This window comes from Papaver somniferum, chromosome 3 (assembly GCF_003573695.1).
Source record: "Papaver somniferum cultivar HN1 chromosome 3, ASM357369v1, whole genome shotgun sequence".
NCBI classification, from domain to species: domain Eukaryota; kingdom Viridiplantae; phylum Streptophyta; class Magnoliopsida; order Ranunculales; family Papaveraceae; genus Papaver; species Papaver somniferum.
The window spans coordinates 129,670,459-129,742,547 of NC_039360.1; the positions used below are offsets into that span (position 1 = coordinate 129,670,459).

General features: G+C 36.7%; 4 protein-coding genes and 3 long non-coding RNA genes across 12 annotated transcripts; 3 read left to right on the forward strand and 4 right to left on the reverse strand.

Annotated features, from left to right (window-relative positions):
* Positions 1-20,233: 20,233 nt before the first annotated feature.
* On the forward strand, positions 20,234-23,852 carry LOC113357361 (UPF0481 protein At3g47200-like). Its single transcript, XM_026600740.1, has 2 exons — positions 20,234-20,909; positions 22,815-23,852. Exons 1-2 carry the CDS (start codon positions 20,343-20,345, stop codon positions 23,553-23,555), a joined length of 1,308 nt encoding a protein of 435 aa, XP_026456525.1. The 5' UTR covers positions 20,234-20,342; the 3' UTR covers positions 23,556-23,852.
* A 4,354-nt stretch (positions 23,853-28,206) lies between these two features.
* Positions 28,207-29,658, forward strand: LOC113357364. The gene is made up of 4 exons (XR_003363587.1): positions 28,207-28,435; positions 28,719-28,775; positions 29,152-29,292; positions 29,407-29,658. It is a non-coding gene; the product is annotated as an uncharacterized LOC113357364 (long non-coding RNA).
* A 230-nt stretch (positions 29,659-29,888) lies between these two features.
* On the reverse strand, positions 29,889-34,427 carry LOC113357362. 5 transcript variants are annotated; one of them, XR_003363584.1, is made up of 5 exons: positions 33,989-34,426; positions 33,784-33,886; positions 33,157-33,579; positions 32,937-33,067; positions 29,889-30,233 (listed from the first exon to the last, which is right to left on the reverse strand). It is a non-coding gene; the product is annotated as an uncharacterized LOC113357362 (long non-coding RNA). The 5 variants fall into 5 exon arrangements; XR_003363583.1 differs by having other exon boundaries at positions 29,889-30,240; positions 33,989-34,425; XR_003363582.1 differs by lacking the exon at positions 29,889-30,233 and adding an exon at positions 32,022-32,499 and having other exon boundaries at positions 33,989-34,425.
* On the forward strand, positions 30,294-31,482 carry LOC113357363. The gene is made up of 2 exons (XR_003363586.1): positions 30,294-30,653; positions 30,955-31,482. It is a non-coding gene; the product is annotated as an uncharacterized LOC113357363 (long non-coding RNA).
* Positions 34,428-37,164: 2,737 nt separating the features above from the next.
* On the reverse strand, positions 37,165-40,772 carry LOC113357365. Its single transcript, XM_026600742.1, has 6 exons — positions 40,724-40,772; positions 39,646-40,642; positions 39,461-39,557; positions 37,824-37,878; positions 37,610-37,747; positions 37,165-37,310 (listed from the first exon to the last, which is right to left on the reverse strand). The coding sequence occupies exons 2-4, from the start codon at positions 40,611-40,613 to the stop codon at positions 37,873-37,875; spliced, it is 1,071 nt and encodes a 356-aa protein (XP_026456527.1). The 5' UTR covers positions 40,614-40,642; positions 40,724-40,772; the 3' UTR covers positions 37,165-37,310; positions 37,610-37,747; positions 37,824-37,872.
* Positions 37,996-39,103, reverse strand: LOC113357366. 2 transcript variants are annotated; one of them, XM_026600743.1, is made up of 3 exons: positions 38,881-39,103; positions 38,682-38,772; positions 37,996-38,599 (listed from the first exon to the last, which is right to left on the reverse strand). In XM_026600743.1, the coding sequence occupies exons 1-3, from the start codon at positions 39,075-39,077 to the stop codon at positions 38,069-38,071; spliced, it is 819 nt and encodes a 272-aa protein (XP_026456528.1). In that variant the 5' UTR covers positions 39,078-39,103; the 3' UTR covers positions 37,996-38,068. The 2 variants fall into 2 exon arrangements, with proteins under 2 accessions (XP_026456528.1, XP_026456529.1); XM_026600744.1 differs by having other exon boundaries at positions 37,996-38,442; positions 38,618-38,772.
* Positions 40,773-44,787: 4,015 nt separating the features above from the next.
* LOC113361628 lies at positions 44,788-47,213 on the reverse strand. Its single transcript, XM_026604815.1, has 7 exons — positions 46,877-47,213; positions 46,571-46,628; positions 46,182-46,487; positions 46,057-46,105; positions 45,871-45,965; positions 45,266-45,351; positions 44,788-45,092 (listed from the first exon to the last, which is right to left on the reverse strand). The coding sequence occupies exons 1-7, from the start codon at positions 47,026-47,028 to the stop codon at positions 45,032-45,034; spliced, it is 807 nt and encodes a 268-aa protein (XP_026460600.1). The 5' UTR covers positions 47,029-47,213; the 3' UTR covers positions 44,788-45,031.
* Between the last annotated feature and the right edge of the window lie 24,876 nt (positions 47,214-72,089).

Consider the following 72,089-nt stretch of genomic DNA (forward strand, 5'->3'; position numbering starts at 1 on the left):
CATTAGAGTAATTAGAATATTTTTCATTATGTGAAAGACAGACATTCGATTATAAATTCACGAGCAAGAGTATACTTTCCTGGTCAGCTTGACTGCCATCACAGTATACCTCAACAAAACTACCCTAAAAATTCATCATACTCGTCTATTGCATCTAACATACCATTAGTCAAATATAACAGTATAGTTAACCATTAGCATCATCTGCCCGAAAAAAGATGCCAGAGTTCATATTAGCAAGGCATACAACCTATCATACATCTAGAACACAAAATACACATACACCTTGTATCAGCAGCTAGCATGAGGCATCCCACTTTAACTGTCCAATTCCATAGACGCGCCACGTAAACATATTTAATTACAAAGCAATGACATCCATAAACAATAGGAAAAATGGATTGCTTGCTTAATCAATCTTTTATATCACACCTGAAATACTCACAAAAATGAGACTCAACCTCAACAATTACTAATGGCAAGATCTATACATAAATACAAACAAAGGACGCTAACAAGTTTGTAGCAAAACAAGATCTATGTGTTTAATGAAATCTTCTCGCATCCATACCATCACAGAAGACTGAAACAATGGCTTATTAACCATAGTGCATCAAATGGAATTATACAAACTGATAATCCACTAAATTCATTCTCATAGTAAACATTAAGGAGTGATAAAATAAGTACTTATCTTAAACTACGGTAATCGTACATCTTGCATGATAAGATCATTCTACTTCAAATGAAGCAAGCAAGGTGAAACTGGCATTCCCATTCTCCCTTCCAATTAAATAGTGGAATCCCAAAAAAATGGAAGCAAAGGTATAACAAAAATAATACTTAATAAGTAAAAAGGTAACAACTTCAATATGAAGGAGATATTAGTCCACTGTAGTATTCATAGCATTCAAGAATTCTTTGAAGATCATACCTAGTGGATACATACCGACTTGCATTACCGCCAGTCTACGAAGAGTCACCATATTGGACTTATCTTTCAAGTACCAACCTCAGAAGGATGAGAACATGTCCCACCATTTAAAAGACATAACATCGCAAACACATTAGAAAGTAAACCTACAATCAAATTATAAGCCACAATACCATTTCAAACATTTCTAATTGGAAACATCCTCAAGAGATAAAATGCTATCAGCAAGAACACCAAAGAAGATAAAATATGAGATTATCAACTTTACAACCCCATGTCATCATTAGATTATAAGGAAACCCTCTTAATAAAAGTGCATAGCCTAGATAAGCCCTGTAAGAATAACTTATAATCCTTTAACTTCAAATCATTCGATATTCATACTCATGGTTATACATAATTTCTGTTTTCAGAACACAGTCACGCTTTATACAGGTTTTTCAATAGTAAATGACATCTGATCATCCTTGAATTTCTACAGTATCTTTATGACACAATTTCACAAAACATATCCAAAAATCATGACATTCTAACGGATCATTAAATATATGTGCACATTACTATTTGAATGCTTTCACCACGGAAACATAGAATCCATTAACGATCCTTCCATTCTATGGGGCACCTAAAATGTTCATAAATTAATGAAAATTTATAATAGGTTACCTACATAGTACTGAATACCATACTAAAATTGCAGCTTCATCCTATATACGGATAATGAGAAGCATTAAGATTAGTCGGTGGTTCATGATTTAAAATCTGTTGAACGCATTCATAGATCATGCAACATTTCAAGTAGTAAACAAGACCTGATATTCATGAAATTTTTATCGTATCATTATGACTTAGTTAATCACGACATAATAGAATTTCATCATATTCGAACGCCTGACTTTAAAGATAATAATAAAATTAAAACAAGGATTTTAGGGTTCATAATGTTGAATCATAATTAATCATGTAATTCTTTGCCAGGAGCTTGGTAGATATGAATTAAGTAAGAAAACAACAATACTCAATTCATATTTTCGTAGAGAACATGATTTGGATTGAAATCCCAAAATTTCATAAAGAACCCTAATTTCAAAATACTCAAATCAAAACATCTATATATGAAATTGATGTTCCTTACCAATTACCCAATGCTCTAAATCAAGTAAAACATCAAAATCAGTACTCAATTTCTCCCAAACAGTGAAGAATATCATTAGACTACAAGTACTCAAACAAAAATCAAGAGAATATAATTCCCATTCATGATTCGAAGCACCAATTACCCAATGCTCTAAATCAAGTAAAACATCAAAATCAGTACTCAATTTCTCCCAAACAGTGAAGAATATCATTAGACTACAAGTACTCAAACAAAAATCAAGAGAATATAATTCCCATTCATGATTCGAAGCACCAATTCAGTTCCAAACAATCATTTATCAAGAATATAACGAAATCACTGATCAAAAGTCACCTTACGTTTATTGCAACCCAACTTTATATCCTCTCCTGCTGATTTTTAACCGAAGCCTTCATCACTCTCTTAAATCTTTGTTCTTGTTCTTGGTTTGAGCAAAAAGGAACAACCCAAACAGTTAGAGAGAAAGAGGAGAACATCAAAATGAAACTTCATTCTTATTTCCACTAGATTCATTCATGCAAAATCTCCCTTTTTTTGAGTTAGAAGAAAGAAGAAAAAAGAAGAAAAAAAGAAGAAGAAGAAGTATGGGTCTCCTCCTTGGTTTCTCAGTTTTTTTTTTTATGTGATCAAAATATGACACATGTACAACTGCATGGATCAATGTTAACAACACCCAAGACTTTGAACTAAGGCAGACACTATTATTTAGGCACATACACATTTGTTATTGAGGCCATCTAAAAGTGTTAACAACTCTTGATGTTTGGATATTAGGAACTCTTAGCGAACAATTGAATTAATGGGTTTAGTAAAACCCGGAAAAAAAAACGATTTGGGGTCTCACACCATTAACCCCTTAAAAACAACTTCGTCCCGAAGTTCAAAACAAAATTCAAAAGTAAGGAAAATTACCTACAGTCACCGCACAAGCAGAACAATGATGAGTTCCAAACACATAGTCCCGTTTGAACCGGAACTGCTCTGATAACAACTGTGACGGATCAGAAAATTTTCGCTTCTAACTGATCGGGTTATGACCCGCTTGGCAGGCTCCGACTTCCTGATGCGCCACTAAAGAAACCAAAACCTAATTATCGAAGGGTCATTTAAACCGACAATAGATTTCCATAGTCTTTACTGTGGAGACACAATGTCTCTTGTCAGAGTAGTCCGATACCAGCCGCCGTTATCAAAAAAACGGTCTTCCGGGTTGCCACCCGTAGGTGGGATGCCATTTCTGGCCTGGAATTTCATAGTACTATTTCAAGCTCAACCGACTACCTTTCTCAGATGATATGAACTGCTCAAAGAGCTAGCAATCATCTCTAGGTCGATGGTATGAACTGTCATCGTATGCAGCAACCATCCCTCTCATATCATGTAAGTTACCTTTCACGATAATAGCTATTGTTAACACACAACCCTAGACAGATGATATGAATTACCTCGAGCAGTAACGATCATCTCTTGTCTTATGGGTTGTACAATTATCAAATAGTATGAATTATCTCATAGAAACAACTATAATCTCTTGACTAGGTAGTATGAACAGCCAGTGATGCAACAACCTCTACCAACGAGATATATATTGCCAAGTTTGCAATCATATCCAAGTGAATAGTATGAAGTGTCAAGCAGCAACCAACCCCTTTCAGATGATATGAACAACCTTTTAGATTTGTGCTGAACCGCATAGCGGCTGCCTACGAACCCTCTCCGTTGTTCGAAGGGATCAAGCACGACTATAGTTCGTCATTATTTGTTTAGATAGTATGAACTACCCACAGCAGTAGTAACTATCCCTTACTAGATGATATGAACTACTTTGGTAGCAATCATCTCTTGCAGCAACTATCTCTAACATTGGATAGTATGAATTGCATTGTAATAACTATCCATAATTCTCACATTCTCCACACCCAAGATTTAAAGTGAATGTGCATATCTCCGGGTCATGCCCAAAATCCCTGCCATTAGAGTAACTAGAATATTTTTCATTATGTGAAAAACAGACAGACATTCGATTATAAATTCACGAGCAAGAATATACTTTCCTGGTCAGCTTGACTGCCATCACAATATACCTCAATAAAACTACCTAAAAATTCATCATACTCGTCTATTGCATCTAACCTACCATTAGTCAAATATAACAATATAGTTAACCATTAGCATCATCTGCCCGACAAAAAGATGCCAGAGTTCATATTAGCAAGGCATACAACCTATCGTACATCTAAAATAGAAAATACACATACACCTTGTATCAGCAGCTAGCATGAGGCATCCCACTTTAACTGTCCAATTCCATAGACGCGCCACGTCAACATATTTAATTACAAAGCAATGACCATAAACAATAGGAAAAATGGGTTGCTTGCTTAATCAATCTTTTATATCACACCTGGAACACTCACAAAAATGAGACTCAACCTCAACAATTTCTTATGGCAATATCTATACATAAATACAAACAAAGGCCGCTAACAAGTTTGTAGCAAAACAAGATCTATGTGTTTAATGAAATCTATTCGCATTCATACCATCACAGAAGACTGAAACAATGGCTTATTAACCATTGTGCATCAAAAGGAATTATACAAACTGATAATCCACTAAATTCATTCTCATAGTCAACAATAAGGAGTGAAAAAATAAGCACTTATCTTAAACCACGGTAATTGTACATCTCGCATAATAAAATCATTCTACTTCAAATGAAGCAAGCAAGGTGAAACTGGCATTCCCATTCTCCCTTCCAACTAGATGGTGGAATCCCAAAAAAAATGGAAGCAAAGGTATAACAAAAATAATACTTAATAAGCAAAAAGGTAACAACTTCAATATGAAGGAGATGTTAGTCCACTGTAGTATTCGTACCATTCAAGAATTCTTTGAAGATCATATCTAGTGGATACATACCGACTTGCATTACCGCCAGTCTACGAAGAGTTACTGTATCAGACTTATCTTTCAAGTACCAAACTCATAAGGATGAGAACATGTCCCACCATTTAAAAGACATAACATCACAAACACATTAGAAAGTAAACCCACAGTCAAATTATAAGCCACAAGACCATTTCAAACATTTCTAATTGGAAACTTCCTCAAGAGAAAAAATGTTATCAACAAAAACACCAAAGAAGATAAAATATGAGATTATCAACTTTGCAACCCCATGTCATCATTAGCTTATAAGGAACCCCTCTTACTCAAATTTCATAGCCTAGATAAGCCCTGTAAGTATAACTTATAATCCTTTAACTTCAAATCATTCGATATTCATACTCATGGCTATACATAATTTCTATTTTCAGAACACAGTCACGCTTTATACGGGTTTTTCAATAGTAAATGACATCTGATCATCCTTGAATTTCTACAGTATCGTTATGACACAATTTCACAAAACATATCCAAAAATCATGACATTCTAACGGTTCGTTAAAGAGATGTGCACATTACTATTTGAATGCTTTCACCACGGAAACACAGAATCCATAACGATCCTTCCATTCTATGGGGCACCTAAAATGTTCAGAAATTAATGAAAATTTTGCAGTAGGTTACCTACAGAGTACTAAATACCATAATAAAATTTCAGCTTCATCCTATATACAGATAATGAGAATCATTAAGATTAGTCGGCGGTTCATGATTTAACATCTGATGAACGCAGTCATAAATCATGCAACATTTCAAGTAGTTAACAAGACCTGATCGTCATGAAATTTTTATCATATCATTATGACTTAGTTAGTCACAACATAATAGAATTTCATCATATTCCAACGGATGAATTTAAAGATAATAATAAAACTAAAACAAGGATTTTAGGGTTCATAATGTTGAATCATAACTAATCATGTAATTCCTTGCCAGGAGCTTGGTAGATATGAATCAAGTAAGAAAACAACAATACTCAATTCATATTTTCGTAGAGAACATGATTTGGATTGAAATCCCAAAATTTCATAAAGAACCCTAATTTCAAAATACTCAAATCAAAACATCTATACATGAAATTGATGTTCCTTACCAATTACCCAATGCTCTAAATCAAGTAAAACATCAAAATCAGTACTCAATTTCTCCCAAACAGTGAAGAATATCATTAAAATACAAGTACTCAAACAAAAATCAAGAGAATATAATATCCATTCATGATTTGAAGCACCAATTCAGTTCCAAACAATCATTTATCAAGGATATAACAAAATCACTGTTCAAAAGTCACCTTACGTTTAATGCAACCCAACTCTACATCCTCTCCTGCTGATTTTTAACCCAAGCCTTCATCACTCTCTTAAACCTTTGTTCTTGTTCTTGGTTTTAGCAAAAAGGAACAACCCAAACAGTTAGAGAGAAAGAGGAGAACATCAAAATGAAACTTCATTCTTATTTCCACCAGATTCATTCATGCAAAATATCCCTTTTTTCGAGTTAGAAGAAAGAAGAAAAAAAAGAAGAAGAAATATGAGTCTCCTCCTTGGTTTCTCAGTTTTTGTTTTTTTGTTTTTTGTTTTCTTTATGTGATCAAAATATGACACATGTACAACTGCATGGATCAATGTTAACAACACCCAAGACTTTGAACTAAGGCGGACACTATTATTTAGGCACATACACATTTGTTATTGAGGCCATCTAAAAGTGTTAACAACTCTTGATGTTTGAATCTTAGGAACTCTTTGCGAACAATTGAATTAATGGGTTTAGTAAAACCCGGAAAAAAAACGATTTGGGGTCTCACAACCATCATTTTGATCTGTTTCAATTGTGATTAACCCGGTTTTGTCACAATCTATAAAAGTCGAGCAAGGACTTTTAGTTTCCTCATCAGAAGAAATCACAACAATATCATTAGTCAGAATCATATGACGTGTCTCTTTATTTGTATGAGATTTACCAAGAGCTTTTAGTTTGACAACAAGATCCATTTTCTCTTTGGTTAGACAGTTCAGTTGAATGTCTTTTTCTCTGATCTCCTGTTAAGAAGATTTGACTATGTCTTTAAAATGAGCACTTTAGAAGACAGAGACTTTATAGGCTTTAGGAGTTATACCAACTCTTTTTATCAGCATCTTCTCCTTCATCAAAGATAGACATAAATGTTTTCATAACTCCTGGATCATGAGTCAACGAAGTGGTAACATCTTCAACATTTGAGTATTCATACTCCTACATAACGTTAACCGAATCAGACATTAGATTCAATTCTTATAGGTTGGATCGCACCAAACACAGATTGTTAGATCTTTTCGTGTTTGCCTGCTCTGATACCAATTTAAAAGGTGAGGGTACCCAAATATACCTCAAGCTAAAACTTTTTCTACCTATAAGTCTTTTCTCCGAAAGTGATTGTCTATGGACTGAGTCGAGACAATACAACTAATCGGTTCACATTTCTTGTGATCGTCTATGCACACGAGATTGAGACAATACAACAACGAAGTATGTTTACTTGATACAAAGGTTCGGACTTAACCAAACATAATATTACTTATCAAGTGAATAGGAATTAATGTTTGTGTAATTTACTTTTTATAATAAGACAATTATAATGCGAAAAATAAAAGTAAATGACACAGCAAGATTTTGTTAACGAGGAAACCGCAAATGTAGAAAAACCCCGGGACCTTGTCCAGAATTGAATACTCTCAGAATTAATCCGCTACACAAAATTATACCTAACTTCGTATAGTTGAGACCAAGTAACTAACCCTATAGTTCACTTAGTTCCGTCAGTATTCCCATGCCTCCGACTTATGAATAAGTCACGTACTTGGAACAATTCCTTTGGATCGTATTCTAAACAGTAAAGGAACAACAAATCTGTTTAGTATCAACTTTATTCAACCAAGTGATATGAGTCGGACAAAGGCTCTTCCGCTTATCTTAACATAAACTCCTTCGTCAGGTCCTTAGATCTATCTTATATTTAATTACCGAAGTAATCGTTTAAGATTAAGCCAACAACACCTTTAATCCGAAGAATCGTGTTGATGGCGATCTACTCAATTAATCAATCCAATCTACCACAAGGATAAGCTGATTATTAATTGGATCCTCTTTTACCGAAACAAGTATTGTGCACACCAAAGATTATAAAACCCAAGTCAGATCTTCAATATCTTCTTTGTCTTCAAATCTTCTTAAATCTTCAGTAAAAACTTGCACACAATCACTTGAATCTCTTATGATCAATCATGCACAAAGCGGAATCTGTTAACAATGGATTATCAAAAGATCATCTTTAGAACTAACAACAGCCTAAATATCCCTGTCGAAAATTCTGAACTAGTTTGAGTGAATCTTATATCATAAGAGAAGATTCTCAAGAATAAACAAACTAGGGGCAATCATATTTCAACCACCGTTAGTCAATCAAATCAATCGAAAACAAAAGATAAACCGCAATTATGTAGTTTCCCACCTACGGTACATGCTAGAGCTTCTCAATCCCAAAGAATACTTTAAACTGAGCGTCCGTAAGAGATTTCTCCTAATTAGGTTACTCTCCTCTCCGAATAGGCGGCTACACCAGTAACAACAACAAAAGAGGAAGTCTGTTGTTACGAAGGATTAGTTTGCTAGAAAGGCAAACTTCAAGTATTTATAAACAAGGAAGTTTGGACACCAAGGAATTTCCAAAACCAAAAATATTCTCAAGATACTCATTAAATCACAGATTCGGTTTTCATAATTCTTGGAAATGCTCTGTCCAAAAATAACGATCGAAATCTCTCGGAAAATCTAACTAGTAAATGCACATTATTAATTCTGGAATTTCCCTCCAAAATAAAATTAATAACCTTAATTAAAAGATTCTTAACTTACTTATGTTTTGATCATGGGATTCTCTTCCATTAGTCGTTAAGGAATATCTTTGAACAATTAAAGAAATAAACATTCACAACACGTGTTCAAAGTTTGTCGACATCTTTATTTTGTAAGTTCTCTTTCACACTTACAACCTTGTAACCGATTTGACACACTTCCAAACAAGTTTAGAATTAGTTCATTTGACTTTCAAGAACTATGTGATTTATCAAACCAACATTCAATCACAATCATGGGTTTAACGGTTCTACCAAAACAAGTTTCGGTTCTACCTCTATGTGACTACTGTGCATAGTAACACTAGCTTTCCAAAATTCGGTTGACTAGGTACTAGGATCGGTTCCCCACATATATATGGTATCTAACTTATATGTGTTGCACATGTCCATAGGATTGGCTCCCCTTTCTGCTATAAACCTTGTTACACCCTATACAAGGATCGGTTCCCCTTGTGATGTAGTGCACCCTTACTAGGATCGGTTCCCCTTGTGATGTAGTGCACCCCTTACTAGGATCGGTTCCCCTCTCCCAAAATTGGTCAGATACACAAACTCGATCATTTCACAGGTGATTACTTAAGATCGTTTTTACTAATAAAAGTTATACCAATACATAAGTCAGGCCTTTATGAATAATTCTACCAAGAACACAACAATTTGTGAGCGGTTATACTCTATCACACATATTGGTTGTTCATATGATATGCAATTAATAAAAAAACCAATAACACCTGGAAATTTCCTTTTCGGTTCACAAAAAATTTATGAACTTACTTCCTCAGAACACATGTAAACATTGTTCCCTAGGATAAAATCCTCACCTCATACCCATACATAATCACAATAGCATTCAAATGATTATGGCGATGTCTTATCTACTAAGTTTAATGGTTAAGCAATAAACCTTGTATTGTATTCCTTAATACTACGTTTATCTAGAGTTCAAATATGCTTCGCAGTTATGTTTTCAATATGCACGACTTGAAAGGTACGTTAGGGAATGAAACAGTTCAAGTCAAATATCATTATCTTTAAGTGGAAGGATGATTGTTGTCGTTGTAGCTCCTTGCTTCTTCACATCTTCAAGTCTTCGCAATACTTATAATGTCTCATATCCTAATACTTTCAAGCTAATCTATACGAAGTTGACTGTAGTACATAATCAAGCGACTCTTAACATGAGTTTTGATTCACTAAAACATGACAACCAAACTTGACATACCAACGCTTGATGGGTTCAACCGAGCAATGATCTAACATTAAGGATCTCCGGACTGAACGAGATACCCTTGTGGAGGATCTCGAAGCCGTTGAGGTTGACCTTGCTGAGGCTCAGCATAGTTTAGAAAAATCCCTTAGCCATGTCGGAGGTAGCTTAGGGTTCTTATATTCTAGCAGCATTCTTTGTTCCCTTTTGATGCCTTTTCTCATTACTTGCACCTTTCGTATTCGCAGGTCTCCAGGAGCAGCTTGTGGGTGCATTAACCGTCTTGCATGCCAAATATCTTCATTGGAGATATCTCATCAGTTTGATGTTTCCGCTAAGTTCAAGGATGAGTCTCTCCAGCAGGCTAACGATCAACTTAGCGCTTAGATGATGGAACTTCGTCGGAAGTCAGCTTCGTATATGTAGGCTCAGTCCTCCTAGATAAAGGTTCAACTCGAGCGTTGACTACATCAACAATGCCTTTGCGGAAGCTGAGCTCCAAGATGAGGGAGTTGCGTTTCCTCGTCTTCCTTACCCTTGATTCTGTCGTATCCATCTTTGTTTAACCAGACTCTTTGTTGTACTTTCCCTCGGCTGAGGTTCCCTTGTGTTGTCTCCTTTCTTTGAAACAATGATTTGTGATGGTTTGAACCTTCTTTATCTACATCTTTTAAGACATGTCTGTCGTATTTTGGTAACACTCTTATTTTACCTATATTACTGCATGTACATTTTTGTTTGTAGACGTATTGTGTCTAATTGATTGCACAATCAAGTTATCACAAGGTGGTAAGGTATGTTTAACCTTTGGTGGAAAATTCATCGTCTTACCTAAGTATTCTTTGGCCAGAAGGTACCGTGGTGGCGAAGGTTCCTACGTGGGTAATAGTTTTTCCTGTAACCGTACGCGTTCAGCGCGAAGACTGCTTTACTTCGACAAGGTATCTTACTTTTTCTTAATGCCTCATGAAGGGAGCTATTTCCCCGAGGATCCGAGTATTGACATATGCGCAGTTATGTTTTGCCTTATCTAATCGTCAATCCTGACGGAGGGTGTTTATTTTAACCCAATTATATTAATCGAAACTAACTTTTTAGCAAAAATTTTCTTTCATTAATTAGTAAGTTCATAATACCTTTGATCAGGGATAGAACATGGTGGGTCATGGTCCATTCCTTTCTTGTCCTGAGTAATCACCATTCTCTTATGGGTAGTACTTTTTTAGGTACATTGCATTCCAAGGGTGTTGTAATACTTCACCTTTTGGTGTCCTTAGGTAGTAAGACCATTTTCCGGCGATGTCATGTATGATGTAGGGCCTGTCCCATGTCGGGGCTAGCTTGCCCCACTCCTTCTTTCTTTGATATGGTGGTATCTGACGTAACACGTATTCCTCGACCACAAAGTTTCTAGGAATAACCCGTTTGTTGTATTCTTGTGCTAGCATCCGTTGGTAATTCACCATCTTTTGCAAAGCTACTTCTCGTCTTTCTTCAAGATCATCTATCTTTTCCAACATCAAGTCTGTTGTTGGATTCTTCTCACATGCCTCTGTTTTTGTTGTTAGAAGTATTATCTCTATTGGGATGACTGCTTCAGCTTCGTAGGTCTGTAAGAATGGAGTTTCTATCGTATCTTACTTTATGGTAGTTCGATAGGCCCATAGGAGTTGTGCATTTGTTCGCACCATCTCTTCTTATATGCTCCTAGCTTTTTCTTCAAGTTCATTGCTATGATTTTGTTGTTCGCCTCTGCTTGTACATTGCTCTTAGGATATATTGGAGTGGACTTGTTCTTATGAATGTTGAAAGTATCAAACAACATGTCGATGTTTTTTTCTTGCAGCTGCTTGCTATTGTCAGAGACTATGACGGCTGGTATTCCGAAACTGCGTATGATTTACTCAAACAAGAATTTAAAGATATCCGTGTCTCTAATTCTTACCAAAGTTTTTGCTTCCACCCACTTGGTGAAGTAATCTGTAGCCACAATGAGGTACTTTCTTTTTGAGGTTCCCTCTATCAAGGGTCCAACAATATAAACCCCCATTTGACAAATGACCAAGTACTGATGACTGAGTTAAGCTCTGTTTCTGGTGCTTTGATCTTTCTGGAAAAGGGTTGGCATCTCTCACATTGCTTATCCATGTTCTTTGAGTCTTCTTCCATGCTTAGCCAGTAGTATCCTTGCATTTTAGCTTTGACCGCCAAGGACCTTCTCCCGCTATGATTGCCAGCATCTCCGTTGTGTATATCATGGAGTATTTTCCTCCCTTCGGTTCGTGAGAGGCACCGCATTAGAGGTCCGAGAAATGACCTCCTATACAGTATTCCATCACGAAGTCTATACATTGATGCTTTTGATTCGAGTTTCCAAGCTTCCTTAACATTGGCTGGTAAGGTACCTTTGTCGAGATACTGGTGAATTGGAATCCTCCAATCATCTTCCGCTTCGTCTTTGTTGCCTTTATCCGACATGGATTGGTCTTTGTCAGATTCTTCGACTTCGTTATCTGATTCTCTTATTTATTCATCTTCTTTTTCTCTATCTGCTTCTCTCATGGCTCTAGTTTGAACAGCCAAAGCCTCCTTAGCACCTGAGATAGGTCCTTATATAGAAGGTTCATATATTCTTCCAATTTGTACGTCTGTGGTGTTTCTATCCCTTAGCATTGATGATATGAATGCTAAGATATCTGCGTGTCTGTTATCTTTTCGACATACATGCCTGAATGTTATGTTGATAATTTTTGACGCATGCTCCTGAGCTAGCTTTAGGTACGAAGATAACACTGGATCCAGAGTTTGGTATTTGAGCTCGATTTGTCTAATGACCAACTGTGAGTCACTAGTCAACCGAACATCTGATAAGCCTAGATCCCGTGCCAAGCATAGACCATGTATGATCGCCTCATACTCTGTGATGTTATTGGTGTATTGTTCGAATTCTAACCTGAATGTGTAGATGAGTCGGTCTCCGGTAGGGGTTGTTATTGTAATCCCAATGCCTACGCCTTCTCCATTGGAGGATCCATCTACGAATATCTCCCATCTTCGTGAATTCTGAGGTTCCAGGAAATATTCTGGCTCTTGCTTGTCTTCCTCCATTCCTGGGATGTCGTTTATCTCCGCTTCGTCGTTGAGAGGTAGGTCTTCCAGAAAATTTGTTAATGTTCGTGATTTCTCAGCCTTCCTAGTTTCAAAGATTATGTGAAACTGTTTGATCATGGCATTCCATTTTTCCACGCTCCCAATTTTCTCCGTGCTATCAAGGATTTGACCAATCTGAGCCTTTGTGAAGACTCGGATGGTATGTGCGTAAAAATATATCCTTGGTTTTCGTGTTGCCACTACTAAGGCATATATAAGTTGCTCCACCTTGGTGTAGTTATGCTCCGCTGAACTGAGTGTCTTGATGATGTAGTATATGGGCTTTTCTCCTTGCCCTAGGTCTCGTACCAATACTGCGCTCACAGCGTAGCTTGTTGCTACTAAATATAAGGTGAGTATTTCACCTGGTTCCGGATTCTGTAGGATGGGTACTGAAGCCAAGTATTCCTTGATCTTTTGGAAAGCTTGTTCTCACTCCGTGGTCCACATGAACCTGCTTCCTTTCCTTAGCGTATCGAAAAATGTTTTGCATTTATCCGACGACCTTGCTATGAATCTTCCCATGGACGCTAGGATTTTATTTAGATTTTGTACTCCTTTTAGCGTTTGTGGAGATGACATTTTCATTATTTGTCTGACCCTTTCGGGGTCCACTCTTATTCCTCCTCGCTTAGTCACGAAGTATCCAAGGAATTTTCTTGAGGTTACTCCGAATGTGCGTTTCTCCGGGTTTACTTTCATGTGAAAGTTTCTCATGACTTCAAATATTTCCTTTAAGTATGACAGGTGGTTTTTCCCCTCTTTGCTTTTGACAAGCATATCGTCCACGTATACCTCCAGTATCTTGCCTATCCATGGCTTAAAGATTTTGTCTACCAATCGCTGGTATGTTTCCCCCGCGTTCTTTAGTCCAAAAGAAATCCTTGTATAGCAATACAAGCATCGTGGGGTAAAGAACGCATTATACTGATGAGTGCCAAATATTGTATATATTTATCCCTTTTTGTTGGCATTTAACTCATATGTTGTGCATTAATTCTACATTTTATCCCATATTCTGTATTTTCATTGTTTTCAAGAATAAATATTTTTCTTAATTAATTTTGCATTTTTAGGTACCAAATAAAGTTTGGATGACTTGCGGAGCGGAAAAGAGCAGAAAAGTAGTGAAAAGCCGGAAGAAATTACGCAAGGAAGCCGCGAAGAATGGTGCGCACATCATTTTCCCCATCTTTCTAGCCTCCTACTTCATCAATCTCGCACCTTCCCTATCCCTGAAACCCTAGGTTAGAGATTGATGAATTAGGTGAAGCTAAAGAAGAAATTGAGGCGTGGGAATGAAGCAGTGAAGTCAGAGGAAGATTGGGTCGACATTGTGGGTAAGATTTGACCCATCAAAGTAGGTAAATTTCATAGCCCTAATTCACTGTTAAATTTGGGGATTTTTGGGAATTGTGTGTATGAACTAGAATTGTGTAAATTGGGTATAAATAGGATGATATGGTGTGTGTTGTAACCATGCCTGGACTATCCAGTGTGTCACCCAAGAGCACTGGAATAGCCAGTGTCTCAAGGGTTGTAGTTCAATGCTCTGTTTATGTTCAATATTTGAATTCATGTTTCAATTATCTTGTATGATGTATGTTTGTGTTAGCATGTTAGTCATGAGCTAAGTCTCACTAGCTGAGGCTCAGATGAAGCTTTAGTGGACTGTTAGGTAGTGGAATGTTAGGTTAGAAGCCTTAGTTCACTGAATTGATTGAGCAATGGGAGAAATCAGTGCTCACTAGTGCTTGTGATTGATTGTACTGTCAAAAGACAGTCAATACTAGGAGCACATCAGTTGAGCAAGCTGATTATCTTGCTATTCCCTTTTTGTATGCTTAGGATCTTAAGTTGGCCTTAACTGTCACTTAGTTCCATTAGGGATTCAACCTAGAACTACATTATTTGGCTCGGTCACAAGGGTGGATTCAAAGCCGTAGCTTAGCCCACAATTTGTTTTTACAGTCACTTGCAACTCTAATTCTGTTATTCTTATTGCTCAGTTGAGTTTTCCTTGCTGTTTTATTTAGCTTTTGCACTTCACATCTTGTTGTGCACTGAAATTAGTGCACTGCCTTCCCTGCCCTTGGATCATAGCCTTGGTTAGATGTTTTACCATCTCTGTTTCACTGTCACTGCAGCCTTGTGACCTTGCATTTAGTTTTGCATCAATTATCAGCATAGTGTAACTTCATTGCACACTCCCAAGTCCCTGTGGAATGACCCTGTTCTTGCACACAAGCTACAACTGACCCTGTGCACTTGCAGGTATCACTGTAGGCATCCATTTATTGTCTTATTTTCACATCTTTAAATGCCTACCATATACTCCTGGTCTTCTTCTGTAAGGGCGATTTGGTTGTAACCGGAGTATCCATCCATGAAGGATAGCCTCTGGTGACTTTCGGTTGCATTGACCAGTTGGTCAATATTTGGCAGCGGGTAGCTGTCCTTAGGGCACGCTTTGTTGAGATTTCTAAATTCGATGCAAATGCGTACGCCTCCGTTCTTCTTAGGCACAATCACCATGTTGGGAATCCACGTGGGATACTTGACTTATCGTATGAATCTTGCTGCTAGAATTTTTTTCAACTCCTTTTTAACTGCTTCCTGGTAGATATCCGCCACCTTGCGGATACGTTGCTTGAATGGTGTCATTTCTGGCTTGATGCGAAGGTGGTGGGGACCAGATTCGGGACAATCCCTGGCATGTCTTCCATTGACCACGCAAAGACATTTATGTAGTCCCTTAGTAACCTTTGTAGTTGCATATCCTCTTCTAGTAAAGTTCATATGTTGATCATTTTTGGCTCTGCCTCCGTTCCGATGTTGATTTTCTTTGTTGGTTCCACCGATGAGAAGGTTTGCTTTTGAGGTCATAGAGGAGTGCATTTCTGTAATTGTCATTTGGCAGAGACGTTCTCTCTCGGAGTGGCGGAGGTGCTTGCTTCTGGAACTGAGGTGACTTCATGTACTAGAAAGGACTTGTCCTTTGCTTCCTTGGTGTTGGCTTTTCGTCTTTTCCTTTTGTGTTGCTGTGCAACGACTCTTTCTTCGTTGTGTCCGACCTCTGCTAGATTGCATAGCCTTGCATCCTGTTGATTACCTTTGATTTTCATTTCACCCATAGATGTAAGGAATCGAATGTACTAGTGATATGTCGAAGATGTTCCTCGTAATCGATGGACCCATAGTCTTCACATGATTACGTTGTAGGTAGAAGGTGCTTCCACAATACAGAACCTTGTATTGGTTACTAAGGGTCCTGCGTGTACCTGTAAGATAATTTCTTCTTTTGTTCTAGAGACTGCTCCGCTGAAACCGTATATTGTGCAAGTGGATGAATCCATTTGCTCAACTTTCAAACCCATACGTAGGTAAGGTTCGTAGAACAATACATTTAATAAGCTGCCCCCATCAATGAGGACCTTCGTAACGTTCTATCCATGTATTGGAAGAGTGATCACAAGTGGATCGTTGTGCATCTCGACCTCCTGGTTGACGTTTATTGTTGAGAATGTTAATGGCGTATCCATCCATTCTTCTCAAGTGCTAGTAGGTGGTCCACTTAGCTTGAACACCTCGTGGGCTTGTAGCTTTCTTCTGTTTCGAGCTAACTCGAGGATGTCTTCGAGTAGCTCCTCCTGGCCTCCGCCGGAGAAGGTGATCATGTTGATGTATTTGTTGTCCTGAGGTAGTTCTACCCTTTTCTTGGGGTCTACCTCAGTATCAGCTGGTTGTATCTGCACGTATTCCATGGATTTTCCTTCGTCTATGAATCACTGAATTATGTTCCTTAGGTGATAGCATGTATCAGTTGTATGCCCATAGTACTGGTGGTACTCACAGTACTCCTTATCCTCCTTTGTTTTATTCGGTTATTTTTCCCTAGTGTTAGGGTACGGAAAGCCCAGCTTCTCTCCTTTCTTGCTTAGAATGTGGGAGAATGTGGTGTTTAAATTTGTGTAGATCTTATCTACAAATTATTCTCTTCTTTTTCCTTTGCCTTTGTCATCTCTGTATTTTGATCTTTTGTCTCGAGAGCTAGTTCTGCCCCCGCTTCATTTTTCCTCTTAGGTATCTCCGGAATTGGTTCTAGAGAGTTGGTTCACTGCGGAGCTGTTGTTGTCTTTTCTTGTGCCCTGGGGTTGTCCTTCTGAATTTCTTCAAGTCTGATGTAGCGATCTTGGACAACCCTAAGCTCTCCTTCGGAGTCTTGTGTGATCTGATCTTGATGTCTATCAAGTCCGTACTTATAAAAATTAACGGTAATTTCTGGATTGACTTTCCCGATTTCTTGCCATGTCTTCTGCCACCTGTCTGTGTATTGCATCAATGTTTTGCGGGGTCATATAGCTAAAGAAAATAGCCTATCTAACCCTGCCTTTGTTGACTTGTTATACATGTATGTCTCCGAGAACACCGTAGACAATTGTTCAAAAGAGTCTATTGAGTTTGCTGGTAAATTGTTATACCATGCCAATGCTGATCTTGTCAAGCTTGCAGGAAAGTACCTACAAAGTACTACCTAATCTCTTTCCTAATGGGCAAGGACACGAGTGTAGTATCGTAGGTGGGCTGCTGGTTCAGAGATACCATTGTATGCCTGAAATGTAGGTACTAGGTATTTCGCAGGGATAGGCTCCCTCAAAATGCAAAAAGACGACGGAGATGTTGTCGCTTCCTGGAGCACCTCTTCTAGCCTTGCTCCTGCGTGAACGGTTTTCAATCCTTGTATCTCGTTCCGCATTTTTTCCATTTGCTCCATGACCATGTTCACATTGTGAGCATATCTAGAAAATGTATCATCATAATAAGACTAAGAGGGCTTATAAGTTGGATCCATTTTGTTTGGATCATGCTGCGTTCTCCTGGCTCCCCCTGGTGGGTTAGCCTTTGGTGGTTAAGATCCACCCTTCGTCTTCCTGAGATAGCTCCGTTCTCACGCCTCTTTAACAGAGGGTGAGTTTGGGAACCTTCGATCTGTAAATCCAGCATACCTTTTAGGTTCTGGTTCTCCTGGGACATCACGTGCATTGCATCAAAGCTTCTACTTGTGCTGCCATTTGATCTTCATTGTGGATTCCACCACCCTAAGGAGTGTTGTCGGCCGGATCCTCAGAGTCATCCACTCCTTCTTCTATGACCGGAGCGTCGGGATCTAGCTGGATTGGAGTTAGGTTTCCCAACCCCCGCCCCGTAGGAACTAAGGTTCTGGGTAACCCTGCGTTGGCCGCACATTAGGATGCTCCGGTAACGGCATGCCGTAAAGTGGTTGATCTCCCGATGTTTGCCTCATTCCTTCAGCAGGACTGGGTGGCTTGTTAGCAACCATTCTTCTTGCTATTTCACTTTTCCCGTCCTCTGCCTCTGTTCTTTGATTCACTTGAGATGGCTTTTGAGATCTTCCTCTCGCAACTGCTGGTTGTGAGCTTGTTGGTACATCACTTGGTTTCTGCATGCCCGTGGTCACTGAAAAACGACAGAATTTGCTACTTGGGTACCTTTGTTAAAAAGTAGCAATTAATGCTCTGACACAGAAGACGGCTAACCAGTCTTTTTAGACAAATGACTGAAATGACGCCTGGAAAGACAGGTATTAAATTTCTTATGACACCCTTAGAAAAGCAACTTTAATTGTTGAAAATAATTGAAAAAGGTGTCAGATATTTTCGAAAGATGGGGTATTAAATGCTTGAAAAGATTTTTGCTTCCTTAGATTCTCGCTGAGATTTCTCAGTGCTCATAGGTACTCAGATCTGAGGGATATAATCTCCAATCAGTCTCAAAATTTAATGCATTCAGATCCAATGGCAACAACCAAATGGAGATTTAACATGTTGAGAAATGGCAACGACTATCTCTCCTCTAGCAATTCTTCTAACACAAAAAATCCTTCACTCACCAGCAAAGATTTATTGTTTAGATCTGGTGCATCTTAGGTCGAATCTAAGATGACTATTCTTTTTTTTTCTGGTTTTTATAACTTATTAGGTGTTCTAGTTTAGTTTATCATGCTTTTTACTTACTTTTAGGTAAGATATCTACATCTTTGTGGTGGTTTTATCTTCTCTTCTAATGAGGTTAATCTCGGCTCTAATGGTCGTCTTGGGTACTTTGGTTTTTAGATAACTGGAAATGTTTTCTAACGACTAAATCTTCATTATTGTTGTCTCCGACGACAAAATATTCTTCGACAAGAATGGTTCTAACGATGAAATCTTCGTCACTAGCTTTAAAAGACTTGAGCACATCATTCTTACTATGGGAATATTTCATATTGAGAAATAAAAACAAACAAAATGGTTGAAATACAATTCCGAAAAAAGCCATTACTCTTCTGATGTATTCGGTTCTTATTCGTACTTGTATTTGTTGTACTCTTATAATACTCTTCTGATGTATTCGGTTCTTATTCGTACTTGTATTTGTTGTATTCTTATAATCATGCTATTCTCTTGTAGAATTTTTGGGTATTGTATTTCCGGCATATTTCATTACATTCACTTATTTTTCGATTTTAAACTTATATTAACCTTAGATTTTCATCAAATAAGAGGTACCTTCATTTCACAAAGAAGAAAAAAAAGGCAAAAGAAACAAATTGTGGAATAAGACAAAGAGCTAGAGATTTTTTATTTTTCTGAAATTTCTTGGCACCCCAAGCTGTCTCTTTCAAAATGGAATCTCCAAGGCCACTTGCAAAGTAGAGCCATGTGTATCAGGTGTGAACGCCTCTACAAGTCGTCGGCTTACCTATTAGGTCTCCTCATCTTTTTCTCCAAGGTCGTAACATTAGTATTTTTAATTATTTCATTCGGGATAGATAATTATAATTATTGATAGTCTTCTCGGAAGTCTTCTTTCCTTTCCTATTTATTGAAGACTCGTTTCAACTAATTGAGAAAGCGTATCTAAGTAGCTAGTTGGAAGAACAAAGGCAAGATCTTGAGATTCATCTTCACTCCATCATTTTCCATAGTTATCAGGCAGAATAACATTTTTCACTTGATAAAAAAGAAAACACTTTCAAGTAAGAATTGTGTTTTCCAAGGGAAGAAGATGGCAGAAACTTCACATGCCGGTGAGATAAAAGAAGGCCATGGCGATATAGAGAATCAGCTGGATACAACTCAAATGATCTACAAGGTCCCAACTCATGTGAAAAACAAAAACTTAACTGCATACGAGCCAAAGGTAGTGTCGATGGGTCCTTATCACTACGGCAAACCTCAATGCAAGTTCATGGAAAAGCAAAAACAAAGAGCTTTCGACAATTTCTCCATTAGATCTGGAGTGACCCTCCAAGGCTATATTGAACAAATGAGGAAAGTAGTGAAAAAACTGAAGAGGTCCTATGCTGATCTGGACCATGATAAATGGAAAGATGATGAGAAGTTTAGTAAGCTCATGATTCTTGATGGATGCTTCTTCATCGAATTCTGGTCTGGTGCTGCCAAGGCATTTAATAAAGATTACCCCGATAATGATCCCGTTTTCAGCCATCGTGGAAATGCAATAAACGATAATGCTGTGAGGGAAGACTTGCTCATGGTTGAGAATCAATTACCTTACCTGGCTATTCAGATGGTGTGGTTGACTGGTCCAGAGGGAAGACTACAAAAGCGGGTATGGTTTTTAATGTTTTTTTTTTTTTTTATGTTTTAGTTTAAGATATGTGTATTTTTCAAGAAAAAAAAAATCTCTGGGTATTTTTAGCAGTAGTTCTATAAATGGGCCTTAGTTTTGAACCACAAGAAAACCATACACTTTGGGTGAGCCCCGAGGAAAACAGGGGTAATTTTTAGAGTATTTTTAGAGTCGTATGGTAATTTTTGAACTCATCGAATGGAATCTTTTTGAGAAAAGAGCAATCGGGCCTAGTGATATGACATAAGGTAGAAGTCCGAAACTTTTAAAACTACGCTGCAGTTTCCACGAAGTTTGTTTTATAAAAAACGAAATGAAAGCGGATGAGTAACACAAAATGGGATTTCATTTCGAAGAGAATTTAATAATTTTATACATTTTTTAAATGACAGTCCTTGATTAATACTGGTGAATTAATTTAAGTAGTTTAGATCCTAGTTAGTAAGTTCGCGAATGATTCACGAATTTTTCCGTATCACGAATTTTACCGTCTTATTTGCGTACGTTTGCAACTCCGAACCCAAGTCGCGTATTATGTGGCATTCCCGGATTATTCGCGAACCGTTCACGAATTTTACGTATTCGGAATGATACGTCCGTTTAATTCGTCATAAATTCTTTAGCTTTTACTTTTCAAAGACTCCACTTTTTGGGCTTTACTGCCTTCCGACCATACACGACCGAATATTAGACGTGTTGTAATTTTTATGAAACAAAAACGACTGAAGAGATTTGAAGGTGAAGGTGAGAGAGATCTCAAACTCACTAACCAAACATCTAAACCACCATACGACGTCCTCTTGGATAATTAATGTTGTATATATTATTAATATCATCATATTGAGTTTATTTTTTCTTTAAATAACTCACACATATGCATAAAAATTGGTCTATGACCTTATAAATACAAATTATTTGTTATATATAGATACCGAATTTTCAGAGCCGAACTCACATTTATAAATCGAATTATACACGTACGTATACCGTTCCGAATTACTGACGAATCACGTCTCGTTGACCGAATTTTGGACTGAATCTGGATTTTACAAAACCGTATAATACTCGTACGTTTGTCGTTCCGTACGTTTGCCGAATCCCGAATTGTTAACTAGAGTTTAGATTAGTTAGATTAGTTTTTTTATAATTAGTTAAGAGTTATATAGATTTTTAAAGAGAGAGAATGTGTAAAGTTGCAAGAAGAAATAAAATGAACGGAAAAGTTGCTTATAATCACCCGTCAAAACATGGTGAAACCTAAAAGTACCATGGAGATTTATATAAGCCACAGTGTCGAAACATCTCTTGCCGAGTGTTCTCGGTAGTTGTCATTTACGAAAAAGGGTGAACCAAAAACAATTGGTGGGGCAGTGAAAAACACATGTCGATTTAGGGCAATAGAAAATTGGTCAAAATTAAACCAGTACCATCAGCAGTGAAACGAAGTTACGGAACTGGAGCAGTTCAAAAATAAAATACCTACACAACAATCGGCAACCAATGATATAATTACCAGCCGATTTTCCATAATTTTTGGAGACAATTTTTTTTTATCTAGTTTACGTAGTCAAAAATCACAACTGTCGTATTGCACGAAATTCGTGTTGATGTTTAGTCACCCCTTATCAGCTTAGCCTAGTTGGGTTTAAACTTAGCAGGCCTTGATTCTTTTGCAGCAGCCCCATTGATGTGGGAAACGACCCCAAGAAAATGCGGTTAGAGATCTCAATAGTGAAAACCTGTCAAGAACCGTCGTATGGGCCGTCACATGCAGGAATGATTGCATTTGCGTTCTCAAAATAGGCATTTGCGTACAATTTTCATTTATACATGTTCTGAAAACAATCGACAAAAATCGTAAGTAACAGATCTTGTTATTTGTAGGACGCGGGTGCTATCTCCCAATGGATTGCCTCTGACATCAAGGAGCAGGATGCAGGCTTTCATATGCTCGACACATATATGGAAGAATTAATGCAAATAGATAAGAGAAGCATATATGATAAAGAGCCGGGGAAATTTTGTGCTTCAGAGCTTTACCAGTTTAATGTGTATTTCAAAAAAGCTGGAAGCTATAACAGACTGCAGTTCGATAATAATACTGGAATCCTTACCCTTCCCATCATCACCATCAACGAACACACTGTATCTACTTATCTCAATATGGCTGCACGGGCTTCTACACGTGAATCGCCGACAGCCGCAGTATTTATCATCTATACTCGACTCATGGGAACTCTGGTACAGTCGACTAAGGATGTTAGATTGCTTCAATCCCACGGGATCATAATTAATCAATTCAGTAACCGTGATGCTGTTCTGGAGGTGATACAGGAAATGGCCAAGGGCACAGTTAGTTCAGATAATGTGATCGTGAGGAGTAATGGATTATCTTACATATCGATCATAGAGGACCTAGACAAGTTTTGCAAATTGAGGAGGTGGAGGAAAACCTTGTATGTTTGGTTTTCTAACCTCACAGAGACTCACTTTAAAACTCCATGGTCTGGACTCTCTTTGATAGCGGCAATTACTCTCTTGGTACTCACTATTATTCAGACTGTTTATGCAATCCTCTCATTTATCAAACCAGACACACAAGGAAACGGCCAAGGGCGCGGTTAGTTCAGATAATGTGATTGCGAGGAGTAATATGGATTGCAGGCTTGCAGCAATCACCGTCTTGGCGCTCACTGTTATTTATTCAGACTGTTTATGACATCCTCTCACTTAGCAAACACCATTAAGGAAGGGTCTTGTGTACGTTTTAGGTGGTTCCACCAGGTAGTTGTTTATTTTACGCATTAGAGTGACTGTGTATGGTGCTGTCATGTTGACAAGTTTTCTGTTGTCCTAGTGTTTGGTTAATCTTGTAACTTAGTGGCTTATATATTTTTATAATTTGGAGATTTACTCCTGCAATGAGTGTCTAGTTTTATTTCTGTTTAATGCTCACAATGGCAAGCTACGTAGATAAGCATCTCTGTTGGAAGATTTTGAAGGTGTCTCTTCTCAAAAGAGTACTGGTGTCTGTTTTTGTTTTTTTAGAATTTTTGTAAATATTCTAGAGCTCAGGGAGCAAGTAAGACCTTGGGCGCATCACTGACCTGCAAGCAAGACACCGGGGGCGCGGGTGTAGTTTCCATACTATCTTTCGGTTTGATTTACCTTCCATTTTAAACTCAAAACAAGTAGGGTTAAATGACAAAATGCCCCAAAATGGATCCCATGGTTGTGAAAATGTCCCGGACGTTAGGTAAAAGATCAAAATGCCCCAATCCGTTAGTTTAGCCGTTAAAGAGAGTTAAATGGTCAAATTCCCACACATGTAACTCCCACGTGTGAAACATTTACATTTCTATCCTTCAGAACTGAATTGAACAATGTATTCCACGTGGCATTTTGATCCAACGGCTATGCTATGAAATTTGAATCAAATAACTATCACGTGAGAGTGTATTTTTATTAATTCTAAAAGTCTTTTTCAGAAATGACCACCGTGTCCTAAATGGTTAGATTGCGACACGTGTCATGTGATTAAAAATGGACGGCCACATATCCAAGCCATTTACATTCCATTTTTCAATCAACATAATGCTAGCAATTTAGAAATTTCAAATGAAATTAGAACGAGATAACAAACCACTGCATTCTTACCAAAAAAAAAAAAAAACACTGCATAATTTTAATTGCTAAACTGTTTGCACTTACATAAGCAATGATTGTTAAAAACACCATCAGTACTCCAAACATAGAGTGATTAAGATGTCCGCCTACTGAAATTTTGAATTAGGCTTTCTAACCCTTTTAGATGATGGTTTGGCTAGAAATATTCATTGTGCCATTATAAGTCTGGAGATGGATGTGTCACCTTCCTTTCAGCACCAACATCAGTCGTAGTAAAGGAGGATGGTGCAGTTGTCTTACCCTTTTTCTGCGTTCCAAACAACTTCGACTATCTACCTCTACTCCCAACCTGAACTTGTGGCATTGATGGTGCTACATTTCAGCGTGCAAGAGGGGACTTCCCAACTGAAACTGGACTGTTCCCCTTGCTGGAGTTGATCCGAGCTTGAACGTGTATGGATGTCTACGAACCACTATGTGCTGGTGATTCTAGTACTTGCACAGTTGTTGTAAGAAGTCGATGAAGTCTTGGCCTTATTTGGCCCAGCGTAAATATAAAGCCAGATACAAACACACTAGTCTCGTATCAATTGGATAAATCAATTTTGTTAATCACCAACATTTAATCTTATAATGCACACCACCTACAAAAGATGGCAGAATGAATACTTAAAAGAACCAACTATCAATGCTAAATTTAGTATGCACAGAAGACGAGAACAACAATGACACATCGTGAATCTACAAAATTCAGATGACCCAATATATACTACCGCGCCACCATAAAATTGAGAATCCACTAATTTGATCCAAACAAATTCAGAATTGTTTTTGACAGCAACCGAACAAATATTTAAGCAAGCCTGCAAGTGTTTGGACTATACCAAGCTAACCAGCCGCCGAAATAGAAGACATCTTAAAAGATTAGTCTAACATACCATAAAACGAACTGCAATAAGATGTTAAAGAAGTTTATGCTCTGCAATAGCGTGCAGAAAATCCTAGAATGATAAACGTATCCATTTCTATTCTATGTTGTTCATACTATGAGAATAAATATACATTATATATCAACGACACAAGGTAATTTGTTTAGGTAGATCCAGAATCAGGTGTGGACCGAGTCCATGTATACTCTCGAATATATAACAAATTAACAATCTCTAATCTTTGACCACATAGCAAAAAATGCAACCATTAACTAATATGAAATCTTGAATAGGTAACATTATTGCTCAAACAGTAAAAGTATATCGGCTCTGCTACATAGCTGATTAGGAATCTAATGATAAAGTGCATGATGGCTCATTAAAATTCAGTTGTACACAAAGTTGTTTAAATTTCGGCCAACCATATAGATAAAAGCTTTGCAAAACGTTATAAAGGTTTGTCAGCTAATATATACTCAGCGGTTTCAAATTATAATCCCTAATTTCGTTTCTTTCAAACCCTAATTAGAGTTCTTAAATCTCTAATTATGTTTCCCTGAAACCCTGATTAGTTTCCCTGAAACCCTAATTACAACTTTGAAACATACCCCTTCATTTCAAGTCCATGAATCCCTAAGTTCGTAAATCGCAGTAACTAGTATCACAAGGTTGGATTTCGAAAATCATAAATCGTAAATCAAATTTGGGGTTCAAATTAGAAATTACCTATTCTTCACTATGTTAAGAACTTAACAAACGCGACTCTTATCTTCTCCGTCTCATCTATCTTCACTGTTCTTCCCCCTCTCTCGATCTTTCTGTGTCTCTCTATCTCTTTCTCTCTCTCAATCGGTCTGGGTTTTTTTCGATTTTATTTTCTGTGGGTCAAACACGACCAAGGTTGAAGATAACCCTTGAAGCACTCGTGCGAACCCACACGCATGGTGCAGACGTTAGTCATAGTCCACGTGTCAGTCACAGTCCACGTGTTAATAGTTGACCAGTCAAAATATTTTTGTCGAAGGGCAAAAGAGACAATTCATAATACAGTTGACCAGTCAAAATTAGTCAAAATGCCCCATTTTTTCTATTATAGGTAAAAGTAACGGAATGGAGCATTTTGATATTTTGCCTAACGTTCGGGGCATTTTCACAACCATGTGATCCATTTTGGGGCATTTTACCACTCAACCCAAACAAGTGACATGGTGTTGAAGAGAGATTTAGTTTAAAGTAGTGTGATGAAGGACGTTATCTTACTGCAATCCCATTCAATCAAAAATATAAAATTTAGTAACAATTAACTTGTAGTGGTGATTCGACATGCAATAAGGGGAAGGGGAACATTAATTAGATGCCTCAATAAATCCCACCCTTCGAAAATACCCATCTTCGCAATAATTATACCCTCCATCTTCTAGAACGAGGTGATAAGTGCAAACTTATCAAATGAATATCATTGTGAAGTTAGAAGAAATAATAGTAAGGAAGGGAAGAATAACAGATAAATGAGTAGAAGAAGTCATAGAAATCAGACAAGAGGATTATAGATACAGGAAACTTCAATACATCATTCATCATAATTCCTTACTACATCCAGTACATAATATATATAGTGATAGATTGTAACTACTATAACAACTACCCATAACTACTTAATATCATCCAATATCATCAACAACCGAACCTGTCCACTACCAACCAATCCATAAAACATGCACGTATCGTTACCAACCCCTTGAAAATAACCTTGTCCACAAGGTTGTGAACAGACTAACCATTAAATCTGCATAGGAAAAATAACAAGGAAACAACAAAGCACAAAACATTGTAAGCCTTGCCGCTTGATTGACAGAGCATGTGATGATACTCCAAGGAAATACAACAACGCGCCCACGAATTTTTCCTGCATACTTACTGTACTTGAATGCCAATAAGAAGTAAGCTTTTGTTTCATCAATAGGAGCAAAGCATAATATGTAGGGTTCATCACTTTGTGGCTTATGAACAGACACTTCAATTTCTTGAGATTCTTCATTGAAAATCGGATAGAGATCACCGATATTGTATGTAGCAGAATCTCTAACTCGTGTACAAGTAACTTCCTTCTCAGCAAATATATTGAATGAATCTTCCAAATAGATTCCTTCTTCTTCTTCAATTGTCGCTGAGATGTTCAATGAAATGTTTGAAAAATGAGATGTTTAATTTCTTTGTTCAATCGCCGTCTTTCGTCAATGTGTGCCAAAAGAGTTGAATTGAGACCCCTGATAACATCAATATAGGAATCTATATCTACACACCGTCCGACAAGATCGAACGGCTCTGATACCATTGATAAGTGCAAACTTATCAAATGAATATCATTATGAAGTTAGACGAAATAATAGTAAGGAAGTGAAGAATAACAGATAAAGGAGTAGAAGAAGTCATAGAAATCAGACAAGAGGATTATAGACACAAGAAACTTCAATACATCATTCATCATGATTCCTTACTACATCCAGTACATAATATATACAATGATAGATTGTAACTACTACAACAACTACCCATAACTACTTAATATCGTCAAAAATATCATCAACAACCGAACCTGTACACTACCAACCAATCCATAAAACATGCACGTATCACGAGGATTCCCGAATTATTACATTACCAAAATATCCTTATGTTTATTATCAATTTAAGTGTTGCAGAGACGTCCATTTTTCTGGTCGCTCGTTCTGTCCTTCTCTTCTCTCTGTCTCACCACATCGTGTAACTGAATCATTAAATTGAGCCAACAAAACTAATCAAATTCATCAAACTTGTTAAAAATGACCATCAGAAGTTTGAGAAAACCAAAATCAACTGAGAAACATCAAAAACGAAGAAAACAATTAGGGTTCATAAAATCAGTTTATGATGATGTTGAAGAAGTTGAAAATTGAAGATTTAAACAAGGTAAACACATATTTATTAATAATTTTGTTCCAAATTAGATTATGCATGTTTGATTTTGATTTCTTAGAGTACGATGTTGAAATCAGCTCGTCATTTATGAAAAGATGATACATTTTTAATTTATAACCGTTTCCTATTAGATTAAAGTTTGATTTCGTATCTAATTTGTTAGATTCACCGATTTTATTTTTTGTTGTGAAATCGATTTTGGTTTTTGATACTGTTAATAATTTTAGAACAATTCCATATTAATTTTACAACTTCTTACTCTTGAATGTGATAGAAACAAAAATGAAACGCGCTGCTGGTGTTAACAAAGGAGCGAAAATCAACTTCACAGGTAGAAATCACTTGTTCAAATTTACAAAATGCAAATTTTGGTAGTAGCAAAAATCAGCTTGTCGTTAATTGTGATGTATTTGTGATGATGTTGACAACATTTCCACTGTGATGCATTTTTCGAAAATGTTCATTGTTGCTTGCTTCATTTGATGATACTAAATGATTCTTAGTTGAAGTTGTGATCATTATGAGGTTGGTAGAGATCAAAAACATACAATCTAGCTAGCTGGTAACAAAAGAGTGATTAGCTTCCCATTTTTAATTCGGAATTGTTTTGTTGGAGGTTCTTTTAGTGATATTGGTGAAGTTGGTTTAGTAGAACATTCAAATGGTCACATCATCGTTATCTTGATTTGGGTTATTTTATGAAACAGATACCTACATTGCATGATATTGGTGGCAAAATATCTGATGATGTGCTGTTGTAACAAGTATGAGATCAGTGTGAAATGGCTTTTGGCAAAATATCAGCAAATCCATCCAAATTTGCGGAAAAAACTGGTTCTGTAAAAGAGGTGATTAACTAATTGCTCGGTGTTGTAATCATTATATGCTGAATCCGTATGTACTTGTTAGACAGATTTCTATAGTGAACACAGAACTAATTGTGTTGCTTTGTTTCAATGAAGCCCGGGGAATGCTCTGGTTCAACTGCTGAAGCAAGGGATAATGTTTGATTATGTATCTAAATGGAAGTAGAACTATGTAATGTTGCAGTGTTATACAGCCATCAGCATCACCATCACCGAAGTGTTACATTTAAAAATTGAAAATACAATATCATTTCTGAACGATAGGTCATAGAGGGCATACTGCAAACATTTGTTCATTTATAGTTTCTCGAGATTTTTCTTTGATTTGGTCCTTGCAAGTTTCAGAATGTAGGCCTGTGAATGGTCTAAGAACAACTTGATAAAGGTATGGAAAAGAGAAAACGTTCATTTTGACATTTTATTACTATTTTGTAGCATGAGTGAGTGATACCTTAAAGTACAAATAAAACCTTTACTAAAAAAAATAATTTTTTGAGTGTCAACGACCCAAGTTGACAGTACAAAACTGGCGTCAACAACCAAAGAACCCAGAACCTTGTTATTACCATATTATTGTGTCAACAACGAAAGTTAATTGATAAACTTGTGACAACGAAAGTTGATCCCACGAACTTGAAAGTTAATTGATAAACTTGTGTCAACAACGAAAGTTGATCCCACGAACTGAAAGTTAATTGATAAACTTGTGTCAACAACGAAAGTTGATCCCACGAACTTGAAAGTTAATTGATAAACTTGTGTCAACAACGAAAGTTGATCCCATGAACTTGTATCGACAACGAAAGTTGATCAATAAACATGTATCAACAATCAAAGTTGATCCACCATGAACTTGTGTCGACAACGAAAGTTCATCCCATGAACTTGTGGCAAAAATCAAAATTGACACCAACAAAAGTAACCTGTTACCTACAAAATGAGAAACCTCAAAAATAAAATAAAAATATAATCAAACTTGGAGCCTAAAAATTGACATATAATCAAAAACACAAAATACATTCATAAGCAAACTTACAATAAAAACAAAAGGCTTTTTGGGGTGGGGGGGTTTAACCCCCTCTGAAACCCTAAATCTGAAATCAACCATGGAAAAATTCCCTTCTCTTACCTAAGTTCCTCTATTCCACCGGCCATTCAGTTGTAACTATGATTGGTTTGCTGTTTGTTGTGATACCCTAATTATTATATGGATTCTTTTCATAAATCATTGCTGCTATGATATATTCCTGATCTTAATCGAGGAAGTTTCGGCGCTGTTCTTCGTCGAGATTTATTCTCCGTTTTCGTCGCTGTATTCTCTGATTTTTAATTCCACATATCAGGTAAACTTTTTGCCTACTGGACTTTGATTTCAAGCCTATCTCCCCTAAGATTTTCCTAGGTCTTCCGCTGTTGATTGATCTAATTTCAATTATCATGCTTTTATCTGTTGTATGTTGTCATCTCGATCTAAGCTTGTTCATCGTTACCCTATTTCAAATCAGAGTTTTACGCATAAAACCTTATACTGATTTTTACTCGGGGCTTTTATTTCATCAACTTTTATTCTCCTTGTTTTGGTTATGTGAGATCTGTTCTCATTATGAATACTGCATACACTACTGGCTACAATAATTCTCACAGAAGTGTGCAAGTTATCCAGCATAGTACGGAAGATTCCTGGTATCGTTGGGATCATTGTGGTACTCATTCACCCAAAGAATCAAGTGAAAGAAAAGAAAGAAGTCACTATGGATCAATCAGGACAAAAAGGAGAGACTCAGGTAACGGTCAAGCGGCACATCTCAACATCTAGACTCAAATTCACTAAGCTGAAGTACCTGATTAGCACATTGGACCAATTGCAACGAAACCCACCTCGGACATCCAAATTCTTATTGGCACCGAGGTGCTCATCAAAATTACTGCTTTTCTTGTGGAAAGCATTCGACAGCCTGCGGAGCCTCGACAACCAAATCCATCTCACCGATTTCAACAGCTACCACCTAAGCAATACTGATCCGGAGACTGCTATCACACTATTCTATCATGTTACTGAAGATTCATGGCATACTAATTCAAGTGTTTTTGATAACTATTTGGGTGTCATATACCTCAATGTAATAGCTTCTTAGTAGATTAATAAATATTATGCTTCAAAAAAAACAAAAAAAAAACAAAGACATTTTAGATAAATGTACATCATTAAATCATAGCAAGTCAAGAAAAAATGTATACAACAAAAAACATAACCTAAAAAAGATGCAAAAGGTTGTTCAAAAGAAACATCACAAATTTGTAAAAATAAGAAGCTTCAAATAAACATTCTAAGCAAGGAGTTAGACATCTGCCACTTGCTTTGTGTTCTCCGATATGATGGCCATTGCACGACCATCACTAACATTAAACTTCAAATTCTTAAAAACCAACACCAACTCGCACCACCTTCACAAAGAAGAAATCCAAATGCGACTAGATATTTGTACCAATATATATTTATAGATGTCAATTGTTACGTTTTCTAGATGAAGGTATCAACAAACATCACAAAAGTAGTGTCAATAACCCAAGTTGACCGCAAATTGGGAATGCAGAACCTTGTTGTTACCATATTATGGTGTCAACAACCCAAGTTGATCCCATAAGCTTGTATCAACAACTAAGGTATCAACTGTTACGTTTTCTAGATGAAGGTTTTCTACAAGAAATCATCCAAAAAAATGTCAATTGTTACGTTTTCTAGATGAAGGTATCAACAAACATCACAAAAGTGGTGTCAATAACCCAAGTTGACCGTAAATTGGGAATGCATAACCTTGTTGTTATCATATTATGGTGTCAACAACCCAAGTTGATCCCATAAATTTGCGTCAACAAGGAAAGTTGATCCCATAAGCTTGTATCAACAACGAAAGTTGATCCCATGAACTCGAGTCAACAACAAAAGTTGATCCCATGAGGGCAGTCTATTATTACTTATAAAATGAGAAACTTCAAAAAACATATAATCAGACCTAGAGCTAGAGCCTTGTTGGCTACCAAACAAGAACACTGCACCACGAGGGCTTAAACCCCAACCGTATCACCGTATCCCTGCTACTTCCACCGCCCACGTCCACTGCCATGATCTCCTCCACCTTAGTATTCACCATCACCTCATGCCAAAATAATATAATGGCGATTAGAAACCTAAACTCATAACAATTTACATTAAATTAGATGACCGCGCTGTGGGGGGCGACAGAAATTCTAAACCTGCTTGCATTTCTTACTCTAGCTCCATCAATCAAAATTATTCAGCAAAGAAAAAGCTAGAGAATACTCTAGCTTCATGAATCAAGATATATTTGCCGAAATACAAAAGATTTCCAACAAAGATAAGCTAAATGAAATGAGCATACATAAAAAACGAAATCCACATTTCCCTATACTAAGTTGGACAAGGAGTCAGGTGTTACGTAAGGTGAAGATATGAGTAAATAATGCATCTGCATAAAATCTCTTATGGCTTAATGCAGACTTTTATAACCAAGAACATCAAATTTACCATCAAGGCAAACAAATCACTTGAATTCACGTAAACAAATAAAAAAATGTCTTTGGCCCTAAAACCTAACAGAATATACCTTTTGAACACCAACATGTTATGGTTAGTATGAGCATAAAGCTCTCGGTCCTTCTTTATAATTGGAGCATTCTCAATCTGTTCTTTAGCATCCATAATTTCCTGATTTAATTTTGAAATCCACCATGGTCTCTACAAGCAAACAACAAATGTTAACATTTTCCTGCAATAAAACTCAAATGATAAAATCAAAAATACATTCAAGAAACTAAAATATGTACCATTGAATGCTACAAAGCACGATTCTTAAGCAAAGAAACATTCATTTCATAAAGTGATGAATGTTAAAGGATCATTCATTTCATACAAAGGTGCAACACTACTCATTATTGCATATGTCGCCGAAGAATTTCCATTTTTTTAATCTGCGGCTGCTGTATGTTCCCCCATTTCAGTAAATTTCTTCTTATTAGTCACCACCACCACCACCTCAATTTCATTGTATATTTATTTCCCCATTTCAGCTGCTTTATTCCTATTTGTCACCATCACCACCTCAGTTTCATTCTTCAATTGCTCCTCCATTTCATCGCCACCACCATCACCTGTAGGCTGCAGCGCAACAAACATCCACCACCAAAACAAGAACAACATTCACCAACATTATTTGCAACATCCATCACCTCCCGTTGTAATAACACCACCTTCCACCACCACCACAATTACCACAACATCAAAGATTATAAATTAAAAATCAACAATCTGTACAAATATCAAGAAATTAAACCATATAAAAAATAAATTACCAATTTCAATTATAAATAAAAAATAAATTACCAATTTAAATTTCAATAAATTACCAATCTGTACAAATATCAAGAAATTAAACCATATAAAAAATAAATTACCAATTTCAATTATATGGAAATGCAACAATCCAATCATCACTACCACAAGCACAATCTCAACCACCCACCACCACTATACATGCTACACCACCACCACCGAACACTACCATAAAGAAAAATCAAATAAAAATAAACTGTTAGATTCTACTTATATGAGTCATTACAACTGAAAAATGACGAATTCAAGAGCAAGACAGTGAATTACCTGAATTAATGATGGATCTGAAGAAGAATAAAAACTGAAATAAGGGTTGTTGACAAGTGAATTTTTCGATCCAATACCAGATGACAATTTTCATCTTCTCTTCATAAATCTATGCAGACAAATCCTTAAGAACTATCTGTTATCATCAATTTTACGTTCTTCAAGACAAATCCAATTTATATTGAAAATGGATCTGAGCTTTAGATTCGTTGGGGAATTCAGTATAGGAGGTGGTAGTGGAATTGATGAAAGTACAGAAGGTTGTGCTAGAATTAGTGGTGGGAGATTAATGGAGGTGTTCCTGAATCTATTTGCAGCGGCGGAGGAGCAGTGGTGGTGGCCGTCGTTGGAGGAAGAAGGAAAGAATTTTAATCTCAAAAGAAAAGAATGAAAAAATTGATTTCTCATTATACAGGTAGGGGTAAATATGGAAAGAAGCAAAAACGTTGATGCACCCAAATGGACTTATAGAAGGAAAGGGGTATATTTATGAACTGTTTTTTTGGGACCATGGTTTTTTTGTGGGGATCATGATTTTATTTTGGGTAAAACATCATGAAGTAAATCTAGGTCATTCCTTATCTAGATATTTATATTAATACCTAAATTATTTTCTTGATTAATTTTGGGTAATGATTAGTTAGTGTTAATAATAGTTACTGTCATGACTAGTAAAATGATTAAGTTAAAGATAATTAGTGAGATTAAAAAATCAGATTGTTTTTTTTAAAAGAAATAGAATTATTGAGAGAGTAAAGTTAGAGAAGATAAAGAAGGAAAACATGAAAAACGATCGATTTTACCAACCACAATCGGAGGAAGAGTTGTTGGGTACCCAGGTATGCTTTAAACTTAGATAATGTTAGTTGAATTGCTCCAAATTTTCAAAAAACTGTAAATTTTTAGAGTAGATTTGGGCTTGTTCGGTTACCTTATGTGAAGAACAGGTTACCGTACTCATCTGAAAGTGTAGTTCGATTACTTTTTCCAAACACGCAGGTTACCGAACTCGCTCTTTAATGGAGGTTTTTAGTCGTTCGGTTAACATACATGTTACCGAACTTTTTTTATAGGATTTACAGAGTGATGTTCGGTTGGTTCGCAAACTTTAACCCCAACAACATATCTAACCGAACTCCACATGTATGCAATTAGTGAAGAGTTCGGTTTGTTAAGATTTTTTACGAACAAACCGAACATAGTGGGACAAGTTCGGTTAAATGGAAACTCAACATAGTAGGCAAAATAGCACAGTTCGGTTACATTGGATATTTTTTTTCTTTTTGTAATATAGGTAGAGTTCGGTTACTAGATAGTTTTAGAATTTTTTTGCGAACCAACCGAACAGAGTAGGCAAAGTTCGGCTAAATCATAACTCAACATAGTGGGAAAAATAAAACAGTTCGGTTACATTTTATTTATTTTTTTTGTATTATGGGTAGAGTTCGGTTACTAATTAGTTTTAGAATTTTTTAGGGACCAACCGAACACGATATATTGGTATTCAATGAGGAGTTCGGTTAAAACAATTTTTTGCGAACCAACCGAACTCAGAGTTCGGTTACGAAAAATTAAATTCATGATAACCGAAGTGTTATTCGTGTTCTTGGTTTCAGAATGTTCGGTTACAAAACTAGTTTTTTTAAAACTATTCCTAACCGAACATGCCACTTTAACTTCCATTTAAACCATATTTTGATGATTTCTACTCAATTTTCTCAATCAAAGAACCAATTAAAAAGATTGATGGGTTTTTCAATCGAACGAGGAACGTCAAGGAAAGAGAGAAAAAGAAGAGAATAATTTTTTTTTCAAAACTAAAAAATTTCGATTTCCCCTCCCATTTTTGATTTTGATTTTGGTTAACAAATTCATTTAGATTAGATGTATATGATTAGATTTATATAGTTATTAAGTTAGTTTTAATTTAAATTAAAGTAAAGGGTAAATGTGTATTTACCTAACTTTAGGACACCCTTTACATGGTCCCTAAAAAAAACCATGGTCCCTAAAAAATGGTTCATATTTATTATGTGGTAAGGGTATTTGTAAATCCCATCAAAACAAGGGCTATTTATTTAATTCCCACTAAGGGCAATTCCTATGGCAATGTTCAAATACATTTGTTTGTTGAGCCACGTGGATGGTCAAACGGGTTTCTCCACTATGGTAAAGCAGGACAAAATGAACAGATTTGGTTTTCTAGGGCCCCACTAGTATTTCTTTTTAATATAAAATGCTTTGTAGGATAAAGTTGAAATATTAAGGCTTAGTTTGGTACTGCTGCGGCTTTTGTAAAAGCACTTTTTTGTTGTGCGTTGTTGTGCTATGAGCAAAAAGCAGTTAGACGTTTGGTAAAAAATTAGTTAAAGTTAAAGCTGATTAAAAAAACTATCAAACTGTGTTTGGTAAAATATCAAATTCAACCATTGTTGTTGTAGCAAACGACAAAAACAGGCTTATCTCTGAAAATTGTTTTACTTAATTTTATTAGCTTAAAAATAATTCTTTTTTTTATTATTAAATTATAAATAAAAATAATTCAACCATTGTAGTAATAAATAACAATATTTTTTTACTAATGGTCACTATTATTATGATTGTTCAAAAAAATAGTTTACTTAACCACTTTTTAATATATATATATATAATTTTCAAACAAAAAATCAAAGTTAAATTAATTAATTTTTATTTTTTTAATAGTGACAATTAAAGGAATTGGTATATAAAATAATTTGAAAATAAAAAATAATCATTTTTAAAGAATAAAACACAAGAAATAAAAAATTGATTGTATAAATTTAAGGGCAAGTTTTGTCATTTATAAAATAAATTAGGGATAAGAATGATAAATCAAACGTTAAATTTGGGTGGGACCACAACTTATGCTTTTCTAGCTTTTAAAAGCCCCTCCTCCCCGGCTTTTAAAAGTTGAGGAATTTGGCAAGTACTTTTGATAAAAAGCACTTTAGTTTTTTTTTACCAAACACTAATTTCAGAAATTATTGACATATATAAATTTGGGCTTTTTAATAAAGTAACCACCTTTTTGAACCATATTTAAGAAACTGGCCGTTTTTTTGAATGTTTATATAAACTGGCCGATATTGACATTTTCCATCCCGTTTTTTGCAAAAAAATGGATTTAGGTAGTTAACTGGCTATGTGGCAGTTAACCTGCTAGGTAAAAGACGACTTAACCCTCGTCTGAGTTCGTAACCAAACCAGTATCGAGTCAACTCGGTGACTCATTGCAACGGTCGGATTTGTAACGGTCGAATTTGTAACGGTCAGATTCAGCTTCATTCATATAAATTAGGCCCTGCAGAGAAGAACCATATTATTTGTCATACTCAACAGATCAAAAAATAAAAATAAATAAGACATGAGCCAAAATGAAGTAAACTCTCCAGGCAGCAGTAGCAGCAGCAAGGTAAGATTAAGATTAAAACAACCCATAATTCCATGTTCTATCTGTGCACAGGGAATTCATGATCCAAAGGTATGTCCTTGGATTTATTCCAGGTGCAAATATATACCATGTAATGGTATAAGGCAACTATTGTGTTCAAAAGCAAAAGAAACAAACGAAAAAATGTTTTTGAAGTGTTCAATTCCAACCTGTCAGTACTTTGAATGGTTTGACGATGCCATCGATCCTGTCAAATGCAAGATGGTGAAATTACCAGTAGAGAATGGTTGTTACGCTTGCGGAGAATCTGGTCATTGCTTCAAAAACTGCCCACTGCAAAATCAAACCTGCAACAAAGATCACTGCAAATCAAAGATGGAGATGAAATTTTGCAAGAATGAACACAACAAGAACATAGCATACCTCACTTGTACAGATTGTGACGGTTTTAAATGGGTCTCAGATGAAGTCTTCATTGCTGCAAAAAACAGAATTATGCATTCAAGTTTACAACTTAATGCTATATGTAAGGAACTCAACAATCTGAAAATGTAACCTGCAAATGTACTAATAAACAACCTCCACTTTTGATTCAGCATTAATTCAAGTCTACAAAAGAAAAAAATATTGTCTTCTTAAACACAAAAAATCAGAAAACGGATCTCAAATCATTTCTTCTTAGCCTTTCCATTTCCCCTTCCCTTTCCTTGTTTTATATTCTGAGATACAGATCCAATGCCAAAGAAGTTCTGATAAAGGTTATTTATTGTAGAGGGTGGAGTAGAAGATGGTGCTATAGATGGCAGACTCATAGGTGTTGTGGAAGCTGGAGTAGAAGATGGTGTTGCCAAAGGCTGACTGCCAGGCCCTGTAAAACATTCACCAACAAATGATGCCGTTCTCTTCTTCTTGTTTGACTTAGCTGCACCCCTAACTCCGGTGGTCTGACTTGGCTCTATGTTGCTGAAGGTGAAGCTTTGTGCATCACATTCAGTCCTTTGCCTCTTTGCAGTTGGATTAGATCCCACTTCACCACCAGCACATGTTCTTTTGTTGTGGTTAGTAACATTTCCACATTTCCCACACCTCCTTTTTGTCTTCTCAACACGAGGTTCATCATAACTTCTTACCCTCTTGCTCTTGGGTCTTCCTGGTTTCCTACTGTGAGGAGGGTTCAAGATCTTCTTGTTCATGTTTGGCTGCAAGAACAAATGCACTTATATCAATGTAGTTGAGAATATAAATAGGGCATATAGTTACAAATTTAAGAAGAAAAAGTACCTGGACCCATTCACTTTTATCATCTAGTGGTGCAAAAGTTGGTGCATATGTGGCCTTATAGTTCTCCACTGAATAGTAATCACTGCAGTACCTGCTCAAGCAGAGTATGTAAAGGTTAGTGCTAGATACATTTAAGGCCTAGAAATTGCATAAATAAGTTCTGAGACAAGGTACAGATTTAAAAAAAGAGAAATCTTACTTTCTCCATTGTGGCCTTATGCTATGCAATGCACTCACTGCATGCATACAGGGGAACCCCCTCAACTGCCACTGCAAACAAGAGCAAGTCTTGGCAAGTATGTTCACTGTGAACACAGAATTCTTTGGACTAGTCACCATATATAACTCTCCAGCCACACAAGGGTCAACACCATAGTCAGTCACAAATTCCAACATTTTCTTAATCAATGTAACAGCAGTAGGAACCAAATTACCATATACCCATGATGCAGATTCAGTCCTCCTATTGTACCATGTACCCATCACTAAGTTAGCATACATTATTCCTATCATTATAATTGGTTTATTTCTCATCTTGTTGATCATATTGTTAAAAGACTCTGAAAAATTGTTGTTCATATGTTCACAACAGTGAATAGGGTTAAAAAAGGCCCTGGACCATGTAGCAGGATCTTCTCTACTGAGATAAGCACCAGCTGCAGCACTCTGCTTCACAATATTGTCAAAATGCTCCTGCACAGCCAATCAAAAACTAGCTTAACTTGACTGTCAAACAGTGCATATAACCAATAACAAAGAACTGTTGTGAACTGTCAAACCTGAAAATGCTTTTCTTTGTATGCTTTTGCTGCATTCCATAAAGAACTGTATAATTCAAGACCCTTGTAATCCTTCTTGAAATTTTTGTATAAATGTCTGCATTGACACATTGCAATTAACATAAGGCCTTTATCTGATCTGACAAACAAAAGAAACAAGAAACAAAGTTAGACAAGAAAGTTACCTCCAACAGTATCTGTGGTGATGGCCAGGGAACACTATACCAACAGCTTCCAATAAACCTTTTTGCCTATCTGAAATGAAAGCCACTTTCACTGGATGTGCTAATATTGCATCCTTCAAATGCTTCAAAAAAATGATCCAATTTTCCTTTGTTTCAGCTCTGCATACCATAATTCCTAACATTACTAACCCATTCTGTCCATCAAGTGCAGTTGCAGCCATCAATAATCCCCCATATTCCCCTGTTAGATGGCAGGCATCAAGCCCTATAACTCCCCTGCATGCTTTTCGCCAACCCCTCATTGCAGGTTCAAATGAGAGTGTCATGCTTTCAAAGGTGTTATTCACTGTGTCAAAAGTGAACTTAGCAACAGACCCATCATTGCATTTAGTAAACATCTTGCAGAATGCTGGTACTTCATTGTAACTTTCTTTATAGTTCCCATATAATGACTCTAAAACTAGATTCCTAGCCTTCCATGCACACTGATATGGTATATTTACTCTCTTTTCAGCTAAGAAGTCTTCCTTGATTTTATAAGGGTCTGGAACAACTTTTTTAGGCTTATTCTTCATCTGATCAAGAACAAAATCCTTTACAAAATGAGGATCAGCAGATCTATTCCTATTTTGGGGATCCCCTTCACACTTATGTTCCAAATTCACTTTCCTAAGAACAAAAGCACCCTCTTTCTTGCTAGCATACACAAACCAAGGACAATCATGTTCTGTTTTAAACCTACACTCAGCCTTAATTCTAGAGGGAGCACTTCTATCCAAAATATATTGACACTTATTAAGAACACAATAACCCCTGAGATGTTTCTTAAATGCTTCCTTATTTGCAAATCTAGTTTTTACCTCCATTTTGCTAGGATCTACTGGAGTAAAAACTTCTTCTTCGGGGAAAAGATCTACATCATGCTCACCCTTCATGTATTGACCAAAATCATCATCAAAGTCATCCATGTAAGCAGGTCTTTCATCCACATCCTTACCTGCACATTCAAGATCAACATCAGTACCATATAATAAGTTACAAATTATAATAAATGAAATCAGTTATAAATGAAATATACCTTTTTCTTTGCCTTCTTTTTCTCCTTCTTCTTCTTCTTCTTCTTCTTCTTCTTTCTCTTCTTGTTCTTCTTCATCTGACCCATACTCAATGTCTTCATCACTGTCATATACTGGAGGAGCTTCTGGATTCTCAATTGGGTGACATTCATCTTCTTTGGTGTTTTCCAGCTGAATATTGTCCACATCTTCAACAAACTTAACTTCATTTGTAGCTTTTGACTGACTGCAACCACTGCTACTAGCCTGAGAATGTTTGGACATGGGCACATCCATGAAACTCAGCTTTCTTGATGCACCTTCAACTGATTTATCCACACTATTTAGCCTTGGGGATCTTCTAGGGGTGGTTCCCTTACTAACTGTCTTCTTCTTTGGTGTAGTCTTTGGAGTCCCAAACACTGTGTCTTTCATCCCCATCCACAAACATATACATCCATCCTCATTTACAAAATAATCCTCCCAAAAATTATCAAAATCATCATTGTTTAACAATGGCAGTGGCAGACATTCTTCCTTAAACCAATATAAATTAAACTTCTCTTTAACATCCATAGACAAACCCTTATACACCATATACTTAAGTGTCATCAACTCTGTTTCATCTCTATGGCAATCAGGAAATACCAAAGTCTCATTCTTTGGCTCCGCATATACACTGATATTCCTAAATTTGAACTGACTGCAACACAAATGAAACAAAATCAGATATAAACCTATGAAAACCCAATGAAAACCTAATTAAGCAATATTACTTAAAATCAAACACCCAATCACGAAAATTAAACCCCAATTAAACAATAAAAATTTGGTTTCAAATAAACCCTAATTACAAAGGAAAAAAAACAGAAACCCTAAAAATCAATCGATCAATTAACTATCAATACAATGATTTTCATCATATATTAAGTCACGGGTTTCGTTAATCTTACCTTGATTCAGACTGTTTCAATCCCGGTTTGTACCTCATCTTCACTGTATCACCACTATCTCTGAATCCCTAAATATGTAGAACTTTTCTTCCAAATACACTCTGGTCTTTCACTAACATCTATGTCTTCAGCAAAAACAACTTCAATAACATCAGTTTTCTTTTTCTTTTCAAACAGCTTCAATACCTAACCCTAGGAGAAGAGAACGAGGGAGAAGAGAACGAGGGAGAAAGAGAAAGTGTGGTGAGAGATTACACCACACGCGTCTTTAAATGGGCAAGGGCACAGTCGTAAATTCTCCTACCGAGTTTGACTTATTCAACGCAGCTGACCGATCTGGTGGGCCCAGGTGTCAACTCTAACAGAAAGGCCAATTTCTAAAAGAATTTAAAAGCTTGGCCGGTTTATTAATTATATGGTTTGAAGCAGGACACTTTATTAATTTGCCCTATAAATTTTGAAAGTGTTTTTGCAAAAATAAAAGTATTACCAAACTCCGCCAAAATATAATATTCTGGTGAGATAAAATAGGATGGAGTGAAATAAAATAGGATAAAAGTGAGATAAAATAGGATAAAGTGAGAAAAATATTAGTAAAAAAACTGGATTTGCAGTGGGCGTTCATGCTAGTGACGCCAGAGATTGTGCTAGTGAAGCCCGCGATTGAGCTAGTGACGTCCGCGTTTCTTCTTGGCTCGCGCGTCAGTAGGGATGTCACGCATCCTTGCAGCAGACGCGCTTCTGATGATGTGACTCGATGTTCAAATGAATAGATCTGTTCATTTGAACATCCATTTTCTTGGTTTGTTCATCCCATAGTGGGATCAAAATGAACAAACTCTAAGTTTGTTCATCCCATAGGAATTGCTCTAACAGGGCACATCTGATCCACCTAATGTGTGAAATAAAAACGAATTTTCAAAGAAAAAAAAATTGCAGAAAAAGAGTTTCGGATGTCCCGAAGGCTGTTTCAGAGATTAATGGAATTCCTTGGGCTGTAATGGGGGATTTTAATACTGTGCTTAGTCCTAGTGGGAAGAGATGCGGGAGAAGGGTGACAGCTAATCAGTTGGATTAGCTGCAAAATGTGGTTGATGATTGTAACCTGATTGATGTTGGGGCTGCTAGACTAAATTCACTTGGACAGCGAGCAAACTGGCAGAAACAACATTCTCATCAACAACAGCTGGAGGGCTAGGTTTGCTTCTGCTCAGGTAAAATACCTATCCTACTTTAATTTTTATGGAGCTATTTTGCTCGAGTTGTATCCAAAGTTTGTTAGGAAAAGTAGACCTGTTAAGCTCAAAATGATCTGGTCTGTAAACAAAAGTTTTGGAAAGTTGCTGAAAGCAGTTGCATCAATCAGAGCAGTGGGCGTGATTCTAACAAATTCATTACTAGAATAAGCAATTTGCAGAAGGCTGCTAAATTCTGGAATAAGAATACCCTTGGCTGTTTGAAAAATCAAAATGTGAGTACCCTGGCTGATATTTCTGACATTGTGCCTAGTGTCGATAAGAAAGGTAAAAAAGTAAGTAATCTAAAGTCCAACACATGTTACTTGGTTGATGTAGACACGGTAGTATTATTCATAATCTCATAATAATTATTGTTCGTGTTCTGCTACATATATTAAAGCCCTGCAAATGGAGATTACCTCAGTAAGCCAATGATTGCATTTCATGTTGCCTCAACATGCGAAGCATCCATATGTATCTTCATAAAACCTTCTTCAGGAGGGATCCAATCATGAACCTGCGCATTAGAAACACCACAGCCCTTCCACTATCCAAGAAATCTATACCGTCAGGCACTATTAGAGGTATTCTTAATGAAGTTGGGGAAAAGATACGTCACCGAACACACAAGAATAAAGCATCTCCATGTCAGTTGGTAAGATACACTTGGGAAATGTGGAAATGAGGATAGAGAATTATGATCTGAATTAGGATATCCTTGGGAAATAAAGAGGATCCCAAAAGCACATTTGATAAATTTTAGGTGTTCGCAGAAATTTCAGGAGCCCTTTGATACCCTAACAGTCAACACTTATCCACTTTCTAACACAAACCATTTGGTATTGACTAGGCTGAGACAAAAACTTATGAAAGACAGTGGTGGAACAAAACTCTTAACATCAAAGCTTTTACCTGGATCTTGGTGAGAGAGCCTGTCGACATTAAAGAAAACAGCAACAACACAAGTATTTTACAGCCAAAGGTGATGACGAAAAGACACAACAGAAATTTTCCTTAATATTAGCTTTCAGGAATATGTGGGTCATATCTCCTAAAACATTTGGAAATTTCTTTTTTCTTATCGACTGCATATAATGATCGCCATTCCATTTTTAGTACTGCTAACACTCCCTGAAGAATTTTATTTGTTTGCCAGTCACTCCCTGCTTTCTTAAATTTAGACTTTTTACACTAATAACCTCCTGCAGCAACAAATTTTCTTACTTAACGTAACAAAACAATGCCGTCAATCAAAAAAAAAAAACTTTTTAATATTCCCTGTAAGTAGTAATTTGTTGTGGTCCTACAGTTCCTTTTACCGGATCTCCTCTTCATAGTCACCCTCACAACGGAAACTAACAACATAGAATACCACCACTTTACAACATCTTCTTTAATGAAAAAAAAACAAAGCAAGTAAAGAAAGAAAAAAAAAACAAGCTGTGGGCAGCCAGAGATGGGATTTTAGCACAAAAAATGGACGAAAAGAAAGGTGGAACTAGAAATGGACTCCTTTGAGAAGTCCCCACTAATACTAGGCAAGGCACTTTGTATGGGTTATTCTTCTGATGATCAATTACAGCGTGTGCTATGCCTTTTTACTGACATTACAATCATTTTATAAGTTCTTGTAATAATTGATCTTAAAACATTTCCTTCATTTGGTCTTCTTCCAATAAAAACTACAGTGAATTTCTATCATTTCCATTTGGGCCCTGATTGGAAAGCATAAATTCGTTCCATGCTTTAGTATCTCAGGTCATGACAATATAAGTATACATATCCTGCGATTTTGATCTTCAATGATTCTTTACTTGGACCTACCATTTATTTTTAAATTTTGCTAGCGTTACATAATCATAACATGCGAGACATTCAAAACATTGGACTAGTTGAATGAGCAAATTCAAAATTTTCGTGCATTAGCTAATGTTGTATGAAAGTTCCGTTTACTACGTAATTGAAACATGTGAATAGAAGATACTTTGTTTGTCTGCTACAAACAGATAAAATTGCAAACTCTATCCATTACCAGGGGACGAGGACGCAGACCTTAGCTGAAAGCAATCCACTATCCATTCATCCCCACAGCTGCTACTAAGGATGAGGATACGAATGCTAGCTAAACCTAACCCTTCATTCATTCATCAGGTGTTGGTGTACTGGAAGGTAGGCCTTTGATTGTGTGTTTACACTGGAACCTGCAGTAATAGCCAAAATGGTAAAGATGCGATGCGGAAAATGGTGTAGGAAAAAACTTGGAACAAGCAGGACCTCGCAGATTTATGGTTACCATAAAATTCTGGGATGTAATTCATATCGTTAACTGAACAAACATAATATCCATAAGAAACTAGCAGGTAAAGTTACATACCAGATTGAGTCATTTGAAGCTTGATGCTGAACATTCGCGTTCTGTCCCTGAATGCTGCACTTGACACGTAATCTAAATGGAACTACCTGTGGAAGTATACACATCCAGAAATTCAGCATCATAAGAAACCATGGGTTAAATTTTTTTAGCAAGTTCAGAGCAAGCACATAAGTAGGAGTCATATTCACTAGACATCAAATCTCCTGCATATATTCAGGAAGTCAGAAGTGATTCAAAAGGAAAACAAAAATCTGAGAATGTGATGGTTAATATGAAATTGATCCAATCCTGGATAACATATATGGCACAAATCCCCTGCAATGCCTCTGAATTTTAGCTAACTGAAGAATAGAACTCAGAGAGCAGTAGCTATGTCAACTCACTGTAACATTTAACTGCAAATTACAAAGTCGGCACAGGTTTGTGCAAATATGCAATATGGTTAATAGTTTTACTCCTATCATCAACTGCATCCCAGAGCGGCGATACTAACAGTTTAACACGTTAACAAGGGTTTTGTATGCCACCACAAACAACTGCAACTTCCCATGTGGTAAGCTGCTAAACAAGGATGTTGTCGTGACTTCATATAACATCATTATTACCTTCTTGTGGAATTTGAAGTCCCTTTTAGGAAGAAAATGTAGAGGCATATTGAGAGTGGCAGGAGCTTTCACCAGAAGAAATAGCTTTGTTTGACCTAAGTTCAATTTAGAACATGAGCACACTGTGTATGAGTTGTTACCACACAATCGTATGGGATTCTATGAAAAGCATACTTAAGAGGTAACCTGAATATGAAACTGATCCTGCACCGTTCGAGATCAGTGCCCGTAAAGCCTGCACAAATGCACTTACATTAGTCTCCGACAAGATACTACCATAGTAGCATATAAACAATTGCAAATAAGAGAACCTTCCGCGAAAGTGCATCCGCAATTCTACTTTTAGTATAATCCATCGTACATTCTTCAACAATCCTTCCATGAGAGAAGGACATTTCATAAACGTGTTGCGGTCGAAGTGGACTTCCCCCAAGAATCAAAACCACACTTTCTAAACCATGAACCTCATTGAGCATCAATTGAAGAGCAGTTTGTATTCTAGAGAAATCTCTCATCAATTTCTCCAGCCTCCTGATTCCTTGCTTCACCTCTCTCATCCTCCCATTATGCTGTCTTCTCGCAGAAAGTCTTACTTCTCTTTGTGCTAAAGCCGTTTCCTAAAACTTACAGCTCTTAGAAACAAAATCATATCCAAAAACTACAATAATACCAAGAACTGTGGTTCGTTCAGCTAACTTACCAATTCTTTACGTTCTGTGTGCATTGATTCAAATTCCGATGTCATCTCTTGCAAAACGCTGCAGAAGAAGAACAACTAGTATTAGACCAAACCCTTACTTGACCACATTTGACCTCAGTTGACCAAAATCCCCAAATTAAAACCAATTCTATCAAAATTGTATGAATTACTTAGCAGATAAGTTAAAATCAATCATTAAATTAAAGAATACGAACGAAATCTTAGCTGACTAGGAAGGAAAATTCATGGAAAATCAATTTAAAAAAAAAAAAAGTCGGAAATTAGGGGTTTGCTGAAGGTGCTTACGCTGGGATTTGCTGGTGCATGTAGAGAACGAAACTGATGATCTCTTTGAGAAGATGGAAAATGACAGACTTTTCCAGTGTATCTTCTGTACCTACAATTTCGATCTCTTGTCTTTCTGAACTTCCTTCTCCTTCTTTCTTGGTTTTCACCATTTTCTCGAGAGAGAAGAAAAATGAAAATGGTTCTGAATTTGAAAAATGAGAGCCAAATTGGACTGATAATAAGGACCCGTTATGATGTAGGATTTCAATTGTTCCGAATGTAGTTGTCCGCCTGGAACGGCAATCATTTTCTTAGCCTCTTTGACGACCGTGATTGCTAAAGGGGTGACCGGAATTAGCAGTCATATGAGACAAAAGAGTTGCATCCAATTCCGATCGGATCACTCAAATAGTACCCCTGCTAAACATGGTAACCTCGTTTAGCAGTCGTGCTTGACGAGTGCTATGGGAACGCACGAAGTAATGTGGTGTACAACGGCCACACGTCTGTATCCATATTGTATCTGTAGACACTGATTCAAGGTCGTCAGTCTATATATATTCCCAGATATTTAATATGTATATGTCGAAATATGTCATGTCCGTGATGTACCAATATGTATTTGTTTATACGCATGTATTATCTATTTTTGACTGAGAAAAGACGATATATTAGAAAAAAATAATTCAAACATAAGCAGGTGTTAGAACTGAAACAGAACTCAATTACAGTTGAGCTGAGAAGTACAAAATATCAAAAGTACAATTTTTCGAGTAAATAATCTCTGAATATAAAACAGAAAAAAAAGAATCTAATGCATTATTATCACATCCCCATTACAGTAACCAACGTGATTCCCTTGAAAAAAATAATTCCAAGACACCAATTGAAGATTAGGCTTTTTACACTATTAATTATTGTCTCCAGATCACTGTATTTACCTTTAAACGTTTTACCATTTCGTTCGATCCAGAAACCTCGCCAAATAATAAAAGGTATTATGTCTCATATGTTCCTTCGGAGGCTAAGATTTGATCTTTTTTTCCTCCTTCTGTCCTCCATTCCCATATTGTTTTACGGACTATTGATGGTGGATTTTTGGCGAAGATTATATTCATAAAATCACATCGAAAGTCATACATCTCTGAACGGCATCGGAAGAATCATAAGAGGATCATGTCTTCACCATCTGCGGGGGTGAATCGTAAGTGTACTGACCTCATCAGGTGCAGTAATACAGGACGACAACATTAGGGTTTCAGAGGAAAAACTTTTAATATTCCATGTATTTTGTAATCAAAGCTGAAAGCCTCAACATTTCTTTATGAATTTAGAATTCATCTCTGGTGTCTGAATTAACCTATAAAAATGTATGATATTAATCACATCATATCTACATGCTCCTAGACGTATTGAATGCTAGTATAGAGCAACGAATTAATTAAATCTAGTCGAAGTAATCATCGGATTGAATCCCTAGAAATTATACAACCCTAAATATTCATCTACTCATGATCCAATAGCTTTTCTAAGACGAATTCCATGGAAAGTAATGGATATTTACCTTTCGGACATTTTGGGGCACCCGAGTAAGCCCCGAGCAAGAAGCACGGGTATATTTAGTAATAATGCTCAAAGGAGCATTCATGGAAGAACTAGGAATGGAAGTCGGATCAAAAATGGAAAAGGAAGAATAATAAAATAATATAAAATAAGGATCTTGACGGGACCGGCAACCATGACCGTCATGGCCGGTCCCCCCCCCCCCCCTTTTTATTTTCTTTGTTATTTATTATTATTATTAGAGTTTCCTCTTCTAAGGATTCCTCTTTCAATCAAAACTTATGAAACTTCCATATTTCTCCATGAACCATGTGGTTAACAAAGCAAGTGGTCCCGTAACCATCATGACTTGTCTTTCTACCATCATGACAAATATTAAAATAATATTATTTTAATATTTTTAATAGTGATCTTTCCATCACTATTAAGAGTTTCAGTTAAAATCAAATTCTTCATACAAGGGTGAAATAATGCTCGATGGACCATCAGAAAACACCAAAATTCTCAGGATTGGTCCGCGTAGAGCATGGCGACACGGGCATGCCACCATGGTTGGTCATGGTCTGCCTTTTGGCTTGCAAAATCCAGTCTCACCTCTCTTGATGATTTTTGACCTAATTAATCATCTAGAGTCCATATTTGGTTCAAACTCCTTCCTGTAATTGGAAATGATCATCCACCCACCATCAGATGGTCCCACGACCACCAAGGGCTGGTTTTACACCTCTTGGTCGATCCCTCTCTCCATAACTAGGTTCTACTACCTATTGCTCAGTCAAGCACAATTTAATAATGATTAAACAATAATTAATCATCCTTTCAGTAACTGCTCTGCAAAGGAGTTTGGAAAATGCAGAGTCTAGCATCCAAATACCACATGGTCGATCCATCACTAGTAGAGGCGCTCCCTCTCTCATTCATTGGTAGATTCTCAGTCAAGTACTCATGATCATTCATTGATCATAATTAGGGTTTTGAACTGAATGCTCTGTATAGCATAATTCTTAACATGTTAAAACACCAATATTTTAATGTTGATTAAACAATCAATATTTTAATGAATTAAATAAATAATATTCGGTTAATATTTTTAATTAATTGGTCTTGCTACCAATTACTCATGGACTCCATTTATAAATATCTTAATTGCTTCAGCTAGCCAATAGAGTTCAGAACCGCCAAATATTGATTCAACTATCAATATTTAATTGCTCATAACAATATTCCTCATATTGGTCCAGCTATCAGTATTCGAGTTGCAGTATTTCTCATGTTGATTCAGCTATCAATATTTGAGAATTTAATAATGATCCAGCTATCAGTATTTTATTGGTTCATTAACCAACATTTGGTTCGTCTGTCAACCATTATTTTAATCTCTCTTTGTCATTCGACTGGCTCATGACACACACATCGAAAAAGGTCTTTTATGATCATTCAACAATGATTATTTTTATAAGTACTCAGTGCACCAACATAATAGTTTATGGTCGATCCAGCAATCTCATAAAACCATCACTAAGTCATTCGACTACCATTACTACTTCAACTAGCATAATGATATGACACAGTAACCTAATTCAACAATCATGGTTTGCAGAGCATGTTGTTGTTTTGACATTTTATCCCTTCATCCATCATAATATTGAACTTCGTCGGTTCAGTTCATAAGACTCATAGTCTTAGGTCAAAGATTGATCACTCACACATGAGACATCAATTCACATCACATGGGGGGATATCATTAGGGTTTTGGTTTGGCAACCTACAGCACGTGTGATGTGAGGTACATCCATGATGAGAGTTATGGTAAGTAGTGCTGGCGGTTAAAGGAGAAAATGGAATGTGGATGGTCGATCAACCAAGTCATCCATGCAACGTGGAAGTGGTTTAGACACGATCTCCCACTTCTCTATCTTTCCACTTCTTTCAACCGCCACCACTTACAGGAGATTGATGTGCTGCTATAAATAGGTTTCTGAACCTACAACTAAGACTCATCACTGTCAAGTTATCAAATACATTCAGAAGATTTCTCTCGTCTATACGGAGAATCATCTTTACATCAGTTCAACACATCACATCACCTACAGATCAATCTCCACACAATATCAGCTTCCCTCCCTACAAACCGACCCTTCTCCTCTTCTTGTGACCAATTGAACCTCGTACGACCATTGTTTTGGTTTAGGCCAGGGTCCTATAGATTAGTCTCTTGAACTCAAAGTACTCTCGTGCAGTACATCTGTTTAAAGGTTCGGACGATTCATAACTTCGAGCACCTGCTTCAGCGAGCACTTGCCTCCTCCACCACTTTTTTACCAGTAAACCTGTGGAGCCGTTTTTACCCGCAAACAAATTGGCGACTACGGTGGGAGATTAATCTCTCCGTGGCAAGTTCAATTTCTCGAAGATGGTCGGTCTTAGGTATGATTCAACAATTCCCAATTCCAGTTACAATCTTTCGGACGAATTAATTATGGAGCTAGGTGGAATTTCTATGGAGCTTCTAGCAGGACCAATTCCTCGATTGAAATCCCTCCTCAGATTAACAACTTCGCTACGTGTGAGAAATTTGAAGGTAACATGTTTGATTAAAAGCCTATATGAATTCTTTCCTTTCTACAAAGACCAGCGTGTGACAAAGCTTGATACATTCAATTGAATCTCATTCGATGAACAATCAATCCTATTATCACCGGAGGAAATAGAAGCATCATGGTGGATGGTCTTTCAGTGAACATCATCACTTTCACCAAAGAGAACAGGATATAACTGCACACATCAAGGATTCCGAATTCAAGAATGCGCTCATCAACACAGGTGATATTGCGAATGTTGTTCCTCTCAAGACTCTCATAATGGTCAGGATCCAGCAAAACAAGATTGTTTATCATCCAGCGATGATAAACTTTGAAGGAAACCGCATTAACACATATGGGTATACCTACTTAGATCTGAAAGTAGGATCCATCCATCCAGTCAAATTTCATGTGATTGAGAAGAACCTAAATATCACACGATACTTGGACGACCGTGGATTCATAATAATGAGGTCATTCATCCCGTCGGCCTGTCATCAGTATATAAATATTATGCTCAACAGCAGGATCGTTAGCATTGCAGTAGCATCATCTCCAAATGATCCAGTTTAAGATGTTGAGTTCTTCCAATCTTGAAGTAGCATCCCTGATTTACACCACCCGGTTCCTGACAGACATCGATTGAGAAAGCTGGCGGATTATCATCTTCAATCCCAATGGTTCATCTACTAATCTCAATGCGGATTCTAGTGGTGCTTCTGATACCACTGCTTTACATCTCATGGTACCCCAGGTATCACTCCTCTTTCCAACATGGGTACTTTGACGACTCGGGAAACCATTGCAAGTGCTCAAGGGATGCTACATAGTAAAGGTTCCTCAACTACCTGAAGGCTTTGACAGAGCAACTGTCGCTTGATTAGCATCAACTTCAGAAGAAAAAAAAGCCAAGGATACCGCCTCAGTGGTGACCCTTGATCCTCCAAGGTCTATGTTCTTGAACAAGATAAAAATTATGATGCGATGGATCATTCAACAACATAAGACCGGTCAAACCTCATCACTTACAAAGATTTGGAGCGCTTTTTGGAAATCCATGAAAAGGAAAGTTCCTCTGTCCACCAGCTCCAACCTTCATATTCTCCTGACGTGCAGAAACTCTCTCTTTCCGAATTATATACTGCTCCAACAGTGTTGGTGATGTTTCAGATGAGCAACAAGCATCCAATAAAAGAGATTCAGAGTCCAGGGCGGCCTCGGATTATCATGATTCATACATCACTGAAAAACAACTCGTGGAATTATGCATCGGCCGGATGATCCTTGTCTACATAACATTGTTGGAAAATCTGTGTTTCCAGATCTTTTCAAAACTTCGTGAAGCAGTCATGCGGTCAGCCACCACAACACCTGCTTTACTGAAGAGACCTAAGCCTGTCAAAGCCGAGAAACTTCGTGATGCTCGAAGAAACAAGCGACTTGTAAACAAACAATACAACCTTCAGCCCTTTATAAATGCTATCAATGATGGAGGGAAAAGAAAAAACTGCTATAGATGCACAACATTCTAAGCGTGTGACAAAATCACCAGCACCAGATTAACCGGCGCAGACGCCATGACGTACCAATCAGGATCAAACTGCACCAGCATTTACTCCACATTAGAAATTGCGATAAGCAAGAGAGCCTCGCCTCAAAATATCCATCTGCCCATGGAAGAAGTACTAGAGTTACTGGAAGTGTGGATTCGGGATGGAGCAATCAAGTTACCTTCTGTCAGACATCCACTTATTGTAGAAGAGATGAAAGATCAAAGTCATGCCGCTTCCATCAATTTTTCAATCACCCAATAATTGAATGTAATGTTCTGAAACGTATTTTTAAGGAAAAGGTCGAATCCGGAGAACCACACCTGGGGACTAAAGGAGTCCATAGAAATCCTCTGCCAGTCAGTACATTCACTTATATGAGGAGTCGGTCAATGAAGCAGTTCAATTCTTGATGAATCACTTATGCGAATTGCTTTATCTATCAAAAACACAGAGGAAGGACATCTTAAACTCTCTCAACCATGTTGTGTCAGAAAAGCGCATGCTTCTGCCAAAAATACCTCCTCAGCCACCATCCACAGATAAGGTGTTATACGATTGGGGACTATTAACCACAGTCCATATAAAAGGTAATGAGTTTGTAAGAACCTCGATGGATGCTCATTTCAAAACTCAAGATACTCAGATTCGCTGGAATTACTCATGCTCCTATATCAAGCAAAGACCATTATGAAAGATCCTGGATACTTATGGTCACATCACTCTGCAGATGAAGATGGTGTTGCCTGAATATGAACCAAATTTTATATAATCCAGGAAGGTCCTAACGTGATCCTTGAAAGAGCATGGCTACACGCTGATATGGTGATTGCTGACGAAGCACCTCCACCAGCATACCTTTATGAAGAGGAAATTCATATTCCTGAAAACTTGGTCGATGAGTCATCATCATGCTACTTGGAAGAATTTCGAACTCTGAAGGCGACAGAGCAGAAGCATAAAATAGACGTGATATCATATATCAATAAGTTCTGCCACTTAGCAAGTCTTATTTTCCCACATCTCTTTTATTTGAGTTTCCCACATGCTCTTCTGTGATGGAGACTCAATTTTGCTAACAAGAGCACTAATGCTCTTGCAAGATATCATCAATGGATAACATTTCCTATTCAATATTTTTCTAAGAGGATGACTTCAACTTCTCCATAAATCAAGAGTCAAGTTGGAGCATCCATCATTGAAACGGTGTTCAAACGCGGCAAAGAACACCTAGGGTTTTTCTTATGACATTGAAAGAATGTCCATATGTGCCACATAATCATCACAAAGAGTTTCCAGTACATATTCACGCTTGGAATGTGAATGTTGGTGCAAATATGAAGGAAAAGCCGAATCAACAGAAGATATTCAGGGCTCAATACAATCAAGCCTAACGCTTCGTGTTGAAAGATTTGGTTATGAAACATCAAGATAGCAAGATGGTAAAGGCAGTAGCTCAAAGCATTTGACGCTCAAAGTATTTGGCTCTTGAAGCATGCTGAAAACTCTATCATACCAAAAGAAAATCCTTGCAATCACACTTGCCAACCATCAACATGTTCAAAATCAAACTAGATAAAGCATCATATCTCCCAAAAGTATAAAGTATTATCATCATTCCCTCAAGAAAACTCTTCTTCAACTCTGGCTTCAAGTCAATCTTACGACTTTTACTTCCACTTGCCTAACAGAGTCACTGGAGGAATCACGATAAATCTCATATCAGATATGAATCTTCGAAGGGCCATCAAATCAACTTAATGAAACAAGTACTACTTCATAGCCTCTACACCTTTGCTCCATACAGATGACAGATGCAGCATCATTCATCTAGGGATGTCACGAACTCTTTCAAGTATTCGAGTTGCAGTATTTCTCATGTTGATTCAACTATCAATATTTGAGAATTTATTAATGATCCATCTATCAGTATTTTATTGGTTCATTAACCAACATTTGGTTCGTCTGTCAACCATTATTTTAATCTCTCCTCGTCATTCGACTGGCTCATGACACACACACATCGAGAAAGGTCTTTTATGACCATTCAACAATGATTATTTTTATAAGTGCTCAGTGCACCAACATAATGGTTTATGGTCGATCCAGCAATCTCATAAAACCATCCCTAAGTCGTTCGACTACCATTACTGCTTCAACTAGCATAACGATGTGACACAATAACCTAATTCAACAATCATAGTCTGCAGAGCATGTTGTTGTTTTGACATTCCATGCTTCATTCATCATAATATTGAACTTCATTGGTTCAGTTCATAAGACTCATAGTCTTAGGTCAAAGATTGATAACTCACACATGAGACATCAATTCATGTCACATGGGGGGATATTGTTAGAGCACTGCTCGGTCGAACTCGCAAGCGTTGCTATCTTAAGCTTGTTCTCAAGTTTAGTTGACAAAACTATAAGTCTTGATTTCTAGTTTACTTATAGCTAAGTCTTGGATTAGGATAGAAAGTGTAGTTGAGCATTAGACTTCATGGTGTTCATCGATTGAAGACGAATAACTACTAAGGGGAGCTTGTAGAACCTCATCAACAAAAGGTATGTGAAGACTTGAACTCATCTATCACTCAAAAATCTATCTACTCTATCTCCTATTTGAGACAAAAGTTGTATAACTATATAGACTTCAATTATACACATTTGATATTTCGAGCTGAGTTTAACTCGCTTATATATATCTCGAAATATGTGTTGGTAAGCTTTCGCTTTAACCAAGTTCGTCTTATATTCTTGAAGAAAGTCAAAAAATGATCGTGTAAAAATCGCCTGGTAACATCTTACATGATTTGTGTGAGATAGTCATTTGATGTAGACTTGGAATGTTTCGTATTGATCATTCAATCACTTGAAAATTTCTTTGAAGCTAATAGTTTGTGTGAGACAGCTATTCCCGTCTTCCAAGAATGTTTCAATGGTTGAAATAAGAGTTTAGAATAATTATATTTAAGCACAGTGTGCGTACTTGCATATATGTAATCCATGTCCGGGAACCATGGTATGCATACCCGTATACGTACTGGTTGGTTTGAGAAGTTCGGGAACCTGCTATGCATACCGGTACGCATACTGGCGTAAGGTTCAGGTCCGAAGTTTTCTGCTGAGTTTGGATGGTATGCGTACCAGTTCGCGTACTGGCGAAACTCAAACTTGGTCCGGATACTTAAGTACACATATCCGTATGCATCCCTAAGTGGATGATGTTCTAAAATTGATTTTTTGATGAACTAATACATTTATATAATAAGAAATGCAATCTTTTCCGAACTGTAGATATAATGTTTATTGTTAGAGCATAGCTCGGTCAACCTCGCATGCGTTGCTACCTCAAGCATGTTTGTCAATGTTAGTGATCAAAACTATAAGTCTTGATTTCTAGTCTATTATAGCTAAGTCTCAGACTAGGATAAAAAAGTGTAGTTGAGCTCAAGGACTTCATGGCGATTCATCATACAATGACGAAAATCTACTCAAGGAACCGTGGAACTTCATCAACAAAAAGGTATGTGGAGACTTGAACTTATCTATCACTCAAAACTCTATCTACTTTATCTCCTACTTCTTATGAGACAAAAAGTCGTATGCTATATAGACTGGATCATACACATTTGATCTCACATATATATATATCGAAATCATGTGTTGGTAAAGTGTTTCGCTTTGATCAGGTTTATCTTCATCTAGTAACGCAAGTCATGAAAAGTTTCAATCACTTTGAGAATTGCTCTGACGGGAAACGGTCTGTGAATAACGTCTACATAACGTCCTCTGAGAATGTCTCAATGGTTGGAATTAGAGTTTAGATTACATAACCATGTATTCCTTAAACCGAAGTTTTCGAACTTTGTTGATCAAGAGAAACCGGGGGAATTGGCTTTGCCAAGTCCGCAAACCCAGTCCGCGAACTCAGTTCGCGAACTGTCGGAAGTTCTTAACCGAGAATTTCTGCTGGGATTTCCAAATACTCGTTTGTGTGCTTAGTCCGAGAACCCAGTCCGCGAACTGGCGGAAGTTCTCTTTCCGAGAATTTCTACTAAGTTAGGAAAACTCTGCCGGTTAACTTAAGTCCGCGAACTTGTTTGTGAGCTTAAGTGGTTATGATCTAAAGATGTGATCTGAACATGAAACTTAAATTACTAAGGAATGCTTTATGCAAACCGTGGCTAAAGTTCATGAGCCGATTCAATCGAATCGCATCATCTTTGTTTCAATTGTGTCTTGTGCATTTACATAAGATCTCATAGCAATTGAACAACTCTCTAACTAGTTCATTTGAAGTCAGTTAAACTAGTTATGGTGAAGAAGAACCAGGTTAATATGAGATGCTCATATGGTTAACCTTTTTGGTTACTATGTTGAACCAACATACACGTACACGTTTGGCACGGTTTTTACAAACCCAGTAAACGTATACCTCAAGTGTGTGTGACAAGCTAAGTTTTCGATCTAACGGTTGAGAAATATTAGCTTGAATCTAAATCAGGTTTTCATCTAAAGGTGAATATGGATTGCTTTGTAACTAAGAAAAAACCCTGATTTGAAGACTATATAAAGGAGACATCTAGCATTGGGAAAAACTAATACCCACAAGTCTGTGTGATACTAGTGCGCTCGCTAGAGTCGATTCTCCTTTAAATTTTTGTTTTCTTCTTCTAAAACCAGGTTAACTACTTAAAGACTTCATTGGGATTGTGAAGCCAGACCGATACTACTTTTACTGTAGTTGTGTGATCTGATCTTACATCTTCTATCGTACGAGTACAATCTTATTGATTGACTTGAGATCGTGAGAGTTCTCCGATAGGCGAGATATAAAAAGTAATCGCAAACACCTTCGTCTCACTGTTTGTGATTCCACGACATCTTGTTTCGCTAGTCTATTAAGATTGTTGTGAGGTGATTGATTAATCTAGGCTGTTCTTCGGGAATATAAGGCCGGATTATCAATTGGTTCCTGTTCACCTTGATTATTATCAAAAGACGGAACAAACTCTTTTGGGGTTTATCTGTGGGAGACATATTTATCCTTTGATAGACTTGTCTGTGTGAGACATATTTGTTTATTGTTTAAGCCTGTGATTTTGGGTCGTAGCAACTCTTAGATGTGGGTAAGATCAGCTAAGGGAATCAAGTACATAATATCCTGCTGGGATTAGAGGCGTAGGAGTGCAACTGTACCTTGAATTAGTGGAAGACTGATTGGGGTTAAACTACGGTCCAGTCCGAAGTTAGCTTGTAGTAGGATAGTGTTTGTAGATGCTTAATACAGTGTGTTTTCAATCTGGACTAGGTCCCGGGGTTTTTCTGCATTTGCGGTTTTCCTCGTTAACAAAATTCTGGTGTTTGTGTTATTTCTTTTCCGCATTATATTTTATATAATTGAAATAATACAGGTTGTGCGTTAAGATCATCAATTGGAAATCCAACCTCTGGTTGTTGATTGATATTGATTGATCCTTGGACATTGGTCTTTGGTACCGTCCAAGTTATCTCTCTTTGATAAAGACTCGCAGCTTTCTATTTGCTTGAGTAAAGATCAAATCGAGAGATTGAGATATTAACTCCTTGAGATACTTTTTATTTAGATTGAGTCTGACTGTCTAGTTGATTCTCTAGCAAAGTATTTCGGAGTTAGTCCATACAGATTGCTAATCGAATTATTGGGTGTTGTTGTTAGACCCCCGCTTTTTCAATTGGTATCAGAGCAGGCAAACACGTTTACGACCTAAAAGATCTGTGTTTGTAGCAATCTGAGTCTGTGGATAAAATCTCTTACGCATACCAAGATGCCTCCTAAAGCTTCCGGCTATACCAATTGTCTCATTAATATCTCAAAGGATTACTCCTTAGTTGATTCTTTCAAATCCAGAGGTAGGAAGATTGTGTCACCCTGTGTTGATCATTCTTCCTCCAATGAGATATTGGATACATGGCAAACGCCGAAATGGAGCTCACCAGAATTTCAAAAAATTCTACAGTGTCATTTGATCTTCAGAATCATGACCAGCTTATCGATGAATTTGAAAAATCGATTGATCGAGAACGTGTACTCTACAGCATCATTGAGTCATTCTCTAAGGATATTGAGAGACTTCTTAAAGAAACATCTTTGCAGCAGGAAAAGATTGGTTCTCTTGAAAATATCATCAAAGAAGGCTCAGTTAGAGAAAAATGTTTGATCTCGACACATTCATCTGACATGTACAGACTTCGTGTTGAAAAACAGAAACTAGAAGCATCTCTTTCTCTAGCCAATGAACAATGCAAGTCCTTTGAAAAGGATAAATCTGTTCTGAGAAAAAATTCTTCTGTTGAAACTATTCCCCTCAAAGTATAGTACATGAAGAGTTACCCTCCCAAAGAAGATTATGTCGACAATAGTTTGCACAACTTACAATCTTCTTTTAGGGTTGTGAAATTGGATCAGATGCCAGCTATTGATTCTCGTTCACACGTCAGTACCTTTTGTGGTAAATGGAATCACTATGCACTCTGTTATTTTGTTAGGAAGAAACAAATTGCAAGGCTTCATAGTTTTCTTCGTTCCACTGTCAATGAAATAAATCGTCAATCGAATACTGCAGTGAACTCCATACCCACAAGATACCATAAGTCTTATAAACATGATCTCTTTTCTAGAAATCATTACAGGACGTTTGCATATCCTAGCAGTATAAATTCTCGTGTTATTAGTGAAATCAATACTCGTGTTTATAAGAGTGATTCTGGTAAAACTGATTCTAGTGTTTGGCGACCCGTTTCAGAAAATCCTCTTGATCCAATCCCTAGAGGTCCTAGACTCAGTAATCAGAAAGCTTCCTTTTTTGAGCTTTCAGGAAGGACTGTGAGGAATCTTTCAAGATTTGAAAACAGTTAGGGGAAGATAAGAAATACCAGGATCAAACACCCAAGTGTAAATCATAGCTATCATCTCAACACCTATGGTGGGACTATGTCTCCCTTAGCTGCCTAGTTGCAGGAAGCCCCATCCTTGTTATCTAACTTGAGAGATACAAGGATGATGGTTGAAAGATGCTCAAGTGTATTAGTTGTGTTTCTTCTGGTTGTCTGTTTGATCATTTGTTGTTTTTAGTATTTCTTATCACCAAGTGGTATTGTGTCTCAATATGCAGTTTTCCTGGCTAGGTCCGGCCGTGTGTTTGACGTTTGGCCACTTTCACGAACGTCCAAGTTTCCTCAAGAAACACTAGGGTTTCGTTTTAGGGTTTGAGTTTGATATATATACCCTATACGTTTTCATGAACTTCAGAAAGGAACCTTATGGAAGCTGTTCCCAAAGAAGAAGTTAACCCTATCATGGAGGAAGACTTCAAATGTAATTCTACTCAAGAGTTTGTTCAAAAAAGGATGTTGGAAAAGAAAGAACAGAACTCTTGGATTGAAGATTCTGTCAAAGATTTAATTCTCGTTCAGAAAGAAGTTAAGTGCGAGCTTGCTAACCTTCAACTGCAGATAAACCAGCTCCTTGATGGTCAGGCAAGAATCCTTTGGTACTCAGAACATCTTAATCCGGAATCAGAAGAAAGTTATCCTTGATTGTGCTAAGGATCGACATTATGCTCGCATTATTGATCGAAAAATTAATGTTCCTACTCATGAACATGGAGTCTCAACGGTCAACAAAATCAAGGATATTATTGATTCCTACTTCGATGGACCATTTCAAAGATATGAAATAATCAAGGAAAACTGAGTCTTTTTAGATACCTAGTAAGTCTTCTTTTTGGCTTAGTTGGAAGAATAACTAGTGGTTTTGAATAGCGAAGATTGTGACTACACATAGCTATTTTTGTTTCATCTTCTTATGTTATTTTTTGTTAGGTTTATTGGTTTTAAATTATAAAAATATTTGGAGGATGATGGTTATTGTAGTATTAATCTATTTGATTTTAAATTATTGCAATATTTTTATGGGATATGTATTGTTTGCGTCCGTGAACTTCAAGGTCCCATATTGTTGTCAAAAGTAAAGTCGTTCATGAATTGGTATTCGTATTGATGAAAGGACGAATGGACTTTTGACATATACAAAAGTTATGCTTATACAATCATTTATTTGCTGGAAAATAGGATGAAATCTTTTGTTTGGCAAGGATAAAGTCTATTATGTCGTTATGCATATAGTGATGGAAAATGGAATAGATCCTTGTATGTTTATCCATGGTTTTTATCTTCAATGATCCATGTTTTGTTTACTGTGAAGGCTCCATTGTGTGTCTTATGTTGAGTACATGTATGGTTAAGGTTGTCATGTTCTATGATGAACTTATTCGGGGTTCCATAAGTTCTCTTATGTTGATCCCAAAATAATTAAATTGATTACTTCGGTGATTAGTTTGGTTATTTGTATTCCAATTAGATTAATTATAGGTTCTCTTGTAATTAATCTAGTTGAGTTTTCATATATTCCACAAGTCTTTGTATTGAGTATATGAATGGCTATACTAATCATGATCTTGTGGTTAATGTAGTCATATATTCCGTAAGGTTTTCCTTATGTTGAGTATATGAACGGTTAAGTTAGTTATCTCTGTATGATTAACTTAGTCGTAGCTCCGTAAGTTTACTTATGTTGAGCACAATCAATTAAATTGATCACTTTTGTGGTTTGATTTAGTTGCGTATTCCAATTAAATTAATCATGGGTTTATTTGTGATTAATTTGGTTGAGTTTTGGATATAGAAAATCATTCCTATGGTTTTTGGCGTCCAATTAAAAATCCTTCTTTTCCTTCGAAAATAAGGTCGCTCTTGTTGTTCTCTCGAGAATGACATCAAATGGGGGAGAGTTCTTTTGAACTTGCGCTTAATGGTAATATCTTGCGGGGTGTGCGGTTGTGGAATTTTATAGGGGTTATCTTGTATCTTAAAACTCCTTGATGAATGCTCTTAGCTTCGGCTATAAGATTGCATCTAAATTAAGTTGGTATGTATTTTTTTTCTTTTGGTCTATGAAATGTCTCTTGTGGAAATTTCATTATGATCTCGTTCTTTTACCTTTGCCAATTTTATTGACAAAAAGGGGGAGAAATAATGTAGTTCACACTACAAATACATATGGTTTTTGGATCATTGTGTAAGGGGCAGTGGTTTCCATGAACTAGATGGAGTATTAACTAAGGGGGAGTGATACATATCACCATAGTATTATTGTTAAAGTTTGAAAAAGCGGGGGTCTAACAACACCACCCAATATTTCGATTAGCAATCTGTATGGAAAAACTCGAATAGACTTTTAAGAGAATCAATAAGACTCAATCAATTAAAAGTATATCAACGAGTTAATATCTCAATCTCTCAATTTGATTGTTACTCAAGCAAATATAAATCTGTGAATCAAATCAAAGAGAGATAACTTGGACGGTACCAAAGACCAATGTCCAAGGATCAATCAATACAATCAACAACCAAAGGTTGGATTTCCAATTGATGATCTTAGTGCACAACCTGTATTATTTCAATTATATAAACAAATATAATGCGGAAAAGAAATAACACAGACACCAGAGATTTTGTTAACGAGGAAACCGCAAATGCAGAAAAACCCCGGGACCTCGTCCAAATTAGATACACATTGTATTAAGCCGCTACAGACACTAGCCTACTACCAATTAACTTCGGACTGGACTAAAGTTGAACCCATATCAGTCTCCCACTGATACAAGGTACAGTTGCACCTCTACGCCTCTGATCCCAGCAGGATACTACGCACTTGATTCCCTTTGCTGATCTCACCCACAACAAAGAGTTGCTACGACCCAAAATCGCAGGCTTTGATAATAAACAAATCTGTATCACACAGAAAAGTCTATCAAAGGATAAATCTGTCTCCCACAGATAAACCCTAGTTTTGTTCCGTTTTTTTATATGATCAAGGTAGCACATGAACCAATTGATTAATCCGGTCTTATATTCCCGAAGAACAGCCTAGATAAATCAATCACCTCTCAATACTCAATTCATGAATACACAAGAAGAATATCGAGGAATCACGAACAGTGAGACGAAGACGTTCGCGACTTCTTTATCTTACCTATCGGAGAAACAAGTTCTCAAGCTAATCAAATCGATTGTACTCGTACGATAGAAAAGTAAGATCAGATCACACAACTACGATAAAAGTAGTATCGGTCTGGCTTCACAATCCCAATGAAGTCTTTAAGTCGTTAACCCGAATTTAAAGAAAAAACTCAAGGGTTAATGGAGATCGACTCTAGCGAGCGCACTAGTATCACATAAGAAAGGTATGCGGGGATTAAGTTTTGCTCTAGCTAGATGTCTCCTATATATAGCTTTTCAAACAGGGTTTTTTGCTTAGATGTTAAGAAAACTCTATTCATCATTAGATGAAACCTGATTTAGATTCAAGCTAATATTTCTCAACCGTTAGATCGAAAAACAAAGCTTGTCAAACACACTTGTTGTAGACGTTTTCCAGGTTCGTGAAAACCAGCCCAAACGTGTACGTTCATGTTGGTTCAACATAGTAACCAAAAGGCAACCATATTAGCTTCTCATAATGACCTGGTTCCTCATTTATCATAACTAGTTCACTTGATCATACGAACTAGTTAGAGAGTCATTCAATTGCTTTGAGATCTTATGTAACTACACAAGACACAATTGAAGTAAGATGATTTCGATTCGATTGAACCGACTCAATGAACATTATATCCACGGTTTGCATTAAACATTCCTTAGTAATTTAATGTTTATGTTCATAGAACATCTTTAGATCATAACCTCGTAAGTTCACAAACAAGTTCGCGAACTTAAGCATCGGTTTGAGTTTTCCAAAACTCAGCAGAAATTCTCCGGTCGAGAACTTCTGCAAGTTCGCGGACTGAGTTCGCGTACTTGGTCACACAAACGAATTTCGGAAATCCCAGCAGAAATTCTCGGTCGAGAACTTCCGCCAGTTCGCGGACTAGGTCTACGGGCTGGGTTCACGGACTTGGCAAGCCAATTCCACAATCCTACCGATTTCTCTTGCTCAACAAAGTTCAAAGAACTTCGGATCAAGGAATACATGGTTATGTAATCTAACTCTCATTTCAATCATTGAGACATTCTCAGAGGGCGCTATCCCAACCGTTATTGACATATTGTCTTCACGTCAGAGCAATTCTCAACTTGGTGATTGAAAGATGAAGATAAACCTGATCAAAGCAAGATGCTTTACCAACACAAGAATTTCGAGAAAAAGATAAGCATTGAATACTCAGCTCGAAATATCAAGTGTGTTTGATTTCGTCTATATAGCACACGACTTTTGTCTCATAAGAAGTAGGAGATAGAATAGATAGACTTTTGGGCGTCTCAAAAGAGGTTTTCACCGAGATACAACATCCTGGGCGTCCAAAATTTCCAACTTCAACTCTAGTACCATGTGCACGACTGCCGCAATAATGAAACAACGTCCAAGATATTCCATATCTGGATCGACGGTAACTACATCAATGAGAGACGCTTTCAGAATTTGTCTCCCATGGATAAAGTAGTTCCGTTACTAAAGGAGATTGCACCTGGGACTTAAGAGGGTGCCAAGTTCGTGCAAGTTTCCACCACGCCTCTCCCTGCCAGTCTCTTCTGATCACAGCTGCCAGTCTCAAGATATTTTCAGCTATTTTTGGGGAAATTTCGTGTGTATAACTACTTCTGAGATGAGGATGCGACATGTGGAAATGTGCTGCTACAAGAAGACGCATGAGAATCCACAAAAGACGCGTGCAGGGATTAAACAAGGGAATTATTCCCGTGCTATCACCGGAAAGGAAATAAGATCACCGTGAGTTATACAAGAGATTTTATGGGTCTGTCGAATATAAATATGTTGGTTGGGATGCCAAGAAAGAGGAAAGAGAGTTTTGGATAGAACGGAGAACTACAAACGAAGAAAACAAGCTCTGCAACAATTCTGCTGTTGCTGCCATTGAAGAAGAAGAACAAAGAACATTGACTCTCAGAAACAGTCTCAGAAGGCAGTCTTATACTCGTATTCAACAACAAGGAATACCTAACATTTACATAACCACTCGCAATAGATTTTTGGCAACTGTACTTCCTTGGTCACTAGAGGTCATTAGCGATTAAAAATCGTTATAAGCAATTTTCATTATTTTTAATACAATGATTAATCGATTTTCTTCTGTATCTCTTCATATGAGTAGCTAAATTAATTTCTAGGGTTTTGAAGGAAACTATTTCTCTATGAATAATTCTTAATAATTATTTTCTTTGGCATATTTACTCCATTTAATGTTTTTAATTGCATAAAATTTTTCTCTTCTTGTATGCTTCATAATAATTGTTTTGGATCGTCTTCGACGGTCGATCTTTTATAAGCGAAGGAAAATAAGGCTTTGGATTAATGGCGAAAGTCATAAAATAATGGGCTTGTAATTTTACATTCACCAAATCATGAGATTGGGTTCGAAACTGCTTTGAGATAATTAGGAGTATTATGTCCAAGTATATTTATTGAGTTTACATCATAAGAAGAAGTGGAATCCAAACCCTATATTTGTCTCTCCTTGGTAACGAAAATTAAAATTTATTAGTTTTTCTTTTATTTGTCTTAAACCAACCCTTCAAAATAGTCCGAGTGTCGAATCCTTTCTTACCACACTTTAAAACTACATAGGAAGTCTTCAAGTCGTTAACCTACAGGGTCTCGAGAAGAAACCTAAGGTTAAAGGAGAATCGACTTTAGTTATGCAACTGGTAACACACAGGAGGTGTGGGGATTAGGTTTCCCAGTTGCTAGAGTTCTCCTTTATATAGTTTTCAAATCAGGGTTTGCAATCCAAGTTACGTTGGTAACAAAGCATTCAATATTCACCGTTAGATGAAAAACTTGATTCAACCAAGCTAATATCTTTCAACCGTTATATCGAACTTAGATTTTTACACACAAATGAAATGTACCCTCATTTAGGTTTATGTAACCGTACCTAAACGTGTACACCATGTTGGTTCACAAATAGTTAACCGAGGTTAGCCATATAGTTACTCTCATATCAACCTTATTCATCTTAACCCTAACTAGTTCAAATGACTCAAATGAAACTAGTTAAAGAGTTGTTCAATTGTATAGAAAACACAATAGAAACCAAATAGGTTTGGTTCACTTGAATCAATCATGAACATTATAGCCACGGTTTGCAAAGATTGCATTCCTTATGATTTAAATGTTTAAGTTCATGAACTGACCGATTTGACAAAGTAACCAGCTTAAGTATGCGTACGGGTATGCGTACTTAAGCAACCGGATTTTGAATTTGTTAAGTTTCCAAACTCCGCAGAAATTTTCGGTTCGTAAACTTCCGCCAGTATGCGTATTGGTACGCATACTTAAGGTGAATAGTTTAGGAGTTTGTAATTACCAAACTCAACAGATATTTCGGTTCAAAAACTTTCGCCAGTATGCCTAGGGGTATGCATACTTATCTTGTCTCCTTCACCAATTTCGTATACACACATATGCATACTCTTGGTTCCCGATTTATGGATTTATACACTAATATGCGAACACACTATATATGCTTATATCCAAATATGGTTACATCATCAACTCTTTATTTCAATCATTGAAACATTCTTCTATAATGACAATAACCATTTTCACACACTATTACCATCAAAGCAATTTTCAAGATATTGAAATAATCATTATCGAAATATTCCAAGCCTACATAAAATGATTGTATCACACAAACCATGTAAGATGTTACTCGGAAATTTTATCATGATATAAGATGAACTTGGTCGAAGCGAAAGCTTACCAACACATACTTCAAGAAATATGTAAGCGAGATATACTCAGCTAGAAATCTCAAATGTCTATAGAGAAAACTATATCGTAACACGACGTATGTCTCAATATAGGAGATAGTAGAAATAGACTTTCCAAGTGATAGATGAGTTCAAGTCTCCACATACCTTTTGTATAAGAATTTACACAAGATCCCCTTGGTAGATCTTCGTCTTCAAGATATGAACGCCGAGAGATCTAAGCTCAACTACACTATCTATATCCTAGTCCGAGACATCTATAAATAGGCTAGAAATCAAGACTTATAGTTTTGATCACTAAAATTGACAAACATGCTTGAGATAGCAATACATGCGAGTTCGACCGAGCAATGCTATAACATTAAGCTCTCTTTTAAGTTCACACAAGGTGTTCTTAGTTAGAGACAACATTTGCTCATAGTGAGTTATCTTTTCTTATCATTTGAAGACTTCTCCTTCTTCTTTCTGGTAAATTTGATTCTTTCAAAAAGATACACGTTAACTGCTTCTACTGCATCCATTTTTGTGGTACCTCTGGTTACAGGAGCCATGATTTTGTATCTTTCATGGAATAAAAAGTGAAGGATCTTTTTCACAAGAATAAGGAAATATAAATGGAACACTAGAAAACAGTAAAACCCTAAAGAGGTTTTTCGCAAAGGCACTTTGAAAAAGTCTTCACTGTCCGTGATCCACTTCCAATTTTGATAAGGTATTATTCATTCTACTAAACTTATTTTACATGTCCTTATATAAATTTCTCATGATTGTAGTTTATATCAACATAAGTAAGAACTTATTCTTAGCTCAATAAACATAGTTTAGAGCAGATGAAATGTTGATACATACATCAAGTCTTTGGACTTAAAAACGATGTGTATGATAATAAGAGTAATACACAAGGTTGTGTATAACTTTTTAGAATTTGAAGAACCAAAAACTCACTTATTATATATTCATGAGAACACTTAAAGGAAAATCTAGATAAAACAAATAATTAAGTAAAACTAGACTGAACTTGAGCAACCTTGATGCAATACTCATATTCTCAAGTTAATAAAGAGGATGCAAACATTACTAAAGTTAAGTAGCAATGAAGTGACCATAAATCTCACTTCTTGTGTCACTAGGCGACATAACAAGGTTTATAGAATGAATTGACTCCTTACGCCGTCTGATTCTGACTCTTCGAGACTTCTTGTTGTTCTCCGAGGTTCCACGTTGATTACTTACGGCCATATTTATTCTCTGCATGTCCTTTTAAGCTTGGCATTTGTTTTGTTGTTCTTCTTGAATTTCCAACACTTACTTTGAACATGATTTGAATTTCCACAAAACAAGCAAATCAGAGAGGGATTCCTTTCTTCGAAGATGAGTACTTGATTTCAGATGGTTTCAATGGGCCAGGTGCAATAGAATTGAATGAAATTCTCTTTGATTTTGACCGGAGAATCTAAGATAAACATGACTATCGAGATTCAGACCGAAAAATGAGACATTTCTTTCCCTCGTAGACTGCTGTGCCGTAATAGGTCACTAACAGATCCTCCATATTTCTCGAATGGATGGGACTTAGAGACTTGATGTTGAGGTTCCCTTTGTATGAATCTCTGACCACGCGGAATCTCCGTAGAGAGTTTTTCATTTTGTATTCTGAAAAATCAGAAGGTGTTGGTACGACTTTTATTTCACACGATCCAGAAACTTCCATAACGTTGGCTAGAGAAAAGGGAACAAATTGATTTTGTAGAATTCCCAAGAATTACTTCGATTTCTCCCGGAAGAAGATGATTATTCATCTGTTTCTCACGTTCCGTGAATAGTCGGGACATTGAGGAATATCCAGAAAAGCATTTCGGGAATCAGCCTGATTTTCTCTCTGTTCGTCCATTTTGACTATTGGCCTCATTTTTATCAGAACATACTGCATCCGCCTTTCCTGAGACGGCTGGAACAAATGAATTGTTTGTGACTACAGTCTTGTTTTTGAACCCAGTACCATTTGTGTTTCCAAAGGACTTCTGACCAAATAACATTAATGAATTTTGTACGAGCTTCCAGACAGCCTTTGCAAGTCACACTTAAGAGTATCAATCTCTTTTTTCTTTATAGATAAGGTTTGGCGAGTTCATCGTTATATTTATCAAACTCAAGATTCTTCACCTGAAGAGATGATTCAAGTTTCTTCAACGATTTCTTAGTTGAAGATTTTTACGGTGAATCTCTTCACTTTTATCCAAGAATTCCATAATCTCAGTGTCAGACTCATATTCTGAATCAGAATTTGAGTTAACAGAAGTTTCTGCAGAGAGAGCAGAATTTTCTGTGCAAAGTTCATCAGTATGCGCATTACTGATGAACTGAAAAGATTTTACTTCTTGTATTATTGAATCATCTGAAGCATCGAGGAAAGAATGTTGTTTCTCAAATCTTTTGTTTTTCTTCAGAATATCCTTGATATTTTGAGTAATCGAGGATCTATCAAGATCAATATGGTCAGTGCAACATTCATCATCCCAAGACGAAATAGAAGATTCACTTGTATTTGTCACAACATTGAAAGCATATGCTCTAGATGAATTCTGATCATGATCAAGGACCTTCAACTTTCCAACAAGTGAGTTTCTGGAAAGTTTTTCAAGGTTGGTACCTTCAACAATGGCGTATTTCTTAGAATCATATCTAGCTGGTAGAGATCTGAGAATTTTTATCACAATGTCATTTTCGAGAATAATCTTACCCAATGCAAAAAATGCATTAACAATTTCAGACACTTTGTAATTAAACTCATCAAATGACTCTTCATCAGCCATACAAAGGTTTTCTCAATCAGAATTTAGGTTTTGAAGCCTAGCTTCTTTCTCAGAGGTATTCCCTTCAAATACGGTTGCTAAGATATCCCAAACATCTTTAGACTTAGTGCAAGATGACACATGGTACTGAAGATCTGGGCTTATGGCATGGATAATAGCGTTTAACCGGTCATAGTTATGCATTGCAGCACTAATTTCGGATTCACTATAATTTGTTATGTCTTTCACAACAATTATATCGTATATAATAATTGTGGGGGGTTCTTAACCATTTAACACATGAACCCATGTCTGAAAGTCACGTACTTGAAGAAAGGCACGTATAGCAATTTTCCACCATAAGTAATTCGATCCATCGAAGACTGGTGGTATGTTTATAGAGATAGCACTTCTGTTTTTATAGTTAGATTGATACAAACACATACTTATGAGGTCTTAGTGTGTTTTCCTGCTCTGATATCAATTGAAAACGCGGGGGTATAACAACCACACCCAACTATTTCGTTCGTCAATCTATATGGACTAAACTCCAATATATTCCGAGAGCACCAACTTAAAAGTGAGACTCAATCAAGAAATATATCAAAGAGCTTTATCTCTTTCTCAATACAATCAGTAAATCAACCAGATAGAAATCCGTAAGTCTGATTAATATGAGAATAACTTAGATAGTACCAAATACTAATATCTAAGTGTCTATCAAGTTTATCCAACAACCAAGGTCGGATTTATCAATTGTGACTGAACTACGTTTGGAGCAGATGGACCCTCGCCTATGAGTTAATCTTGCATTCCTTAACTAAAATAAAAACTAAAGGAGTCACAACCTATGATGTTTCAATTATATAAATAAATATAATGCGGAATAGAAATAACACAGACGCCATAAATTTTGTTAACAAGGAAACTAAAAATGCGGAAAAATCCGGGGACCTAGTCCAGACTTGAGTACCACAGTGTATTAAGCCGCTAAAGACTCTAGCTTACTACAAGTTAACTTCAGACTAGAATGTAGTTGAACCCTAACCAAGTCTTATAGGATTAAGGTACAGTCGCGTTCCTTACGCCTCTTGAATCTCGCAAGACCCTGCGCACTTGATTCCCTTAGATAATCTCACCCACAATTAAGAGTTTCTACGACCCAAAGTCGAAGACTTATAAACAAATCTGTCTCCCACAGATATGTCTATCCTTTAGTCTTTTTGTTCAGTCTTTTGATTCAAAGATCAAGGTGAACAAGAACCAACTAATAATCCGGTCTTATAATCCCGAAGAGAAGCCTAGAAATTTTAGTAACCTCACAATAATTTATCTATATGGTGGTAGAAGAAGCTATTGCGGAACCAGAAAGTCTGAGATGAAGAGATTTATGATTTCTTGTATCTTACCTATCAGAGATAAATCTCGAGAAAACTTTAGAGAATATTAAACTCAATACGATTGAAAGTGTAAGATCAGGATACGAAACTATAGAGTAAAATAGTTGGACCTGGCTTCACGAATCCCAAATGAAGTCTTCAAGTTGTTAACCTAATAATGATTTTGGAAAACCTAGGTTAATGGAGAATCTACTCTAGTTTGCAACTAGGACACATGGAAGTGTCGGGATTAGGTTTCCCAGAATCTAGAGTTCTCCCTTATATAGTCTTTCAAATCGGGGTTGCTTAAAATCAAAGCTAAGATAGCTTAATAACAAAGCAATTGTTATTCACCGTTAGATGAACTCCTGATTTAAGATTCAAGCTAAGTCTGCTTAGAAATTAAGCAATGAATCTCCACTGTTAGGTGGTCTTAGATTGGTACACACAAATGGAATATACCTATTGTTAGAGCATAGCTCGGTCAACCTCGCATGCGTTGCTATATCAAGCATGTTTTTCAATGTTAGTGATCAAAACTATAAGTCTTGATTTCTAGTCTATTATAGCTAAGTCTCGGACTAGGATAGAAAAGTGTAGTTGAGCTCAAGGACTTCATGGCGATTCATCATACAACGACGAAGATCTACTCAAGGAATCGTGGAACTTCATCATCAAAAAGGTATGTGGAGACTTGAATTTATCTATCGCTCAAAAGTCTATCTATTCTATCTCCTACTTCTTATGAGACAAAAAGTCGTATGCTATATAGACTGGATCATACACATTTGATATTTCGAGCTAAGTATATCTCGCGTATCTATATCTCGAAATCATGTGTTGGTAAAGCGTTTCGCTTTGATCAAGTTTATCTTCACCTAGTGACGAAAGTCATGAAAAGTTTCAATCACTTTAATAATTGCTCTGACGCAAAACGATATGTGAATAACGACTATATAACGTCCTCTGAGAATGTCTCAATGGTTGGAATTAGAGTTTAGATAACATAACCATGTATTTCTTAATCCGAAGTTTTCGAACTTTGTTGATTGAGAGAAACCGGAGGAATTGGCTTTGCCAAGTCCGTGAACTGACGGAAGTTCTCGACCGAGAATTTCTGCTGGGATTTCCAAAAACTCATTTGTGTGCTTAGTCCGCGAACTCAGTCTGCGAACCTAGTCCGCGAACTGGCGGAAGTTCTCTTGCCGAGAATTTCTGCTGAGTTTGGAAAACTCTGTCTGTTAACTTAATTCCGCGAACTTGTTTGTGAGCTTGAGTGGTTATGATCTAAAGATATTCTCTGAACATGAAACTTAAATTACTAAGGAATGCTTTATGCAAACCGTGGCTATAAAGTTCATGAGACGATTCAATCGAATCGAATCATCTTTGTTTAGTTACATAAGATCTCATCGCAATTGAACAACTCTCTAACTAGTTCATCTTGAAATCATTTGAACTAGTTATGGCGAAGAAGAACAAGGTCAATATTAAATGCTCATATGGTTAACCTTTTGGGTTACTAT

What these genes read in the sequence shown, in the direction of transcription:
- LOC113357361 (XM_026600740.1), top strand. Translation starts at nt 20,343, where the DNA reads ATGGCAGAAACTTCACATGCCGGTGAGATAAAAGAAGGCCATGGCGAT. An exon ending in AGGGAAGACTACAAAAGCGG is followed by an intron (nt 20,910 to 22,814) that starts GTATGGTTTTTA and finishes TGTTATTTGTAG; the next exon opens with GACGCGGGTGCTATCTCCCA.
- LOC113357366 (XM_026600743.1), bottom strand. Translation starts at nt 39,077, where the DNA reads ATGTTGGAATTTGTGACTGACTATGGTGTTGACCCTTGTGTGGCTGGA. An exon ending in ATAAGGCCACAATGGAGAAA is followed by an intron (nt 38,773 to 38,880) that starts GTAAGATTTCTC and finishes CTGCTTGAGCAG; the next exon opens with GTACTGCAGTGATTACTATT. An exon ending in ATAAAAGTGAATGGGTCCAG is followed by an intron (nt 38,600 to 38,681) that starts GTACTTTTTCTT and finishes TTGTTCTTGCAG; the next exon opens with CCAAACATGAACAAGAAGAT.
- LOC113357365 (XM_026600742.1), bottom strand. Translation starts at nt 40,613, where the DNA reads ATGGATGACTTTGATGATGATTTTGGTCAATACATGAAGGGTGAGCAT. An exon ending in CACCACAGATACTGTTGGAG is followed by an intron (nt 39,558 to 39,645) that starts GTAACTTTCTTG and finishes GTGTCAATGCAG; the next exon opens with ACATTTATACAAAAATTTCA.
- LOC113361628 (XM_026604815.1), bottom strand. Translation starts at nt 47,028, where the DNA reads ATGGTGAAAACCAAGAAAGAAGGAGAAGGAAGTTCAGAAAGACAAGAG. An exon ending in ACACAGAACGTAAAGAATTG is followed by an intron (nt 46,488 to 46,570) that starts GTAAGTTAGCTG and finishes TGTAAGTTTTAG; the next exon opens with GAAACGGCTTTAGCACAAAG. An exon ending in ACTTCAAATTCCACAAGAAG is followed by an intron (nt 45,352 to 45,870) that starts GTAATAATGATG and finishes ATACTTCCACAG; the next exon opens with GTAGTTCCATTTAGATTACG.